Source organism: Puma concolor, chromosome A1 (assembly GCF_028749965.1).
Source record: "Puma concolor isolate L17-30 chromosome A1, mPumCon1.1.hap2, whole genome shotgun sequence".
Taxonomy (NCBI): Eukaryota; Metazoa; Chordata; class Mammalia; order Carnivora; family Felidae; genus Puma; species Puma concolor.
This window is the reverse complement of record NC_141667.1, coordinates 230,314,285-230,375,232: the sequence shown is the minus strand read 5'-3', so window position 1 is coordinate 230,375,232 and position 60,948 is coordinate 230,314,285. Positions and strand designations below refer to the sequence as shown.

Here is a 60,948-nt window from a genome sequence, read left to right as displayed (position 1 = left end):
TGGAGGGCTCTAGGTGGGTTGGCCATGGCTAGCCTGTGCTTGCGATCTGAACCCTCCATTCACAACATGGCCTTTTCAGCCACACAAGTTGCGAACGCTGGGTTTGGCTGGTCACTGTTGTTGCCATCTTTCCTCAAGCTTCACAAAGTCTCATTTACAGCTGGGAATACAGTACATAAAGAAAGGTGCTGAATCACTGGAGCGCCCGACAAAAACTGGCTTTCTATCACTTCCTCTGAAGGCCCCGAGAGCTAAGATAGCATCTGAGGCGAGGGAGACTTTGTTATCTGGCAAGTAGGTATTCCAGTGTGTACTCATATGCCCAGTCACTCAAGATTCATCTCTGCAGGAAACTTTCAACCAAACAAAAACATCGCTTTCTCACTCCCTTAGGTTTCAGCAGTATTGAATCATTGCATTGATCTGTCTTTTCATGGTTGGTATTGTGTCTTTTAAGTGCGAATGGGATCTATGGCCAAATTGCAAATCCTAAGATTGTTTCTCAGAGCACGGCATGGAAATGGTAGCATACAAATACTGTTTGCAGAAGGCCTTGTAGCCTTCCACAGAAAGTTTGATTGGCAATGCGATTTCTCAATTCAACTCCAAAACAATTAAGCATTTATTGAACATCTATTATGGACTAAGCTTTATGCCGGGCACAGGAGATGCAAAGACGTAAAGTGAGAAACTATCCTCACCCTTGAGTTTCATTCATTCATTTATTCAACAAAACCCTATTCTAGGCACCACTGATACCACGCCAGTGTTATCTCATGGAGGTCATATTACAGCAGGGGCAGGAAACAAATAGTATAACAGCAGGTGATGATTCCTAGGCTTTAGGGAGAGAGAAAGCAGGTAACCCGAGTCTATGTGTGTCTGTGTATTTTAGATGGGTGGTCATGAAAGACCTCTCTGAAGAGATGGCACCTGGGTAGAATTCTGAATAAATCAGGGACAGATTTACCAGGGACAGATTAACTTGTAGGAGGTGGCTTGTCTCGTGTGCCTGAGCAACAACTAGAAGGCAGTGGACGGGCTTGGTGAGCAAGGGGGGATCTGTAGGAGGTGAAGGCCAAAGAGCCAGGTCAGATCGTGCAAGGCTTAGAGGACACTTCTGGACTTAAATTTTATGCTGTTTTATTTTGATTTTTGCAGTTTGATTTATTTTTAGCATACGGGATTTTAAAAGTTTATTTATTTTGAGAGACAGAGAGTGAGCACAAGCAGAGGAGGGGCAGAGAGACAGGAGAGAGAATCCCGAGCAGGCTCTGCTCTGTCAGCACAGAGCCTGATGCAGGGCTCAATCTCATGAACCATGAGATCATGACCTGAGCCAAAACCAAGAATAGGACACTTAACTGACTAAGCCACCCAGGCACCCCTAGCATATGGGGTTTAGAAAAAGAAAAACATTAAAAAAAATTTTTAATGTTTATTTATTTTTGAGAGAGAGAGAGAGAGAGAGAGAGAGAGGAGGGGCAGAGAGAGAGGGAGACACAGAACTGAAGCAGGGCCCAAGCTCTCAGCACAGAGCCTGATGTGCGGCTTGAACCCATGAACAATGAGCTCATGACCTGAGCCAAAGTTAGATGCTTAACTGACTGAGCCACCCAGGCACCCCAAAAAAGAAAAACTTTAACTGAAGCATAACAAACACAGAAAAATACACAAATCTCAGGTATACAGACTGAATATACCTGTGTAACCAACACCCAAGGTTGAGAAACAGAATTTCATCGGCACCCCATCCTGGCGCCGCCTCACAGACACCCTTCCCTCCCCATAGAGAACAACCATCTGGCTCCCAGAATGACTGATTTTGAAGTTCATACAAATGAAATGTGTCTTTTGTGTCTTGTTTCGTTCATTCAACATTATGATTCTGAGATTCTTCCATGTTGTGTGTTGTGTTTGTTCATTCTTGTTCCTGTATAATATATCATTATATGAATATTCCACAGTTCATTCATCTATCCATTTGGGTTGTTTTCAGCTTTTGGCTATTTCAAATACAGCTCTTATGAGCATGCATCTATGTATCTTTTGGTATATATGTGTGTGTTGATATAAATCTAGGGATCAAATTGCTGGCTCATGGAATAAATATATGTTCAACTTCAGTAAATAGTATCAATTTCCAAAGTGTTTGCATCACGTTTCACCCGGATCAGCATTTTATGAGAGTTCCAGTTGTTTCATACTCTTGCCAGTGCTTGGGATAACTTGTCTTTTGGCTTGTGCGTGTTAGCCGTTCTGTTGTGCATGTTGTGGTGTGCCATTGTAATTTTAATTTGTATTTTTCTGACACTCATGAACTTAAACACATTTTCATTTTCATATGTTTGTGGGCCATTAGGATATCTTATGTTGAGAGTTCCCTGTTCAACTCTTTTGCCCATTTTTGTTTTCTGTTAATTGAATGTCTTTTTGAATAGTTTGTAGTTCTCTATATATTCTGGATACAAATCCTTGGTTGAATATTTATATTGCAAATATCTCTCACTCTGTTTTGTATCTTTATTCTCTTTATGGCATCTTTTGTGGGGGGAGGTTCTTAATTTTAATGCAGCTCTTTTATTATTTGTGGGGTTTTATTTTTGTGTTTTGTTTAAGAAATCTTTTCATATTCAAAGCTAACAAAAATCTTCTTTTATGCTTTTGTTTTGCAATTTTATTATGTTATCTTTCACATTCAGGTCTGCAGTCCATCCAGACTTCATTTCCTTGCATGATGTGAGGTAGGGATGACGCTTCAATTTCACACATATGGCTAGCCATTTGACCCAGCACCATTTATTGGAAAGATCATCCTTTCTTCATTAGATTTAATTTTGAGTGCAGTGAGGAGCTGTTTGAGCCTGTTCCACAAGGGATTGACATGATCAGATCTGTTTTGAGAGGATCAATGTGACTATGCTATAAAGAACAGATGGTGGGAGGCAGGGGTGAAAGCAGGGAACCTGGGAAAGAGGTTGTTATAAATAGGCCAGATGAGAGATGGTGGGTACATGGAGTAGGGTGGTAATAGTGAAGATGAAGAGATATATTTTGAAGATCTTGTTTCATAGGGCCAGCTCATGAATTGGATGCAGGGTGTGACTAAAATGACAGAAGTCAAATGTGGCTCCAGAGTTTGACCTGAACAATTAAGCAATTAATGGAGAACTACTGGAGGGTACCTGGGGTCTCCAATATCCATGAAAATAATTCTAGCTGTCAGACCTGTGTTCAAATTTTATTTAAAGTTTTATTTATAAACACGTGGAAGAAAATCTAAGTTGATTAAGTCAACGCGAATTTGAGCTCTTTTCTCCTTCGTCTTTTGTCTACCAGTGAAATTGGAAAATGAAAATACTTCACAGCCTCCCTTGCAGCTAACAATGACCACATAACATAGTCCTTGCCAACAACCAGTTTCAGAGGTGTCTTGGAGCCCCGAGGGGTGCCTGATTCATGGTAGGTGCTGTGATATTTGTTGAGTGAAAGAATAAAAGAATGAAAAGTATAAATGATGTAATTCAAGATATAAGAGGTAAAGGAGATATTTCTGGAATGACATCAATGGAAGAAAAAGGAAAGTGATGGAGAACAAAGGCTGAGCAGCTGGCTTTGGCAAAATAGAAGGACAGGTTTTCTCTGAGAGCAGGTCATCGATTGTCCTGATGGTCACTCAGTCCAAGGAACTTCTTTTATTCTTGACTTTGACTCTGGTGAGTTAATGTTGATTACCTTCTCTGAGTTTTCCACTTTTATCCTCTCTTCTAGTTCTCTTACTTCTCTGGTCACACCTTTTTTTTGGGGGGGTGGGGATAGCTTTGTTGAGATATAATTCACATACCATACAATCCATCCATTTGGTATGTACAATACAATGGCTTTTAGCCCATTCACAGATATGTGCAAACTCTACTTCAAAAAGAAATCTGTACCTCTTAGTGGTTCACCGTTCTTTCACCACCCCCAGCCCTAAGTAGCCATGCATTAAGTGCTTTTATTCTTCCTTTCAAATCTGGGTCCTCTTACTTCTCTTTCTTGCCCAATTGTCCTGGCTAGAATCACCCATACAGTGGTGAATAAAAATGGTGAGAGACAAAAAAATGGATGTCTTCATCTTATTCTTGATCTTAGGTGGAAGTTATCCAGTTTTCACCATTAAGCACAATGTTAGGAGTAGGTTTTTGTAGATGCTTTTTAATTGGGTTGAGGAAATTCCTAATTCTTCCTATTCTTAATTTGTAGAGTATTTTTGACATGAAAGTATGTTGGATTTTGTCAGATACTATTACTGCCTTTTTTGAGATGATCATATAGCATTTCTTTTTATTCTATTAATATGATCTATTATATTAATTGACTTTTAGATATGAAATCCATCTTTCTTCCTGGGACAAATCTCACTTGGTTAATGCTGTATAACTACATTTATATGTTGCTAGATTTAGTTTACTGATATTTAATTGAGGATTTGTGTCCATATTCCTAAGAGATATTAGTTTTCTTGCGCTGTCCTTGGATTTTGTATCAGGGTAATACTGGTTGTATACGTGAGTTGGGAAGTATTTCCTCCCCTTCTATTTTTTGGAAGAGTTGTAAAGAATTGGCATTAACTCTTTAAATGTTTGGTAGAATTCAATGGTGATGCCATCTAGGCCTGTTGTGGGTAGTTTATTGATTACTAATTCAACCTCTTCACTTGTTAAAGGTCTATTCAGAATTTCCAGTTCTTTTTGAGTCCATTTCAGTAGTCTGTGTCTTTCTAATAATTTGTCCGTTTCATCTACACTATTTCACTTATTGGCACACAATTGTTCTTAGTATTTTTTTACATTCTTTTTTATTTCTGTAAGGTTAGTAGTAATATCCCTTCTTGTACTTCTGACTCTAGCAATTTTTTCTTGGTCAGTCTGGCTAAAGATTTGTTGATCTTTCCAAAGAACCAGACTTTGGTTTCATTGATTTGTTTATTATTTTTCTATTCTCTAACTCAATAATTTCTGCCCTGATCTTTATTATTTCTTTCTTTTTGCTTGCTTTAGATTTAGTTTTTTTCCCCCCAATGTTTTAAGGTAGAAGGTTAGGTAATTGATTTGAAATTTTTCTTCTCTTTTAATATAGTTTTACATATACAATATACAATACAACCATAATACCTTAGAGAAGCTTTTAGGGAAGGCAGGTGCCTGAGAACCTGATCCTCTTAAAAGACTATAATTTGTGCTGCCAAAATCTGGAGTCCTCTCCTGGATGGCTCTTGGTGTGTGGTCAACTGAATGAGTTTTCAGATTTATAAGGAAAGATCTGGAGAGAGACATAGACAGGGAAAAGACTCTTCATGATAAAGTGGGAGAGTCAATTTTTTCTGCCAGATGGAGGACAAGCTGGGAAGAGGGACTCTGGGGAGTGACATCCAGAGTGGGCCACAAGATGCAGATAAAGCCACCTCATACAAGTGACAGGAGCAGGTGCAATGATGGAGGGAGAGGATTCAGCAGGTGCTGAAATGTAGAACCAAAGAAACGTATTAGGTGAAACAGAAGCTTGGGGAAGAAAGGGAATCAAGCCCATTTTTATTTAAGTATTACAAAATAAACATGACTTCCCAACACTGGCAATGTCATGGTCACCTAGGTAGTCTGGCTTTGTCCATGTCTCTTTTCTCCGCATATGGGAAGTGAGTCCCTTGGCTCATCTGAGGACATCACATCCAACACAGTACGGGACTTGGTTGTTGAAATAATCAATGAACAAGACATGAATAAGGATGGAAGAGATTGGGGAGGGAATTAAGAGGCTGGGAGTGCTGGGGCATGCCAAACAGGGTTGAGTGATCAAGGAAGAGGATTAGATAAGGACCCGACAAGAAAAAATTCCGTGGGACTCAGATTTCTAGCAGCCATGTTCCCTGAGAGGAGAAGTGGGCCCAAGGACTGAAGGACCAACCAGGTGGGCTGTGAGGCAGACAAGGGGCCCTTTCCCTGGCTGGGGACTCTATTGTCAGATGTTTTTTCTTTTTTTTTTTAATTTATTTTTTTTCTTTTCTTTTCTTTTTCTTTTTTTTTTTTTTGTGAAATTTGTTGTCAAATTGGTTTTCATACAACACCCAGTGCTCATCCCAAAAGGTGCCCTCCTCAATACCCATCAACCACCCTCCCCTCCCTCCCACCCCCCATCAACCCTCAGTTTGTTCTCAGTTTTTAAGAGTCTCTTACGCTTTGGCTCTCTCCCACTCTAACCTCTTTTTTTTTTTTTTTTCCTTCCCCTCCCCCATGGGTTTCTGTTAAGTTTCTCAGGATCCACATAAGAGTGAAAACATATGGTATCTATCTTTCTCTGTATGGCTTATTTCACTTTGCATCACACTCTCCAGTTCCATCCACGTTGCTACAAAAGGCCATATTTCATTCTTTCTCATTGCCACGTAGTACTCCATTGTGTATAGAAACCACAATTTCTTTAGTCACATGTTTTTTCTAAGTGCAGCCACTGACTATTTACTTTTATAAGAAGTGTGGCTTCAGGTGCCTGGGTGGCTCAGTCTTTCAGGCATCCGGACTCTTGATATTGGCTCAGGTCATGATCTCACGGTTCATGAAATTGAGCCCTGTGTTGGGCTCTGCGCTGACAGTGTGAAGCCTGCTTGGGTTTTTCTCTCTCCCTCTCTCTCTGTCCCTCCCCTGCTCACACGCTTTTTCTCTCTTTCTCTCTCTCAAAATAAATACATAAATAAACATGAAAACATTAAAAAAAAAAAAAGTGTTCCTTGAGTGACTTTGCTATGTTTGGATAATACTAAATACAGCAATGATTTATGGGCAACTGTTGAGAGCAGCCTTAAACCCCAGCCCTGGGCTGGCAAGATAATATTGCTATATTCTCTGGAAGATCTCCTCTTCAGAGTTTATTACCCTTCTCGAGGCTGTAGTCAAATAAAGTTATGTTTGCTTAAACCGGATGTGCTTATCTGAGTTGTCTTCCTTTTAGGAAAAAAAGAATGGATACAGTGACATAAATCTGCAGGGCACCATGGAGGTGAAACTGATGGGGCCACATGCCGCGGGAGGGAGTAGGTGATATCCTGGGGGATGGACACACTGGGAGAAAAAGTGAAAGCAAACAGTCACATTTGTACAGCCCCAGTCCTGGAAGTGGATTTTGATTCCTGTCACACGCAGCTCAAGGTGCCCCAGCAGCCGAGCCCCTTCTGTGTTTGCTTATTTGTTTAGCAAAGGGAAATGTCCCCAGTCTAGCAGACTTCATGAACTGTTTGCCTGAAGGGAATCACAATGAGGGAGCGAAACCGGAAGGCAGGAAATAAGGCTCGAACATAGGCTATTCTTTTTGAAAGGGCATTTGTACAATGACTATATAATGTTCTGTCTGACCAACCAAACCATAGTTTTAAGAAATTATCTGTTTTGTCACTTCTATTTCCTCAGCGTCACATAGTAGGCACTCAGTAAATATTGCCTTGATGCATCTGGTTTGTTTTCAGTTTTTGTCTTTCCAAGCGATGCTGCCTGTGAACACGGCTACCTACAGGCTCTGCGTGTATCTGATCACATCCTCCGGATAAATTCTTAGGAATGAAATCACTGGTTTAGAGCCATGCTTCTCAAGGTGCACACGAATCATCTGGGGGTCTTGTTACAATGCAGGATCCGATTCTATGTGTCTGGGGTGGAACCTGAGAGCCTGCATTTTTAAGAAGCTTCGGGTCCTGCTGACGCTGCTGGTTCAGGGACCACACTTTGTCACTTGAAGCTCTAGATAAGCAGGTGGGGCCGCTCACCTCCAGGGGGTGGGTTTGAGTGGACCAGGCCCTGGGTATTGGGAGAAAAGAGGCAACTAACCCTAGGTCTCTAAAGTCAGTCCCTAGACTGTCCAGGTGAATGTGTGCCCTTCCCTCATGAAATATGAGAACGACTAAAGAAATATCGGTGGTGAGTTTTGTGAACTGTTGGGAATCAGACACTCTGAGAACCCAGAAAATCACTAACGAGCTAATAAATAGGCAGCTGGCAACCTGCCAATTCTCAGGAGCATCCATCCAGGCCCCACGCAGGAACAGGTGATTGTGGGGTCAGCTCAGGCTAGCTTTGCTGGGGACAGTCGCACTGCCATCTGCCGAACCCTGCCTCGGGCTGAGGGCAAACTGCTCCCTCCTCCTTGCCTCCACTGTGGGGTCTTGAGGGACAACTTGGCGCAATTCAGCCCTCGGTCAGCAGGAACCCTTTCCTCCGAAGAAACTTGCCCCGAGATACCCATTGTCCTTCTGTCTGGGTTTACTCCTTCTTATGTTTATTTCCGGGACTGTTCTCTTCAAAGTGGCACTCAGGGGGCCGGCCAGAGAAGGGCGGGAAGTGCGGTGGGTAGCGCGCCCCCAAGAACTTGCACCGCAGATTTACAAACGGAGTGTGAGCTCCGGCTTGTGATGTGGTCGACCTCCAGGGATAGTTCTGAAAAGCTGCCATGGTTTTATCAGTTCTTATTAACGGTTTCATTTGGGGAGATTTGCCCCTGAGGTGATTTTGTGAAATGCAATCTAAAACCGAAACAAAGAAATGATTCACCAAAAGCATCATTTAGCCTGCAAGGGGAGAGGAATCATTCCTTCCATAAAGGCCTTTGCTAAGAACTAAACGCCGTGAAAACCCTGAAAACATATTTCAAATACTGCAGTTATTCTCAGGCAATCTGCTATGTCCTGTGTTTCTGCTAGTTTGATCACATGAGAGGAAATTTCTTTTCCAGCCGGGAGTTTCGGAGAACGTGACCAGTGCCAGGACACCACCTGGGCCCCAAAGGAGTGCTGGAAAGGTCTCGCAAACATGGGACCTGCTTTCACTCGGCCACCTGACCCAGCTAAGGAGACAAACCAGAGGCATACAGAATTTCCTGGTACCCAAGCCCTGAAAGTGCGCATCACAAGACCGAGCGAACGTAGACTAGCCTGATATGTACAGACGTCCGATTTCCCAGCGGAGGCGGCCTCCCCCTGTCTGGAGTTCTGGGACCCTTGTCTCTCGTGTGGATCACTCTCATGACTCTGTTGCTTCTGATCTTACAAAAAGTTTTTTGTGAATTTGTCTTAACTCCTTATCTCATAAGCTTCTTGGAGAATGTTAGGTCTGGCTCGATGTGGTAGCCTTCGTGCATAATAGACTCTCTGTCTTTTTTTTTTTTTTTTAATGTTTATTTTTGAGAGAGATAGAGCATGAGCAGGGGAGGGACAGAGAGAGAGAGGGAGACACTTAATCTGAAGCAGGTTCCAGGCTCCGAGCTGTCAGCACAGAGCCTGATGCGGGGCTCAAACCCACGAACCGGGAGCTCATGACCTGAGCCAAAGTCAGATGCTTAACCAACTGAGCCACCCAGACGCCCCTAGACTCTCAGTCTCTTACAAACGAATGATGAGTAGAGGATCAGGTAGAGACAAATCAAGAAGGTTTCCTGGAGGAGATGACCTTCCTCCTAGTTTCTGAAGAAAGTGATGATCTTGGGTTTGGTGAAAATATCTCCTTGATTTTCCTTTTCTCTGTTTTGTAGGCTTTCTATACCCTGTTCTTATTTTATTTTATTTTTCATTTCATTTTTTTAAGTTTATTTATTTTTGACAGAAAGAAAGCAAGCAGGGCAGGGGCAGAGAGAGAGGAAGAGAGAGAATCCCAAGCAGGCTCCGTGCTGCCAGCACAGAGCCTGATGTGGGGCTTGAACCCACAAGCCACGAGATCATGACCTGAGCCGAAATCAAGAGTCAACCCTTGACCAGTTGAGTCACCCAGGCACCCCCTGTTCTTATTTTAAATGTGACTGATGCTCCAGGTCCTTCCATGTGTGTCTGTCTGTGTCAGTATCATCCGTCTATGTCTATACTCTTTTCTTTCATCACCGTAACTCTCATCTACATTTATATGGTGGCTCCCTTCCTCCCAAACTCCCATCAGACCTCCCTGTGGAGCGTGGTTATTCCCGTTCACGTAACTGTGCTCGTGGACAAAGACGCCTGCAGATTCCTCCCATTTCCCTTTGTCACTTGGGATCTCAGGATACGATTTCACTGACAGCCTGGCTCTTTCTGTAATTCCTTTGCTGAACTGCCGATTCACAATTTCCTCACAGCCTTTTGCTGAGTGTAACTCAAATCATCTGTGACTTTGACCCAATGACAGGAAGCTCACACCTCAGGGGCATATGTCCCCTGGCATCAGAGTGGGCAGACGGTGTCCATCCCCCTTGTTTGTGAGAACGTTTCAGAGCCAAATTCAAGCGCTGTCACCTTTGCCTGGATCTGACTCATGAACTAATTAGTCACATTTGCGGCTAAAGAAGAACGAGCTGTGGCAACAACTTGATTTATTTTCTCTTTCAACAATCTTTTGAACCTGGCCGTGTATGGCGCAAGAGGTCTGCTCCTGTATCAGCAGCTTGACTGAAATATTTATTGGGCACTTCCCACAGACAGAGGAGTATGAGGGCTAAGAATTACAATGAAGGGAAAAGAGGCAGGGGCTTTAAACTTACTTCCCGGGCTTGACAGGCAGGTCTCTGGGGAGCAGGAGACACCTGTTAACTTCTGATCCCAGGATGGGGCCAGGTCAGCCCTGCTCTCTTCTATGCTTCTGGCCATTTCTGGACAGACTAGAGCTCAATGGGGTCTCTGGGGACAGAACCAGAGGCAGGAGCAGAAGTCCAAGCCTTCTAGACAATCCTACGATAATGGAACCGGCAGGGAAACAGAAGAAGAGCAGATTTTATGGTTGTATTTAGCTCACATTTTATCATGCAAATAACAGTGTGACCATTAGGTGAGGGCAGTGGTCAAGGATCAGCCTGGTACTTAGCCCTGCTCAGTAGTACTTGGAGAGAAACACCAAGCACTAAGCAAAAAGCACTCAGGGTCCCACAGTCCCAACTCAATAGCCAGATGAGGCTTTCAATACTGTTCCTCCTTATGAAGGAGCAACCTTCTTTTTTCTTTTCTCTCTGCGTCTTCTCTTCACCATGAAGCCATCTCAATTCGAGGGCTCTCTGGTGCTGGGGCAGGAGCCCGGGGCGTGTCTGTGTGCAATGTGTGCATAGTGTGATCGTTGCCTAACTTCAAGGGCTCTCTCGACAAATGATTTGCTTCTCAACAGTGCCTCTTACACCTACTTAAAAAAAAAAAGCTTCTGGAAATACAAATGAGAGCAGAGACCTCTGAAAGGTCCCTTGTCATAACTTCCTTCCATTTAAGAGACTAGTTGTGTGTGTGTGTGTGTGCACGTGAGGGAGAGATGAACACTGAGTTGGTCTTTTGGGATGTTTATGACTTGATTGTCACCAAAACTAATGGTCAAGCTAAGCGCCCCAAGAGGGGCTTCTATCCTTGCAAACCAAGGCCAGAGCATTTATCGTGTTTCTTCCCCCTGTCCGGCTCCCACCCTCTGCCCCCACCACCTCTCTCACCACAGCAAAGAGGCTCCTGCTGAAGGAGGCAGATGCCGGCAGAGCTAGGACACGACTGAGACGGCTGTACCAGCTTCTCTCCCCATGTGGGAACATCTCTTCAACACCAGGGTTCTAACTCGTGCTCTTTGAAAACTGCCGGGTGCCTGCAGGATCTCGCTGTGAGTGGAGTCCCGGAGTCTCGAACTACTGGGATCTAAAGAGGAAGCAGCAGGGGAGCGGAGAGCCCAGGGAAGATGGGTTTTCAGATGCCCGTGGAGGCTGGCTGGGACTCGGAGATCTGTGTGCGACAGGGCTGTGCACCCTGATGCCGGGGCCGTGCTGCCTGCCCTCGGGGTTCAGGAAGGTCTGGCAGGAAAGTCAAAAAGCTAAGTCTATAGTGTCGCTCTTCCACTCAACTCATGGAGTAACGTTTGGTAGGGAGGGGAAGCAGGAAAGCAGGAGCAATTCCTTCCTGGACATTCTTCTAATCAATAAAGCAGGTGAATCTAAGTCCTATAAATATGTACTTCCCACCAAGGGAGAAAAAATACAGCCCTTCAATATTTTAGTTTTCCTTGAATTAGCCCTTATGCAAAGCAGTTGCTCCCCTCTGCCATGAGAACCTATTCACCCCAGTCTGCTTTCTAATGAACCTTCCAGAGGCCGTAGATTTGAATTTCAAAGAGCTTTCTGAAGGGTCCAGGGCGGTACCTTTACATGTAGAAACATTCAGAACAGAAAAGAGCATGGGGATAATTATTTTTCTCATCATCTGTACAAAAAAGTCCTTTTCTCAGCTTTATTGAGATATAATTGACAAATAAAAATTGTATACGTTTAAGCTGTACAGTGTGATGTTTTGATACACACATACTTGTGAAATGTTTACCACAAACTAACACATCCATCACCTCCCATAGTTACCTTTGTGTGTGTGTGTGTGTGTGAGAAACATTTAAGGTCTACTCTCTTAGTAAACGTCAAGCATATAATATAGTATTATTAACTGTCTGTGCAAATAACTTCTAAAATCTCCTGTGGTTCAGGGTCACGGCCAAGGTTGGACAGGGAATGAGTAGGAATGAAGGCTTAGATTACCTCATAAGAGCACCGTGCTCATTAAACTCCTGCTTTCAGAGTCAAAGAAGGAAGGTGTGGGGGTGGGGAGGCCGTCTGGGACTCAGAAGGAAGGGGGAGGAGAAAGTCAGTGACTCGTGCATTTACCTACACCTTCATGGTCAGACCTTATAACTGAGCTGCTTGAATGAGCCCGGAGGATGTGCTGGGCTCCATGAGGTTTAAAGGTGCGGTGACTCAGTCTTTTCCACCTGATCTCAGAATCTGGCTGAGGAGCAGAGTGAGGACACCAATTCTTGGAATACACGGAATGCTGTGTTATAATGGAAGTTTCTAAAGTGCTCTGGGAAACCAGAGGAAGACGAGAGCAACAGTATCTGGGGCCAGTGGGAAGGTTTCATGGAGGAAGCAGCAGCAGGAGGAAGAGACACAGCCGGGAGGAAGGCGGGTTTTTGCAGGAGGTGGTCACCCAAGCCTGTTCTCTCCTCTGAGAGGGTGAACTCAGAGACGCCAAGAGGCACAGAACCCTTCTGGAATTTACCAGAGGCCTGAAATAAACTCAGGATACTACTGGCATTTGGAGACTGCCATGAACTATAAATAGAGAGTAGAGAAGATGTTCAGAATATTTTCTGAATGTGGAGGAAACTCATAGATGTTCCCAGCATTGAGGCTGTCCCACGAGAGCTGGGGCAGGGTAGGATCCATTGAATGACAGCCTTCCTTTCACAGGGAGCCTAAGGAGCTTGAGAGCCCCAGAAGACTTGCTCAGAGCTTAGCGCTCAATGCTCTGCATCCATGTGACTGTGGGGCGAACAGAGACCACACTGGGGGCAGAAGCCGCTCTGGGATGCCAATCAGCCGGTGCAGCTCACTGGCTTCTCAACAGCTTAAAAATAATGCTTCATTATGACTCATACTCTTTGTATAGGAAAATCCAAAGAAAACAATTTTGGGGGGCTTTCTGCATTTTCCAGAGATAGAAATCTTAGGGTGAAAGAAGCAGATGAGGTTTCTGACCCTATTTTCTCCCTGGCCTCAGTTTCCTCATCCATACCAGGAGGAGGCGGGGCCGGTGAAGCACAAACTCTCTTTCCTGCTGAGACATTTTCTTAGTCTGAGCTATGCAGACCAGCAGCTGTTTGCAATTACTCAGCCGGGCAGTCAGAGGATGTTCTCTCCCCACCATGTTTCTGCATCTGCCAAACTGAATTCTTTTTTGGGCAACATCTGTTCTTATTTCCCATGTGATGTTGTCCCAGTTGACCACAAAAATAATTACATACTTATTCTGAAGTAATCAGTTCATTGAAATCCCTTTCAACAAGATAGCAGATTTCACTGGGAGAAGTGACATGTCAGGAACAGAGTTCCATCTGGGGGCCACAAATCAGGGACCTTACCGGTGCCCTTGTCTTTGGGGGTGGTGGGGAGAGGCAGAGATGACTGCCGTTTGGAGTCTTGCTAGACCTAAAATATCAGCCTCTTTTCCCTCCCTTGGAGCTGAGCTGTGGGAGGGCTGCTCACAGACAGTGAGCCAACTCTTATATAAAGTTCATGGCAACATAGGTAAAGGAGCAGAGGACTTTCTTATAGCCAAGAGTAACACAATTACATATATTCTATTTCCTTTGTTATCTACTTAAAAGGTCTCAAGTAAGCCAGTAGTAAAAAAATAAAAATAAAATAAAATGTGCCTGAGACAAACTCATCTCTTGATCCCTTGAACATAGTATGAGTAAAGGTTTTGGGTCAAAGGGTGATAATAGGAAAATAAGATTCACAGCCATTTTAAGGAAGTGAGTGAAGGTTTGTAGAGCAGAAAATAACACTGGAAAGGCAGACCAGGTGTTAGATCTTTGATGACCTTGTGTGACACATTGAGCCTCTGTACTACATTTTATGGAAAATCATTGGAAGGATCTGAACATTATTTAGTTTAATTAGATTTCACATCTTCCTTATCTCAGCCTGCCCCCACTTTGAGGGGACAGAACACAATGTATCATCTATCCCTGGCATATATTGTTCTGAGCTCTACATACTTCCCTTTCCTTCCTCAAATGATGGTCTTGCATAAATGTTTTCCAGGAAACTGAAAGTTTTCTGGGTTCTGGGGGGGGACTGCTAAACCTTTTAAAGTCAGTAATTATGGAACTTGTCTGTATTCATTTATTCAGTGAACTATATATTAAACACCTGCTATATGTCAGATGATATTCTAGGTTCTAGTGACACAATGAGTAAATCATAGTTCCAGACCTCAAGGATCTTAACTGTGGAGGGAGATGCTAAAAGGTATATTTCTTATAATGTAGTAAATGAGATAGAAATAAGCACCAGGAACGGGGCGCCTGGGTGGGTCAGTTTGTTAAGTATCCGACTTCAACTCAGCTCATGATCTCATGGTTTACCAGGTGGAGCCCCACTTCAGGCTCTGTGCTGACAGCTCAGAGCCTGGAGCCTGCTTCCTAGTCTGTGTCTTCCTCTCTGTCTCTGCCCCTTCCCTTCCCTGCTCCTACTCTCTCTTTCTCTCAAAAATAAATAAAAAACATTAAAAAAAAAAAAAGAAAGAAAGAAGCACCAGGATCTGTGGGATTATAGAGGTTCAAGGGAAAGGCTTCTTAGAGAAGATGAAACAGGCCTGTGGGTTAATGGATAGCCAAGAGTTAAGTAAACAGGTCAAGAGGGGTGCAGGAGCATTTCAGGTAGAGGGATCAGTTTGGTGTGTACAGTTTGGTGTTATGAGAACAGAATGCTCCAGAGAGAGGGGAGCAAAAGTCAAACTGTTATAGCTGGGAACTGAGGAACCAGAGGGAATGGAGGCAGAGAGGGAATAGCTTTTTTTAATGACCATGCTGCTTCTAGAAATACGTAAAACAGGATAATCTCAAATCCTTCTGCAAATATCCAGAAATTCTGGACAAAATACACCAAAGATTCTTCTGAATGACTGAGGAGCTTTGAGAAAATGGGAGGACATTCTCTGGTTCTAGAAACAGAAGGAACTGAAAATCAGACTGGTAAGCTCTTGCTTTATTCCTTGGGTTAGAGAAGAGCACAGAACAGGTGGGCAGTCTGTGTAGTCTAGGAACTTGCATTTTAAGGCCCACATGGCAACAGGCCATGTGACCATAAGCTGATAAAAAAAGACAGACCTGGAGCTGAACCAACCCTCTCCTTCAATCCACATGCTCAAGAGGGAGGCTATCTACCCTCAGTGAAAGGGGACTAGGAAAATTTGTGCTCTGGCACAGAAAGATAACAGATAGCTTGTTTGTCTTTGGTTGGAAAAAAGAGATCCCCCTTCCCTCTTCCTCCAAATTCATAATCGCAGGGCTGTGCTTCATCAGAGTTTTGGGTAGTAAATTGATACTACTCATATGGTCCAGCAGCAGCCAAACCAAACATTTTTCATAAAAATGGTTTCCAGATTAGGGATACAGTGAGGACTCTTTGCAGGAATGAATGCAAAATTCTTCTGAAGGGGACATGTTCTCTCACACAGGACATAAAAGTTTGTATAGCAGAGACAACAAAAATCAGGTTAGACCCCTAAGAGCTTTCTTTAGATAATTGAATGACAATATATTAAGGATAATATAAAATAAATGTATTTAAGTGATTAAATACAAAGTGATTAAATACAAAGAAGGGTTTAAAGTCATAACAAGACAATATGTGAAAATATTGGCAGATTTGAAAGACTCACAAAGAACCTTTAGAAAAAAACGTCATTGGAAAAATTTAGCGAGTAGTTTAAACAGCAATAGTATTCGACACCACTGAACAGAGAAAGAGTCAAGTGGAAGATACACCTGAAGAGATTTCCAAGGATGCAGCACAGAGATAAAGAGAGAGATATGTAAGCGATGTTAAGAATCATGGAGGATAGAATGAGAACATACAAACTATGTCTATCAAGAGCTGTCACAGGAAAAATAGAGTAAAAGGACAAGCAATATTAGAAGAGCTAATGACTGGGGCGCCTGGGTGGCGCAGTCGGTTAAGCGTCCGACTTCAGCCAGGTCACGATCTCGCGGTCCGTGAGTTCGAGCCCCGCGTCAGGCTCTGGGCTGATGGCTCGGAGCCTGGAGCCTGTTTCCTATTCTGTGTCTCCCTCTCTCTCTGCCCCTCCCCCGTTCATGCTCTGTCTCTCTCTGTCCCAAAAATAAATAAACGTTGAAAAAAAAAATTTAAAAAAAAAAAAAAAAAAGAAGAGCTAATGACTTTGAAGTTCCTTGAACTGACAAAAGATACAGGTTCAAGGAGCACAGTCATTCCTGAAGGAAAAGACATACAATGCCACTTCTGGACAAATGTTTTTTGAAGATTTAGGATTTCAAAGACAAGAAAAGATTCAAAGAAACCAGAGAAAAAGATTTCTTAAAAAGGATTAAAGTTGGAATTTTCATAGACTTCACAACAATATAAACCAAAAGATAATGGAATGATATTTTCAAAATCTGAGTGTCAGCCTAGAATTCTCTTTCTAATTAAATTCTCCTTTAAGAGTGAGGATGAAATAGAGACATTTTTAAGTTCAAAAGTTGGAGGAATTACTACTTTTAGGGAATGAAATGCTGAAGAATGTACTTTAAGAAGGCAATGCATTTAAGTTGTATGTAAGTGATGAATCATGAGACTCTACCCCCAAAACCAAGAGCACACTTTATACCCTGTATGTTAGCCAACTTGGCAATAAATTATGTTAAAAAATAAAAATTAAAAAAAAAAAAAAAGAGAGAAGGCAATGCAACCCAAAAGAAAACAGTAAAATCATGAAGTAATTGTGAGCACAGAACCTGGTAACATGCAGGTAAATTCAAACGAGTATTGACGAATGATAGTGACCAATTCAGGTGCTAAAAACAAAAACAAAAAACTACCAATAATGTCAGCATGGAAGATGAGAACAGAGTAGAGTTAAACTGTTTTAAGGTGTTCATATTTTGAAGAGAAAGGAAGAGAGGTTGATTATTTTAAACTTTGTTAGGTCAACTGCGTGTATTAAAAATTTAAGAGTTACTACTGAAAGAATGTGAATAGAATGTTTAAGTTTCAAACTGGTAGAGAGAGAAAAAATAATATAAGGAAAATATAGTTGATCAAATAGAAGGCAGGAAAGAAGAAGAAATAAGCTATGAAAGAGCAGGGTATATAGAACATATAAAATAAGGTGATAGAAATAAATCAAATATATGTGATCTGAACTGTTGTGCATGAATTAAAAAGGATAGATTATTAGGAGAGTGAGGGGTAAAATCCAGCAATAGCCTAATTCTGTGACACACATCTAAAACATAATTAATTACACAGAGCAAAAATGAAGAGATGGGAAATAGCCGTCAAGCAAATGCAAGAGAAAAGAATATATGGCTATATAAATATTAGATGAAACCAAGTTAAAGGCAAAAACCTCACTGTTAATAACAAATAAGTTACAGCATAATGCTAAAGGAACAGTTCAGTGGGAAGATATACAAATTCTTAAATGGGTACAAAAAATGGTGTGAAAAGATACCATCTACCCCAGCATTTAGTTATATGGCCTCAAAATACAGAAAGCAAAAATGGACAGAATTATAAGGAGAAATCCACAACCATGGTGAAATATATCATAATAAACTTTTCTCGGTAACTTATCAAGTAGACCGCAGATGCAATATTTTAACAACATAATTAGCAAGATTGATATAACACACATATACGGAACTCTGTGTACCCAGCATTTAAGAGCCAATGCGAATTCAGCTTTACCCATTCTGAAGAGAACAAAACCTCAGAGGGCGTGTACAGTGGAGAGAACTTAGAGCAGGAGTGAGGAGGACAACTCTTTCGCCAGTGTGGCCCCGAACCTCAGGACTGCCATGTGAGAGAAGACTGCTTTATTCTTTAAGCCACTGTATTCTTTGGGGTGTCTATTACAACAGTTTAGCATTCTACCCTAATCAACGGAAGTTCTATCAGATATTCTTTTTTAATTTTAAAATAATTTTAGATTTATAGAGAAGGTAAATAACAGCACCAAGTTTCCACATGCCCTTCGCTCAGGTTCCCCTAATATTAACGGTTTTACATATCTGTAATACAATTATGGAAACTAGGAAATTAACATTGGTACAATACTATAAATGAATCTGGAGACCTTATAAGAAATTCTCCCATTTGTCCCCTAATATCCTTTTTCTGCTCCAGATTCAATCCCAGATTGCATTAACTGTCTTCTTTTTTTTCAAATTTTAATTCCAGCATAGTTAACATTCAGTGTTAAATCAGTTTCCGATGTACAGTATAGTGACTCAACACTTTATGTTACTAGGCACTCATCATCTCATCATGATAAGTGTACTCTTAATTCCCCTTCATGTATTTCGCCCATTCAATTCATCCCTTTCACCCACACCCCGACTCAGTTAGCATTATGTTGTGACATATTTGTTATTAACAATGAGGTTTTGGCCTTTAACTTGGCTTCATCTAGTATTTATATGGCCATGTATTCTTTTCTCTTGCATTTGCTTGGCACCTATTTCTCATCTCTTCACTTTTGCGCTGTGTAATTAATTGTGTTTTAGATGTGTGTCATGGAGTTAGGCTTTAGCTGGATTTTACCCCACACTCCCCTAATAATCTTTCTTCCCCACATTTTAGGTATACGGTGTCATACTGCATATACTTTTATTTTGTGAATCCCTTCGTCGGGTTTTAATTTTACTGCTTTTGTGCTTCCTATTTTTCTTACTCCTATTTATGGTCTTTCCTTTCTACTAATACTCCCCTTGACCATTTCTTGTAGGGCTGGCTTTGTGGCCATGGATTCCTTTAACTTTTGTTTGTGTGGGAAACTCTTTATCTCTCCTATTCTGAATGATAGTCCTGCTGGATAAAGTATTGTTGGCTGCAGGTTTTTTTCTTTTAGTCCTTTGAATATATCATGTCACTCCCTTCTAGCCTGCAAAGTTTCTGCTGAAAAACCGGCTGCTAGCCTTATGGGGGTTTCCTGTGTGTGTAACTATTTTCTTTCCTCTTTCTACTTTTAAAATTCTCTTTTTATCACTGCTTTTTGCCATTTTAATTACTATGTGTCTTGGTGTGGACCTCCTGGTGTTGATTTTTTGGGGGACTCTCTGGGCCTCCTGGACCTGAATTTCTGTTTCCTTTCCCAGTTTTGGGAAGTTTTCCACTATTATTTCTTCAAATAATATTTCTGTCTTTTCTATTTCTGGGATCCCTATAATGCAAGTGTTATTATGCTTGATGGTATTACTGAGTTCCCTAAGTTTTTGTTTTTTTGTTTTTTCTCTTCTTCTGTTCAGCTTGATTGCTTTCTCTACTCTGTCCTCCAGGTCACTGATCTGTTCTTCAGCTTCTTCTGGTCTACTATTGATTTCATCTAGTATATTTTTAATTTCAGTTATTGAGTTCTTCATCTCTGATTGGTTATTTTTTTATGTTTTTTAATCTTTTTGTTGAGGGTCCCACTGAGGTCCCCCAGTCTTTTCTAAAGTCCAGTGAATCTTTATGACCATTAATTTAAATTATCTATCATTACTTTCAATTCTTACCTCCATTTTGTTTAGCTCTCTTGCTGTGATTTTGTCCTAGTCTTTCATTTTGGACACACTACTCTGTCTCCTCATTTTGTCTAACTCTCTATACCTGTTCCTATATGTTAGGAAAGTCAGCTATGTCTCCTACTCCTGAAAGTAGTGGCCTTACGAATAAGAGTTTCTGTAGTGCCCTGCAATGCAGTGTCTGTCCCCTGTTCACTAGAACCTGGCACTTCAGGGGTGTCTCTTATGTGTGTTGTGTGTGCTCTGCTGTTGTGGCTGAGTCACTGTTGCCTTTGGTCCAATCATCTGTAATGGCTCTCTTTGCCTGTTGTAGGCAAGGTTTGGTCCCTGTGTTGTTAGTGGGCCAGCTGGGGACCACTTTGGGCTTGAGTTGAGTCAGATCGGGCCTTTGCCAGAGATGCGGTAGCACCAAACTGTGGGGCACGTTCCCTGCGTTGTCCCCAGAGAAGCTTTTGTTGGTGGGCAGGGCCTGCAGTCAGACCAGATGTCTGCTCCCAGTCCCCTGCTGGAACTACAGTACTACTGGTGTATGTAGTTACCTTCCGATCTCCCTGGACAGTCACTGAGGAGTGGTGTTGGCCTCTCTCAGGGCTTCTTATACACTGTCAGGCTTGTAGCATCGTTTTGGATGGGGTCTGGAGGGGACAGGTGCACAGGAGAATGGGGGGCAGGACACTTGGTACTAGCAAGGTCCTGCAGCTGCCTGGGAAAACTCTTGCCCGAGGTTAGGCAGGTTGGAGGGGGGGTGATCTGCAGAAGCGTGTTGGAGGCGGGGCTGTGGTATAAGCAAGTTAGGTGGAGAGTGTTGGTGCTGGTTCCCACAGTGTCTGTGTGTCTACACTTGGGGGTGAGAGGGGGGTAATGGCACCCACCAGCTCCTTTGATCTTGGAGAAGTCTCCCAGTGATCCCTGCCTCTCCAGCACATGCTCTGAGATTAGTAAACAAATCTCCCTCTCTAATAGACTAGATGTTTTTCAAGCTCCTTCTTCTATGCTGCATCTCAGAAGGGTTGTTTATTGTGCTGTCTGTTTAAGGTTGGGGACCTAGTTAACTCTTACCTTCCACCTCTCCCAGAGCTGAGCCTGCTGGTTTTTAAAGTTCCAGGTGTTAAGTCCTGAAGATTTGTAAGAACTCATGAGGTTAAACCCCTCTGGCTTTCAAAGCCAAATGTTATGGGGAGTCATTTTCCCTGTGTGGGTTCTCCATGGCTAGAGTGCCTACTCCTCTCCCCTCTCCATACCCGCCATGTCCCTCCCTCCCATGGATAATCCAGAGGGGCCATTTAGCTCCCAACCATGGCTCTACCCCTCCTGCCCTCCTTGATGTGGCCTCCTCTTTACATTCAGCTGTGGAGAGTCCACTCTGCCGGTTGTTTTCTGGGTTATTTACACTGATGTGGGTGTTATCTACTTGTATTTGTGGGATGAGATGAGATTAGGGTGCTCCTCCTTTCCCATCTTACCTGGAAGTCTTTTGTATTTTCCTATTTTTGACAATTTCTCACCCTTCCTTTGTCTTTCATGACCTTGACTCTTTTGAAGAATACTGGCCATAGAGTGCTCTTCAATTTGAAATTTTTACATCTTCCTCATGACTAGATTGAGATTATGATTTTTTGACAAGAATACTACAGAAATGATACTGTATCATTTCTTAATGCATCATATCAGGAGGCGCACATTGTTGACAAGTCTTTTTCCTGCTGATGTTGACTTAGTTACTTGTTTAAGGTCACATCTGCCAAATTTCCCACTGCCAGGTCATTCTTCTCCTCTTGTGATGAATAAATATCTAATGGGGAGACACCAAGTAAATATACTGTTTCTCATCATACTTTTAGCCAGAAATTTTAGCATCTGTAGATAATTTTTGTTTTTATAGGAGGGGTCTTCTTTTGGGCTGGCATCTACACAGGGTGAACCCACGTTCCTCAGCCAAAGGGTGAAGGAACTAGCTGCTCCTCCTGGTGGGCTGGGCAAGTGGCCAGAGCAGGCAGCACAGACTCTCAGACTGCAGGACCTGACATGAGTAAGAGGCCATGGTCTGGGTGGCCAAAACACGAGGGGAAGTATGGCCAGTGAGGAGTTATAAGTTGCTTGAGGACCAAGTTTGTCCCCTTCATCATGGTTGTAACCCAGGCTTAACACAATGGCTGGACATGGTAATACTTGTTATGGGCTGAATTGTATCCTCCCTTCAAATTCAAAAGTTGAAGCCTTAATCTCAAGAATGGGGCCTGGCGTTTTGCACATCTGACAAGCTCCCAAGAGAAGCATCAGGTCCAAGGACCACCCTGGGTAGCAAAACTTCGGAATGCCTTAGAGTCCTAGAGTCCTGAGGCTTGCTTTTGAATTGAAAGATCTTTAGTAATTTCAGAGGAAGATGGGGAAACTTATTCGAGTTCAATTCAGCAACTACTTTGAGCACTTTGTAGATGCAAAGCCTGTGGAGTAGCCCCAGGAGGGCCAGTGACAGCTCCTCAAGGAGGAAGGGAGACCATGCAAGACAGTCTGCCCTGACTGCCAAGCCCCCTATAGTCTGAGGAAAGCCAGTTTTATTCCACTGCAGGTATAAAAGATGAGGCTTGCCCATCAGTCATGTAGGGCCGCTAGGGAGACAACTTTTTCATCAAAGCTTAAGAAAAATAAGATTAGTTTTTGAAAAGAGTGGGAGGCAGCTGAGAGTTATTTGTTGATGTCAGTGGCCTTGGAAATTCTAAATGAGATTCTCTTTCATTTTGCTGCCCTTGGGTCGAGCTCCTTCTGTGGAGGCATCGTCTTCTTCCTGCGACCTGCCTGTGAAGGCACCTGACTCAGGCTCTCTAGCGGTGGTCAAAGTCAAGCGTGCCTCCCCAGGCCCCAACCCCGTGTCATTTTAATATACTTTTCCCTCCACCCAACAATCAAGCCTCCTTCAGGAGCTGCAGTAAGGAACAATTTCTGTGCTCACAAAAATCAGTAACCTAGTTTTCACATGGCTCTTCGTCCAAAGCTCTAGGAAAACACTTTGCGATGGAAATTTGGCTGCGAGTCATTGCTGAGAATTACAAAATGGTGGGATTATTATTATTATTTATTAATCAACCTATAAATAGCCTCAAAAAAAAAATCCAGGTGACTCAGCCTGAGAGGAATGAAACTGAGCTCCGTTTGCCTTCTTTAGTGAAACCTACCCCCAGACCAGGAGGCTGGAATGGTGTGGGCCAAACCTGGGAGAGGGTCTGTTGGACATCTTGTGGGGCAGAGGGCCTTGTGAGAGGTGGTGGGGAAGCTAGGATTTCTGTAGGGAATTATTTACAGAGGGTGTTGGGCCCATTGAGTTTTTCTTTGCTTCTTTTGATAGAAAGAACCCACACCCATGACTTTTTACCTTTCTCCTGTTTTCCCCATGGCAGGATGTCATTTTCACAGGAGTAGAGCCAGTAGAAGGGTGGTTTCTCATCTCACTCATGCCGGAAGCCCCCACAGGCGTCCTAGCACTGGAAATCCGAATGTTTGCCATCCTCCTCTGCCCCATGGCTCTTTTAAAAAGCAGTTCCGAAACAGTCAGCTGGTCCTGGGCGTGTGCCAGGCTGCTCTCCCTTGGAAGCTGAGGGCCTCTAGGAGGGCCCCGCTGGCACCTCAGGGCATGGAGCAGAGAAGTGTTTACTGTTTCTGCTCTATTTTGTTCTCCAGCTTTATTGGGATACAACTGGCATGGAACGTTATGTAAGTTGGAGGCATATAGTATGTTGATTTGATAGGCTTATATATTATTGCAAAATGATTAATTACCACCCTAGCATTAGCTAACACCTCCATCACTTTACATAATTACCACTTCTTTTTTTGTGGTGAGAACATTTAAAATCTATTCTCTTAGCAACTTCAATTATATAATACAGTTTTATTAGCTATAATCCCCATGTTGTATTTTAGATCCCCAGAACTTGTTAATCTTATAACTGAAAGTCTGTACCCTTTGACCAACATCTCCCCATTTCCTCCATCCTCCAGCCCCAGTATAACCACCATTATACTCTGTTTCTCTCTGGGTTTGGCTTTTTTAGATTCCACATATAGGTGATATCATATAGTATTTGTCTTTCTCTGTCTGACTTGCTTCACTTAGCACAATGCCTTTTGGTTCACCCAAGTTGTCACAAATGGCAGGGTTTCCTTCTTTCTCTCTGTATATATTTTGGAATATTAGTTAGCCATAAGAAGGAAGGCAAATAATATTTCTCTCTGTATATATTTTGGAATATTAGTTAGCCATAAGAAGGAAGGCAACCCTGCCATTTGTGACAACTTGGATGAACCTGAGGGCGTTGTATATATTATATAGAGAGAGAGAATCTTTAAAAAAAATTTTTTTTAATGTTTATTCATCTTTGAGAGACAGAGAGCAAGTGGGGGAGGGGAAGAGAGAGAGGGAGACACAGAATCCGAAGCAGGCTCCAAGCTGTCAGCACAGAGCCTGATGCAGCTCTTGAACTCATGAATTTTGAGATCATTACCTAAGCCAATGTCAGATGCTTAACCGACTGAGCCACCCAGGCACACCGAGCATCTTTTTTATCCACTCATCTGTTGAGGATTAATGGTTTCCATATCTTGGCTGTTGTGAGTAGTGCTGCAATGAACATAAATGTGCAGATACTTCTTGGAGATCCTGTTCTCATTTCCTTTGGATATATACCCAAAGTGGGATTGCTGGATCATATGGTAGTTTTGTTTTTAATTTTTTGAAGAACCTTCATATTATGTTTCCTAGTGGCTACACCAGATTGCATTTCCACCACAGTGCACGAGGTTCCCTTTTCTCCACATGCCCTTCAGCACTTATCAATCTTGCCTTTTTTTTTTTTTAACTCTTTCTTTTTGATGGTAGCCATTCTAATAGGAGTGAGGTGGTATCTCATTGTGACTTTGATTTGCATTTCCCTGATGATTAGGGATGTAGAGCATCTTTTCATGTGTTTATTGGCCATCTGTGTATCTCCTTTGGAAAAATGTTCAGATCCTCTGCCCACTTTTTTTTTTTTTTTTACGTTTATTTATTTTTGAGACAGAGAGAGACAGAGCATGAACGGGGGAGGGTCAGAGAGAGAGGAAGACACAGAATCTGAAACAGGCTCCAGGCTCTGAGCTATCAGCACAGAGCCCGACGCGGGGCTTGAACTCACAAACCGTGAGATCATGACCTGAGCTGAAGTCGGACGCTTAACCGACTGAGCCACCCAGGTGCCCCCCTCTGCCCACTTTTTAATTGGATTATTTTTTGGTGTTAAGTTGTAGGAGTTCTTTATATAGTTTGGATATTACCCCCTATCAGATATATCATTTGCAAAATCTTCTCCCATTCAGTAGGTAGCCTGTTTGTTTTGCTGATAGTTTCTCTCACTGTGCAAAAGTTTTTTAGTTTGATGTAGCCCCAATTTAATTTGCAATGCACACATGCTTTTAACTCTAGTTTTTGAAAAAATTATAGACGTTTTTTCTTTCTACAATACACCAAACCATTCATGACAAAGTAAATTGATAATGGTGAAGGCAGACTAACTGTAAGTTATAATTATAAATCAAGAATGGTAGGGGTGCCTGGGTGGCGCAGTCAGTGGGGCATCTGACTGTTGATTTCGGCTCAGGTCATGATCCAGGGTCATGGAATCAGCCTTGCATTGGGCTCTGCACTGAGCATGGAGCCTGCTTAGGATTCTCTCTTTCTCTACTCCCTCTCTCACTCTCTCTGTCTGTCTGTCTCCCTCTGCCCCTCTCCCCCACTCACATGCTTTCTCTCTCTCTAAAAAAAAATTAAATTAAAAAAGGAATAGTAGCAACTCTAACCAACTGAAGACAACCCTCACCATATACTAATAGTAGAGAATTCTTTTAGAAAAATTTGGAAATTACAAATATTTACCCATGCACTTTTGTTGCCACACACTGTGTGGCTGCCAAACTTCTTAGGAGACTATTGAATGAATGGCCCCAGTAAATTCTGATCACATGTTAATTTTGGTTTATGAATTCCATTTTTCAGTTTCTATCCATAACTCATTTAATAGATGACTACTGAGTAGCCCTAATTACTACTGAGCCACCTAATTTTGTGGTTGAGTGATAGTCTGAGGGACAGCCTACGAAGTATGGAGGATAGGGTTTTCATGTTTGGAACCCATTAAGACTCACCAGGTGGTTTATAAGGGGATGCACTGGAAAAAAAAATATATTGCTCTGGGGAAAGAAATGGGATGGAGTCGAGAGAGGTCATATCAGAGCATCCAGGAGGCACGTGTAGTTTGGAAACAAAGGTGTGTTTTATTTCATTGCTTTGCTTTGCTTTTAGTCATGATATTTAATTTCTTTTGAATTTAAAATAATATATTAAAGTAGGGTATGAGATTGTGTATCCGAATGGGAAATGTATTAGAAAGCTGTCAGATCACTGAGCATGTAAAATTGGTGTAAGTAGAGTAGCAAATTCTTCCCCAAATTTATTTATTGATAGAGTCTGGTTAAATGGCAATGGATGCCTTTACGCAAGTCTCTTGCCTCAGATCCATTGCCGGAGACTACCAAGCCCCCTACCTCTCCTTGCCCTCCAGTGACCCCTCGAGCCTCTATTCTACCACTCTTCTTGTTACCCTCTCCCCTCTGGCCATACTGGCATTCTGATTGCTCCTCAATCAACAAGACATGCTCCTGCCATAGGGCCTTTACACTGGCTGCTCTCTCAGCCTGCAGTGTTCTTCCCTCAGATACCATCATTGCTCACGCCCTGACTTAAGCTCTAGTCCTTTTACCAAACTCATTTTCACAAGGAGGTCTATCATGACCATTCTCTTTGCTCTGCAAACTTCCCTGTACTCCTTTCCTCTAACTCCTGAATGTCCTTATCCTGTTCTGTTCTTTTTGTTTTTTCTTTTTAATAGCACTTATTTCCTTCTGACACATTGTGTAACTTATGTAATTATTGGTTTGTGATATTTATTAAGTCATGAATCTATTGAGTGAGATTTGGAAACCCAGGTCTCTAATATTTGGAAGGTCTATTTTGTCACTGTTTTACAGTCCGAGGAAGACAATTTTGAACTGTTGTAGACTTTTCTGATTGGGCATGAGTAACATGCCCTCATTATTTTTTGAACTGCTTACAAAACATAACTTTTAAAGACTTCTCCATTAGCATTGTTTATGGTCAGTTCTAATCCAGTTGGCTTTTAAGCTTGCACACTTGCTTACTCTTATCACTTATCCTGGTCTGTAGAGGACGCTGTTTACCACCCACATGCCCCCTTCAGGGTCGAGACCCCCATTCCCCTAGCTTCTGGGAGTGTCACCTGCTGATGGCTCTCTGGGACTTGCTTTCAATGTAAAGGGAGCATCTCACCCAAAGTTATACCTCTCTCTGAACATCCCACATCCACTGACTGGTTGGGGTGGGGTACGAAGGCCTAACCTCCTTGACTCAGTTCTGAAAAGCCAGAGCTGAGGCTTTCATCACAACTGCATCAAGTGCCTAATCTGACTTTCCTTTCAGTTGTTCTTCCAACATTCTCCACTAAACTTCCTGCACGAAAATCCTCATCTCAGAGTCATCTCATAAGCAACTCAACCCAAGACAATTAGAACTAGAAGTGAGACTTTAGAGCTGGATTACCTACAGGGTGGCTGGCAGTGAGGGGCCCATCACTGGTGTTAAAGCGTTTGGAGAGTTCCTGGCAGGTTGTCAGGGGAGAATTGTTGAAACTTTCACTTGCAAATTGGGATAGGATACTGGAATGTTGATAGAAGGGAATGCACTGGTGGGAGCAGCTTCGTGGGCGTTTGAGAGGTCCTGGGGAAGTAGTGACTATAAGGCCAATGAAATTGGGTAACTTTTATTAGGTGCTATCAATTAAAGAAAGACAATCAAAGGCTGAGGGAAGCTAACCACTGGTTTAATGTGTTGTGGCAAAGCTAGACAGCTTTCTTACAGCAGATAGAGATACTCTTATCTTCCAGTTGCAGGAGATAAGAAAAAGCTATATATCAGGCCCAGGCATTAATTATAAGGGTTTTGGAACTTTATATAAAGTTGAATTTGGAATCTGGCAATTCTGGCACATCAGGGTCAACGTCCAGGTTAGGAATGAGTGAGACCCTCAAACTTGGAAGAGGACATCTGGGTTGATGCACTTCAGATTCTTCAACCCCTAGATATCTCTGAACCTACTGGTCCTACAGAAGTACTCCACTCCTCTCTGTTAAAGACTATCATCCCACCCCCACCCCCCCAGCTTTTACTTAAAGAAAATGAAAAGGCCTCTGTCTTACGATACAACATGTACCTCCCTCGGGATCTATTCCTACCCCTCTACCAGGCCAAATACTCAGTTGCATCCTAATCTGGCTGCACAACTATTGGTTTTGTTTAGGGAGGAAAGGTACTGATGGAAGGAGCTGTAGGTCTTAGCTAACATGCACTGGCAGGAGCCAAGGGATTCTACCTGAGGGTAATGGATCAAGGGTGGCAGAGAAAAACTTGGGAATGAAGAATTTATTGATGGGCATGATAAAGTTGGAACAGTATGCAAGGGTAGAAAGCCTACCAGCCCACTGTAGTCCACAGGAATGCATAGAGGACACCCAAAGAGGTAAGGAACACACTGGTGACAGCTGCCAGCCAGGCTGATGGGTGATTCTGTTAGAAACCTGGGATCTTTGATAGCAATGGGGATTATAAAATCCTGAATAATAGACTCCAGGTGGCGCAATGTTCTTTATGAGCAAAAGAGTGAAATCTCTGCCTTGGGGTTATCGTGTGTAGAGAGCCATGAGATGAGTAATGGAACATGGTGTCCTGGAGCAAGATAGGTGGGCTTCCAACAAGAGTATTGTTCCATTGAAGCAAGTAAAAGAAATCAAGTATAGGTTATCAGGAGGCTGAAGTCACCTGCCTTAATAAAAAGTCATAATTCTTTGCCCCATTTCCTCATCTGAACCAGTTTTCAGGATGATGACCCATTCACAAAGGAGAGGCAGATCCTCAGGAGGAAGAGTCCTGCAACACTACAGTAAATGTATATGGTAATGAGTTTCCCAGTCCTTCTCCAAAGGAACCTCTGGCCATTTACTTGGGTAATTATACACTGGGATAAGGGGAATAACTGGGCATTTCAAGGACTGTTGGATGTAGGGTCCCAGTAATTGTAATCCAGTAATCTAGCAACTGAAGCATCATCATGGCCACCTTGTTAGAGCAGAGACATATGGAGGCCAAATAGTAAATGGAGTCCTGGCCAGGATTTATTTCACAGTAGTTCCACTAGGCCCAAGGACCTACCTTGTGGTCATTTTTCTGATTCTTGAATACATATTTGAACTGGACATACTTGGTAGTCGGAACAATTCCCACATCTGAGTTTAGGAGCATGTGGAAACCTCTGAATCTGCATCCTTGCCTCAAAGGTAGTAAAACAAAAATCATATTGTATCCTGGGGAACATGGTACAGATCTGTGCCATTCTTAAAGATTTATGGGATGCACGGGTTGTTGTGCTTTTCACATGCACATTTAGTTTGCTAGTTTGCCTCCTATAGAACCACATGGATCCTAGGAGTGGATTCGTATCAATTCAGTGATGGAGAAGATCTAATTGCAGCTGCCCTGCTGGTATCATTACTAGAGTAGATTAATATGGCCTCTGGCTCATGGCATATGGCCATTCGCCTGGCAAATGTGTTGTTTTCTATTCCTATTAGGAAAGAGTGCTAGAAGCAGTCTGGGTTCATGTGGGACAAACAACAGTATACATTTAGTATTTCTCTAGCTTTTATGTTAACTCATGGCCTCTGCCTTATTATAGTCAAAGAGGCCCCAGACCATCTGGAAATTCTGTAAAACATTATTTTGTTCTACTAGACTGATGACATTATGTTAATTGAACTGATGACCAAGAAGTGGCAAGTATGTTGGAGCCCTTGTTAAGACACATGCCCTCCAGATGGTGAGAGATAAACCCAATCGGAGGGCCACCTTGCCAATGTAGATTTAAAGGCTGTGTGGCCTGAGGCCTGTTGGGATCTCTTTCCAAAATAAAGAACACATTATCTCTGTTTGTTCCCTCTCCTAGTAAAAATGTAGCACAGTGTTGGATTGGCCTTTTGGGTTTTTGGAGATAGCACATTCCATACTTGGACATAATGCTTGGGCCCATTTGCTGAAGGACATGGAAAGTTTTCAGCTTTGAGTGGGGTCCGGAGCAGAAAGGACTCTACAGCAGGTCCAAGCGGAGCTATAGGCTTGGCAGACCTTGCCCAATTTTGATAGTAAGTGAATGAAGGCAGCTGCCATTACCTGAGAAGGCTTGGTGATCAGGGATTCAGACAGGTTCTGGTTCACTCCATCAGGTAAGTCATGAGAAGAGCAGACATACTAGTATCCAGTGAGGGAAATGTAGCATGATTGGTAGAAGAAGGAGAAGATGAATATCATTTGGAGCCCGAGATCAGTTGCAGCAGCCGGGGCAATAGTTTGTGCTATTACATTCAGACTCCTAAAGGAGATATTCCTGGAAGGGGTAAACTGACTACACTAATCAAATGTACCCAAGCAGTGCAAGGATTGGACAAAAGTGGATGCTGTAGCGTGTGTCCCAGAACTTCCTTCAGGACTGAAGAAAGGGTCATCTTCATAGCTGCTAGGCATGATGGCTGATAGCTAAGCCCCTCCTTGGGAAAAGCGCGCACTTAATGACTGGTCCAAGTGCTGGGTCAAAGGCTAGGCCACCTGGCCTTAATTTGAGATATCTATTAAAGGGTATTCCAGCTTCAGAGCCCTCCACAGCATCAGATGGGGTCTCTTGCAACTGAATTACTGTCTAACTTCTTCCCCTACCCAAGTCTGCATCCTCATTCCCAATGGGTATTGTCTCCAAAATAACTCCCTGATATGCTTTTTATACACACGTATATTTCTCAGGTTCCATTTTCTACGTAATATAACTCACAACACTAGGAGATCCAATCTGTCATTATATTAGGTGTTAGATTTGAGGCATTTGGAGATCTGGTGATAAATGGAGTCCTGGTCCAAGTCCATGTCTAGCTGGTCTAGAGTTCACTGCCTAACTGGTCATTTCTCTGGTTCCTGAGTCTTCTAAATGGTTATATTAACAAACAGAGCCTTCAAATTTCTCTCTTGTCTGTGGTTCTCTGACCCATAGGAAAGGCCAAGTGTAGAAGTCTGAGATTGCCACACCTTCCCAATTTCCCCATCTGCAGCCCAGATAATGACTCAGAAGCAAAACCTCATCCTGCTGACTTGGCAGAAATTAGTGCCATCCTTAGAGATGTATAGGGATGGTTGTCCAGATCATCTCTTTGTTTAATTCATCTCCCTCTGACAATGGACTGCAGTAAATTTAATCAAGTGGTATCTCCAATCATAGTTGTTGTGCGTATGTTGTATCTTTACTTGAAAAAACCAGCGCAGCTTCTGGCACTTAGTATGTAGCTACTGGTATAGGAAATGCATGTTTTTCAATTCATAGCAAGAGGAGATGCTGAAGCAGTTTGCATTTACTTGGAATAGATAACAATGTACATTCATGGTCATGCCGCAGACCTGTATCTTACATTCTTTATTATAATACGGTCCAAAGGTGCCTTGATTATCTAAACATTCTTCAGAGCATCAGATCTGTCCACTATTTTACCAATATTATGTTGATTTAGATCTGGAAGAGTAGATGGCAAATACTTTGGGTGATCTGTTAGGACACATGTGCATTATAAGGTGGGAAATAAACCCCCCAAAATTCCAAGACCCTGGAATACTAGTAAAATTTGTGAGCTCCAGTTGTCTGGAAACATATGTGATGCTTTATAGTGTTGCTATGGTAGACCAGAATGTTCTACAGTGTTTCTGGCAAGCTCTGATAGGAGAGTTGAAGAACAGAATCCTTGGCTTCTAAAGTGAGACCATGCCATCTGCAGCAGAGAGCTATTCACTATTTGAAAAGTAGCTCTTGGTATGCTACTGGGCCTTGGTAGGGCCTGAACATTTAACATGGGAAAGGACAGCAAGTGATTGGAGATTTCCATCATGTCCTGGGTATTTTTGGACTTGCCAAATCAGGCTTGATTCAATTCATCATAGCATGGGAATATTACATGTGGGATCTGAGTACATCTGGAAAACACAAATAAGTTTTCAGAATGAATGGTCCAGTTTCTTGTGCACCTATCTCTCTTGCACCAATGCCTCCCCTATGGATTTAGTGATGCTTCCCTATGACCAGATGATCAACAGAGAAAAATCTTGGGTCTTTCTTGTTCATAAATGGGTCAACTTGATATGTGGTTACTTTTGATATGCTGCTGTATTACAACTCCACTCACAGATGCCTCTGAAAGACAGTGGCAGGGGAATGGGGAAATCTTCCCAGTGAGCAGAGCTTAGAACATCAACCTGGCATTCAACTTTATAAGGGGGGGGGGGAGGGGTGCAGTACTTTGAGGTAAGTACATACTTGGATCAATGAGCAGTGGTGAATGATTTAGCTTTTTGGTTAGGGCTTAGGATAAGAACGATTGGAAGCTCAGAGACAAGGAGGTCTAGAGAAGTGTGGATACTTCTAAGGGAGTGTGAGGACCTTTGTGTTCACCTCAATGACCAATTCAAGAAGCATCCTCCATACAGGAAGCCCAGAACAACTGAGTGCATAGGATGATTCATCCAGTGGAAATAAGCCAGCATCTCTCCTTGGTCACTTCCATTCTTGCATTATGGTGCTGTGAACATAGTATTCATGGGGGTGAAAACTGAGTTTGTGCATAGGTCCAAGAGCATGGACATCATCACAAGGCTGATCCCCCTACTGTCACTGCTGAATGACAGAGCTGTCAGCAGCTGAGGCTGATATGGAATCACCTATAAGGAGACCAACCAGCCAACAACCACAGGTTCATTGCATTAGAACTCTTCCATCCTGGAAGGAATACTGAGTCATCCCTACTGGAATTATTACATATTCCAGGTATGTGTTTTCCTTTCTTGCCTTTAGTCCTACTGCCAGAACCACTGGTTCTCAGTCTTTCTGATTTATTCTATCACTTCGGACCAGTGAAGGAAAGTGAAAATGGGCACATGGCCTTGAGATCCACTGGTTCTATTGTGCTTCACACCATTCAGTAGTGACTGGCCTAACAGAACACTGGGAGGGTCTCTTAAATGTGCAGATCAGTTGCTAGCTTGGAGTTGGCACCAGAGAGGTTGATACACTGTCCTTCAAGATAGAATAAAAACATTAAGCTAATGACTGTGATATTTTTCTCATACTTAGACGAGATGGGTCTAAGAACCCAGTGGTTAAGTAGGAATGGCCCTTTTCACCATTACTTTCAGCGACCCACTTGGGGGAATTTGTGCTTCCAGCCCCTGTACCATAGGCTCAGATGGATTAGAGGTCCTGGTCCAAGGGGAGGGATGTTCTTCCAGTGGATGCAATAAAGGGTCTACTGAATCTAAGGTTATGGCTGCTACTTGTTCACTTCGGGTTCCTCATGTAAATAGACCAGTAGGCAAAGAAAGAAATTGCCATATTGACAGGGGTAGTGACCCTGCTTATCTTGAAGACAGTTGCTGCTCCATACCAGGAGCAGGAAAGGTATGTCTGGAAATCCCTGGGTTGTTTTTTGGTGTTTTCATTGCCAAATAATAATTATAAATAGGCAATTGAAGCAGCCATAGTCTGATAAGAGCATGATGGCCAAGGACTTAGATATACTAGAAAGAAAGAGCTGGGTTACCTTGTTAGGTAAACAATGTAACTGGGCACACTGGCTGGGTGAGCAACTTAGACCAGTGAGCTGCCTGAAGATGAGGAGAATCTAGAATGGATTCTAGACATGGAGATGATTAAATATCAATTGCAGCCTTGGAACCAACTGTAGCAGAAGGAGCTATCGCTTCCTGTTGTAAGCTGTTTCTTTAGGAAGTTGTGACCAGTCACCACCTTGAAGAAACATTGACCAGACAGCGTGAACTTAAGAAGCAGTACGACTGGATCTCAGTGGTGCAAGGCCAAGTGGTACCACAGACTGTCAGAGCCTTGCTCACATATCTGGACCTTGCCATTTCAGTAGTGTTCTGCAGGATGACTTTTAACTCTCAGTATCTGCTTGGCACCACAGAGCTTTTTATATTTTATTTTATTTTATTTTATTTTATTTTATTTTATTTTATTTTATTCTATTATTTTATTTTATTTATTTTTACTTTTTTACAATCTTTTTTTTTAATGTGAAATTTATTGTCAAATTGGTTTCCATACAACACCCAGTGCTCATCCCAAAAGGTGCCCTCCTCAATACCCATCACCCACCCTCCCCTCCCTCCCACCCCCCATCAACCCTCAGTTTGTTCTCAGTTTTTAAGAGTCTCTTATGTTTTGGCTCCCTCCCTCTCTAACCTCTTTTTTTTTTTTTTTCCTTCCCCTCCCCCATGGTCTTCTGTTAAAGTTTCTCAGGAGCCACATAAGAGTGAAAACATATGGTATCTGTCTTTCTCTGAATGACTTATTTCACTTAGCATAACCCTCTCCAGTTCCATCCACGTTGCTACAAAAGGCCATATTTCATTCTTTCTCATTGCCACGTAGTACTCCATTGTGTATATAAGCCACAATTTCTTTATCCATTCATCAGTTGATGGACATTTAGGCTCTTTCCATAATTTGGCTATTGTTGAGAGTGCTGCTATAAACATTGGGGTACAAGTGCCCCTATGCATCAGTACTCCTGTATCCCTTGGGTAAATTCCTAGCAGTGCTACTGCTGGGTCATAGGGTAGATCCATTTTTAATTTTCTGAGGAACCTCCACACTGTTTTCCAGAGAGGCTGCACCAGTTTGCATTCCCACCAGCAGTGCAAGAGGGTTCCCGTTTCTCCACGTCCTCGTCAGCATCTATAGTCTCCTGATTTGTTCATCTCAGCCACTCTGGCCAGCGTGAGGTGATATCTGAGTGTGGTTTCGATTTGTATTTCCCTGATGAGGAGCGACGTTGAGCATCTTTTCATGTGCCTATTGGCCATCTGGATGTCTTCTTTAGAGAAGTGTCTATTCATGTTTCCTGCCCATTTCTTCACTGGATTATTTGTTTTTGGGGTGTATTTTATTTTTCAAGTGCAGAAGGCTGCCTGCTTGCCCAGCAAACCAAAGGCCTGGAGAATTAACAGCCCCCACCCTGGGAGCTGCCCTCAGCAATGACAGACAGGAGTTGGTGTATAACAGCTTTGAGACAAGTATTTTGCAGTTTCTTAGCCTTTTTGTGTGGCATAAACTGGCTGCCCACTGTTTCAGGTGGTTCAATATGCACACTTTATAAGCAACTTTCTCTGCCTCACTTCCCTACTTCTCTGTGATTTCTTGTAACTTCTACATAAACTACTTCTGCTCAAATCCTGTGGCAGGGTCTGCCTCTGGGAGAATTCAAGCTAAGAGGGCTTCAGTTACTGTTTCTACCTTGATTTTCCTTTTGCATGGATCTCTTATACCTCTCATTTGGGCTCTTGTGGCTCCGTTTGGACTGTGTCCAGGGGCAACTCATTGGCAGATCCTTCTTAACTGAAGGCAATCCAGTCCATGTCGTCTTTAGGCTCTAGGGCAAGTGGGCAAACATCATCCGGGGATAACTAAGAAGACAAACCTCAAGCAACTAAGGCAGCTTAACCAAAGCCGTGTGGCATTAGTAGTAGAACTGGGAATAGAACGGTTTTCTAAATAAGTTGTGTCTTATCACAGAGAAGAGGGTTGATGAAAGTCTCGCCAGCCTGGGAGCACATATGTTAATCTTCGGCCTTCATCTTGCCAGCAGGAACTTCACATCCCTAAAGAATGTGCCAATGATTTCTGAGTGCTCCAAGCTGGCATTCCAGAATTTTCTCAGAAATCACCTCTCAGGTTCTTTTTCTCCCTCTCAGGCTCCTGAGGTCACTGTCCACCGCCCTGTACAATGTGTTCCTGATGAGAATGCCAATGTCTTTGCCCAGGGCGTTGTCTCGCAATGCTCTGGCTTCCCTGGTTGATGCATACAGCTCAGGAATCTTCCACAACTCTTGGCCAGCCATCGCGATGATGTCCCTGGTCAGCATATCCATGTCTTCCCCAAGGGGCTGTCTCTGAGGCCCTCAGAGCTGCCATTCGCAGGATGCAGGACCGGTCAGACCCAAATACGGAGCACAGAGCCTCTTCCAGGCCTCCGGAGCTGCGTTGTTGGCACCTGGGGTTTTCATCTTCTCTCTCTTGAGAGCATCTCTTCCAGCTTCTGACCCTCGTGCCCGGATTCCCCGACAGCCTTGATCCAACAAAAACAGACACATCCTCCCATGAACAAACAGCAGTTTTCCTGCACAAAGACGCCTCCATCCATTCTTAAAAGGTAAAAATGAAACAAAATCTCTCCAAAGGCAACTAAATACATAGAATAGAAAGTGTACTTTACATACAGACAATACTTTTCATGATCACACAGAGCATTCCAGACACAGCAGTGTCTCAAAAGCCTCTTGATTCTCCAATTATGGTCCCAGTTTCATGTTTACATGCCCAATGGCCCTTTGAATGGGTTTCCTGGAACAAACGAGCTTCCGAAGGTATACCCAAGTCTTCTCTTTACACCCCAAATTCCTTTGAAATGACAGCGCTTGTTCTACAACACCTGCCTCACCCCACACGGGCTTCCTTCATTCCTGTCATGTTTTCAGAGGTCTTAGGACCAAGTTCATGGGACCAGTGGTATCTGCAAAGTCTTCCCTTTAGTGGTGACAGTGGAAAGTCCTGTAGCCTTCCTGGACATACATGAGCACGAATGCTGACCCACCAGAGCCACGGGTCTGGAGCCCTTTTTATTGCACTCACGCCAACTCATAGTCAGTTTTTAAGCTCAGTCTCAGGTTAGCCTCTGGGCCCAGACTACTGACAAATGGTCTTTCTGGCTCCAAGTGCAAGACTGTTGCCTGGTGCCCCTTAGAAAGGAGGGTGAGATTTTGAGAATGGCAGGGCCACTCCTTGGGGGGCCCCGTGGAGGCTGGCTCCGGACAGCTCTCGCCAACCATTCAATGGGAAAACGACCGTCACAAACTCTCCTTCTGCCAGACTTGATGCCCCCTAGAAAGTGGCTGGACCATATGAGGACAGCTAGGTGAAAGTCCTCACTTTCAAAGTGAGTTTGAAAGCCTTTCTGGAGTCCCTCTCTCAATCCAGACCCAGCTGATAGAAGCGAGTCTTGGGAAAGCTGACTCATCCTGCTTTGCTCAACTTTGCTCTGCCTCCTACTCAGTCATAAATTGCTGCACAGGCTGTGCTGGATAAATTGACATTAAGAGTTATTAAAGGAACGAGTCGAGAGTTTAGAAAATATGCATCCACGGCAGGCGTCGGCGGTCTTCTGGAAGAGCCAGGGCAGGGCAGAGTGACTTAGTGAGCCACGGAGCCAGGGCCTCGAAGCTCCAACAGTGGGAAGAAATTCCAGGGCTCCGGGAGGCCCAGCACAGCCCCTCAGGGAGGCAGCCATAAAGGAACCCAGTGATGAATCAATGTAGCCTTGTCTATGATACCGGGTTTTATGGTCTGTGGGTTTATGTAATTATTTGGGTTTTGCACAGAGATTTGTGTATTTAAGCCTTGCCTTAAAAATCATTGTTTTTATTTTTGGCAGTCTGATGGTAATGAATCTTGGTGGGAGCAGGGTCCCTCCTATCTGTGCGTGGGCAGTTGTAACTCCCCGTCTGTGGTGTTCCCCTGGATCTCCCCCACACCAGAAGGGGCTGGTGAAATTGGATCACACCCAGCCTGGTGCTTCTCTTGCACACGATTCTCAAACTCCTGTGTTGCCACCGAAGTGTTTGTGCGTGGTTCGTCTCCCCTACCAGACGGTGAGCTCCCGGTGTAGGTCTGGCCTTCCCACCATGCTGTGGAGACAGTAGGTGCACATCGTTCGCACAAGTGACCGTGGAGCTGCCTCAAGGACCGACTGCCGGCATCGGGAGGTAGACGCTTACCTGTGCCTTGTCATTTCCTGTACAAGGGAGCAGGTAGGTTTGTTAGAATTTAGCGTGAAATTGGCTGAGACCCGTCTGTGACTTAAGCGGACAGGCCGTAGCGCCCCGGTTCTGCAGAAGGCTTACTTGGGTGTTATCCCAGAAAACTGTGGTTGCCAGAAGAGTGACCTCTGGATAGCAGCAGTTAACGTTTAATTACATGTTTGCTGTATGCCGCAGAATGTTCTGCAGGCTGTATGTACATTAACTCATCTAATCCTTACGGCAACTGGTTGAGCTAAGGTCTCTTATTATGCCTGTGTTACGGACGAGGAAACTGCGACACATAATAGGCCTTAAGTACCTAAGCAAGTACTTAAGCTAGCAAGTTATGAAGCTGGGATTTAAACTCAGACATTCTGGCTCCAGGCACTGTGCTCTCAGGCAGGACGCTACGGGACTGTTTAGCAACTTTTGAACACGAACCCCCATCCCCACGCACCACAACCACAACTCCCACAACCTTCCACCCCTCCGCCTACTCTCTCACACATGCACCCATACACCCACTCACCCATCCGTCAAAAATTTAAGTCCCCTTTGGAATAAACAGCTTATATATAATGGCTATGTTTTTAAGAAATCTGTTAAATCTGCTCTGCCCCTATTCCCAAGCCCCCGTTTTGGCTGTCAGGCTTGGTAGAAGAAACCCACAGTGAATAAAACCTCTGTCTGGGATTTTAAAAGCAATAGTGAACACTAGAAATGACGACAGTAATTTGGAGTCCACGGAGTTTATTCTGGAAAAATCAAGATAGGGACTCACCGAAAATTACATGATTTGCGATATGTATTAAAAATTCTCAGTTGCTTTGTTATGTGGCTTTCATATTGGGTAATATTCAGGGAAATTTCCATGTTTTCATTATGTTCCAAATGTTGATTCGTATCTTTATGTTCGATTCCTCCAAAAGCTCTGAAGGAGGTTATTGTCTGTTAGCGTTTAAGAGGGTATCTGCCTCTCCTACTCGTGAAGCTGTCTGAGTGATTTGAATATGTGCTTTTTGATCTAACTGTTATCATCACTAGCTGACTGGTGTGGGAAAAGGGACGGCCTGGATCCAGATCTGGTAACACTGGACGACTACTGACCTCTTTGGGACTCAGTTTCCTCCTCTGTACGGTGAAGGGAATGAATGAGAGGACTTCCAAAATCTGCCTCAGTTCTAATAGCCCATGATTGTGAGTATTTTAAGCCACATTTCTGGATGGCTAACCTTTATGCACATTTTTCTTACATGTGTAACAAAACTTCATCCTTGGCACTGGGTTTTTGGCACAACAGCACCTTCAGACAAGCCTTCTTATCTTGGAAAATAACATTCAGAGAAAGAGGCGATTTAATTTTTTACTTTAGACAAGTTAAAAAATGCTTTTTTTCTCGTTCTCCAAATCATTTTCTCTTCATACCTTTTCCTAACTATTGAGTGGGCAGGGTGTCTGGTCGCCAAATAACCTTTAAACGGAGAGGACCAACTCCTGGCTGCCCCCAGAGGCTCATCACAGCAATCACTTTGTAGATTAGCAGGTCTTTTAACAGGGATAAAATGCTGATTCTGCCTGCTGGTCCGTTGGCAGATGTCCCGGAATTCACTAATGTTGCATTCATATTCTGAATTTGGGTCTTTTGTCCCCCATTACCTCAACACCTTTTTGCTTTTAAAAAAAGAATCCATGTCAGGGAAAGACAAAAACAACTAGGGGTGAAAACAGTAACAGATTAGCGACTCGGAGCAACAAATGAAAATTGTAGTTTCCTGGTGTATAATACGAAAGTTATGTTTACACTATACCCTAGTCTATTATGTGTGCAGTAGCATTATGTCTAAAAAACCCCACAATATACGTACCTTAATTAAAACATACTTTATTGCTAAGAAATGCTAACCATCATCTGAGCTTTCAGTGAGTCATAATCTTTGTGCTGGAGGAGGGTCTTGCCTTGATATTGGTCTGCTGACTGATCAGGGTGTCACAGGTGGCTGTGGCAATTTCTTAAAAGAAGACAACAATGAAGTTTGCCCCATCAATTGACTCTTCCTTTCGCCTGAACACTTTGCAGCTGTTGTGGGGTTATTTATTGGCCTCATATCAACATTGTTATGTTTTAGGGTATAAGAAGGCCTGAGGAGATGGAGAGAAATGGAGGAGTGGCTTGTTGGTGAAGCAGTCAGAACATACACAACATTTATCAGTTAAGTTTGCCATCTTATATGGAGGTAGGTCGTGGCGCCCCAAAATAATTACCGTAGTAGCATCGATGATCACCGATCTTGATCACAGGAAACACAGCTCACCATAACAAATGTAATGACAATGTATCGTGAGAATTACCAAAATGTGACACAGAGACAGGAAGTGAGCAAATGCTGTCGGACAAATGGCACCGATAGACTTTCTCGAGGCAGGGTTGTCACGAACGTTTGATTTATAAAAAACTCCTCTGTGAAGCGCAATACAGTGGAGCACAATAAAACAAGGTATGCCTGGAATATGTGCCAACATCTGTTGAAGACTCTGTGGTTCCAGCTCCTGCCATACTCTCATCTGGAAGTCTGTGACGCGTGCATGCAGTGAGCACAATTTGTACTTGAACAAGTGGTTAATCTGAAAGGTGACTGGCACCAACCATTTCCTGATGCAATCTAACTAGCAGCTCTCTTTCAAGGACAGCACACCCGGTGTTTGTCCATAAAACAAAGTTTGCTCGGATACAGTTGGCCACGGACATCTAGCTCTGTCCAGTTGCAGATGGAGGCGGGACCTTCATTCAGTGCTGCTGTCCTCATGGGGCACTTATTGTACTGGGCACTTGCACAGTTCTGTGGCCTGCAAGACGCACGAAGCCACCAGATGGTCAGTCAGCATGGCCATTGGGAAGCGTGGGAAATTATGGGATAGGTTTACAAAAACGTATGTGGGAAGAAGAGGTTGAGCTGTCTTGCAGCGGGGAACGTAGGAAGTAGGCTGACTGCTCTTGCATTGTCATTTACTCCGTGGTTACGTGGCAACAACTATTTATTTTTGCTAAGCACTCCTGCTAGCAAAAATCTTAAAAAATGGCAGTCTGTGTTTAATGGAAAACGAAGTAATGAAATTCTGCTTCTTAAGTAAGTTGATGGTGAATGTATAACTTGCCCTAAAATGTTTGGCAATATTCCCCACCCACCACCAGGCCCACCGTGATATTACTGACCATGTGAAAACCAGAAGATACAAACCTCATGAAGAAGCATCAGCATCTGCTTCACAAAGGAGTCGTTATTTTAAGAAGACCATGCTTAAGGATGACAATTTAATACCCGCAGTGGCAGAAGGTGCTTTGACACATCACTCCGGCAATGATGACTTTTCGTTTAGATCAAAAAATGGTTGTTCTAGGTTAATTTTGCTCATTTTGAATCCCCAATTTTTTTGCTCATATATGAAAAGACATTTGCTAATGTCTTCATGTCATTACCAGAGGAACTTCATCGATAGTGAAGGCTGATTTGTGTTAATGGCACGAGAGTCTTCCAATAGAAGCCATTTAATTCCAACAATGTTTGCGTTTTTTCCAAACGCTTCATAGGATCAAAATGAAGCTTGCAGCAGTTCGTTCTGTTGAAGGGAACATTATTGTAAATGCTATTATAAATTCAGAAATAAAGTTAACGTTAGAGATAAAATTTTGATTTTTACGATGGTGGGACCAAGTATTGTAAAAACAATGCTTTTTAGTAAGTTAGGAAGCTTAAGGAACATAAATGTACTTGTGGTTGATTGTGATGCACATATAATTTATAATTCTGTCCAACCAAGCTGCAATATTTTACTGATCAAAACAGAAACTGTAATTGTCAAAATTTACAAATATTTACACATTATCACAGTTGTTATAACAGAGTGACAAAATTTTTGTGATGAAGTATTTTTTTGTATTTATCAAAACATAATGAATTTGATGAATACAAAGCATATTTTAGATGGTAGAACATGCTTTCTCTCCTTGCTGCCAACTATGAGCTGTAGTTTAGGTACGCACGTGCCTTTGAAGAAGGACTTTGTAAATCAACGTAGGGCATTGAACTTTCTATAAAAGATTCTGACAAATTTTGGTTGTATTTTGTTCAAAATCAGTTGGGATTTTTTTTTTTTTTAATTAGTACATTCAAAGGAGGAAACGTCAAAACTTCAGATTTGAAGCTTTTGGTGAATTTTAATAATTGAGAAAAGAGCTTGTGAAGAGGAAAGCATTAAAATTATCTCTATAAAAGGCAAGGGAAAAGCAGAACAAGTTAAACAATATTAGAACAAACTAAATTTAAAATTTAATTTTGAATTATTATAATTGCACCTTAGAGTACATTAAATTGCAGGAAGAATTTCTTGATAGAACTTTTACTTTATTAAAAACTTATATTCTGTATTGGAACGGAATGAATTTAGAAGGTCTGATGTTGGAACACCTTCATTTGGCAAAACCTTGAAAATAATAATAGAGACGATGCATTTGGGGGCATTTTGTCTTGTAGCAATAATTGTTAAAAAATAGAGGCAAAAGGCAATTCTTTTAAAAATACTTGGGCTACAGTATTTATACCTTTCAAGATAAAGAACATTAGAGAATGGATGAAGTGCTCTGCCTATCTTAAAGTGGGGTGCTAGTGGAAGTGCTGAGCAAGGGGGAGTCAAATCCATGCCCTTTGTGTGTGTCTCTTTGTGTGAGGACATATGCTAGCCCTCTACGGCACTGACTGGTTATTCCAGGCGATGACACCGTACTGTGGGCTCAGTGTTTGGCCTCTGCTTTTAGCAAGTTTGGTACCCAGGGTTTGTGGTAGCCAGGTAAGACTTGTGGAAAGGAACACTGTGTTATGTAGCTTCTATGGAGCAAGCCCTGGGGCAGCTGACTGACATGCAGAGAATTGGCACTCTTTTTCACCTTTCTAGAATGTCCTCTGCCACGATGTCTCTGGAAGACATGTGCATGGGCCATAAACATCTTCATGCCCTATAATCACTCTGTAAGATCCATCCACACATCTCTACCCCAGACTTGTCACCAATTCTCCAAGTCTCTGAGCAAGCAACCACACCACTAGCCATTGCTTATGAATCATTGTAGATTTGTCTCCCAGGCCATTTCTCCTTCCACAGGAAGTGGATGACCAGATGTTCCACTTGAAGTTTGCCTCCCAGGATCATTTCCTTCACCACTGCCTTTCAGGACCATCCCTGAGTGTGAAGTAGTAAGGTAGGCATCCACTTCTGGCTGGTGCCAGCATATCACACTGATTCATCTGTAGACAAGGTCTGTGCTTTACCTTCTTCTGATAACTGGACATAGTAAACTCACTCAGAGGCCATGGGAGTGGGTTCAGGAAGAGGTGGTAAAGCAGGGGGAACAGGAGCCACGGGAACTAGAGCCAGCTGTTGGTAGTTTGCCTGAACTCTCCAGACCTGCGTGGTCTTGCTCTCATGTATGCCACTTCCAATGTGTAATGGAATGTTGCCATGCATGTCCAATTTGGTAGTTTGGCGGGTTCAATTCATGATGGATACTCAATACATGATGAACAGTCGGCTTGCACAGTCAACTTGGTATCCTTTGGTGATGTGTAAAGCCTCTACCAGAGGCCAGGAGCCAGCCACGCTCTGCTTTTAAGAATGGAGCATAGTTGTCAGCTGAGGAGTGCACTGAGGTTTGCCAGCCACGCTGATGGGCTCCATTAACACTTTCTTCCTTTGGGTCTGTTGATAATGAGAGCTAAGTGGCAGGGACAGCTTGCACCACAGCCTGAACGCACTGAAGAACCCTGTCTTATTTTCTGCTCCACTCAAAACTAGAAGCCTATGAGATCTTTGGTAAGTGAACTATAGCAGCACATACCTCAGGATGGTATATATTACTTCAAAGGCAAAAGAGGGCCACCAAGTACCATGTTTCTTTCTTTGTGGTACACGATACAAGGGGAAGTGACTTGGTTCTCACTTTAAAGGGAAATCCCCACACACTCCACTCTACTCTGCTGAATCCCTGGAAACTTCAGTATTGCAGGTCCACATAAACTTTCATGAGGACTGTCTCCAACCTCTGGCATGTGGGTGCCTTAATTAGACATAAAGGGTGTTTGATATGACCTGCTCAGAAGACCAATTAGCAAATTATCATCAGTATAATGGATCAGCATGATGTTTTATGAGCTATTGAGATTATCATGACCCCTCCAAACTACATACATGCATGCATATTAGATAGGTGACAGATAGATAGACAGATAGATAATGGATAGATAGATAGATAGATAGAGTCTTGGGATTAAGGGGTGGGCTAAAGGTAAGTATTGGCCCTGACAGCAAAGATACAAAGTGGACCTAAGATGTGTTTGTCATCACCTCATCTGAAGTTTGCCATAATGTATAGTAATTCTTCATGACCCATCTGACCTTTGCTGTAGCCAAAAGTGTGAGTACTTAGGGATGTGGTAAGAATCACCACCCCTTTGTCTCTCACATCTTTGATGGTAACACTGGCCTTTGTCATCCCCTGGAGATGCTTTGCTTCTGCTTTACTCTCTTGAATGAGAGAGAATCTTAGGGGGGAGAGGATAATTCCTGGGGTTTCTACTTGGTTCTTCCTACCAAAACAGCCTTCACTTCACAGATTAGGAAGCTAGTGGACAGCTTTTGCTACTTTCTCTGTGTACCTATGTCCATTGTACAGTACATCTTGAGTTAGAGATACAGCTGCCAAATGGGTCCACCATTCCCTTGGCCCTACTGTTGGGTGGGTTCAACTCCTTCTAACTCTGACCTCTATAAGGCCCTACTCGAACTGGTGGTCCACAGTGGAATTTTGGGTTTCTGTATGGTCAGTGGATGTGTAGCTGGGAAACCTGAATGAGGCTTATGGATTGTACCAATATCAGTTTCTTGACTTTGATACTGTGAAGTTGTGTAATATGTTAACAATGGGCAAGGGGGGAGGGTATTTGGAACTTCCCTGTACATTTCTCTGTACCTCCTGTGAATCGACAATTATTTCAAAGCAAAAATTTTTAAATATAGTTGTAGTTGCTTGCTTTGCTGGGCCATTGAGAGGATCAGAGTAAAAGGCATCTAGTGCAATGTTTAGCACAGGGAGGGGTTTTAATCTATTATATCCAGACAGACACAAACATATATACATACCTGCATTTATGACATTCCTAGTCTCCTATGAGTGAAATATGGGCATTGAGTTGTTTATCTATCAAATATAATATGTATGCCTCACTTTGTACTCTTATTTCCCTGTTGGCCCAGGGCAACAGGGCCAACGATAGCCTTGGTCCCCAACCAAAGGTGCTATCCGGTCCCCACCCCACAGAACCTGGAACATGTACATTACGGTGAGGCAGTGGTGAGGCACCACCTCAGTGGTGGTAGAAGGCAGTGATGGTGGTGTTTAACAATGGAAAGAGCAGAACTGAGGAACAGAGGGGTCTGACATGAGGATGCTGGGAAGACTCAGGGGGGTGACTGGAGACTTCACCTTTGATTACATGTCAAAGAGCTGTGGCTCTGGCCCACCATGGACAGGTGTGCCATGAAAGATGAGACTGATGTTCATCTTGCTACTAATGCTTGTTTAAGAACCTGGGCACGATGTCTAAGTACATAACTAAAGTTGATCTTGACGTCATTACCTGATTCATTATAGTGATTTTCTGGTTGTTTTTATGGATCATTGTAAAACTAGTTTTGAATGAAATATGTATCCTTACTTTTTCCATCTTAATTTTTCAGAATGCGTGCATCCTTCAGTTGCTAAGTAACATGCCTATAAAGTGTTATCACAGAGGTTCTATCTGAATAATTTCTGTAATCACTTAGGAGATTGCTTTAATAGTATATCATCCTAAATGGTAAGAAATGACTAATTCTAGGCTGTTTGGAGAAAACTGACTGAAGTATTTCCTCAAAGGCAGGAGGTTCATCAGCCAAGGAGCATAAGACGGAGCACATGGTATACGCCTCGCTCACTGCGCCTCCCCGTCACAAGTTTATCACTGGGTTTCGTGCCTCCAGATGGAGCACATGCTCACCAGGAACTTTCTAAAGTTCCAAAGAGCCAAAGGATCCAAAAAGAAAGATTTTTAAAAAGAAGTATTTTGCTCTAGTGGATTGAAAAATCGCTTTTATCACAACCATAAATGAAACATGATTCAGAAGGAAGGCAGTATTGCTCCAGTTCTCTCAGGGCAGAAACACAAGCAGAGCTGAAGCATGGAAGTCTCATAACCATCCTGATCAAGGGGAACGCTTGACGAGAGACCCATCAGTGTGGCTGCAGGAGGTCTCCTGTGTTATGTCATCTTCTGCTTTTTACACAAGGGTGCTGGAACAGGTGGCCAGGAGCTCAGAAACATGCTCGTCTGACCTGGGGACCAACAAGACAGAATTTGTGATTCTGAACCCCCAAATACAGGCCAGGTTTGTGTGGTTCCCAGGGGCAGATTCTACCCCAGTCCTGACCGTCTTCCAGAAGCCACAGTCCAGGGCTGTGTGTATGAGCACCACAGCACACATTCAGGTGTCCCCTACTTTGAAGAAATTGTGTTCCTTAACATTTCCTTCCCTTCTGTTGACTGATTTCCCTCCTCTATCACCAGACGTTTAGAAAGACTGGTGCTGCTCACACTGGCTATGCTGTCTGGCCCCACATTTTCTCTTCTTCTCATTGCAATCTACATCCTTGCTCTCCTCCCCAAGTAATCACCAAACTGCTCTTCCCGAGGTCTATTGTGACTTCCTAAATGCCAGATCCTTGTCCTATTTTCGGCCGTCCACCTGAAGGACATCCCTGCTGTGTTGGACGTGGGACACTGTCTCCCCCTTGCAGCTTGCTCCTCCAAAGGCCTTAGTCCCTGGCTCCTCTCTCTTGGTCTGTCTGTCATCCCATGTCCTCATCCTCCTGTTCCTCTCCCCATTTCTTCTTGGTCCCCTTCGATGACCCTCCTCTTTCCGCCCTGTGACTGTTGGCATCCTAGAGGATTAACCTTTTAGCAATTCGTTCTTTTACTCCTTCCACCTGTCCCCAAATCCAGAGCCATCTTGTGCATCCTACTTGGTGCCAGGCGCTAAGCTAGTGCAGGAAATACAGAGATGAATGAGATCCAGTCTTCAACCTCACCGTGCACACTAAAGTCTAGAGGGAGCAACAGTATGTACTGTGGTATAAGTTTGGACCAGAAGAGGTGGGGGAAAAATCAATTCTGCGTGATGGGAAGGAACATGTAGTATAATACACTGGAGTATTTACCATGTTGCCTAATCGTTAGATGTGAAGGTCTGTCAGGACTAAGCCAGGGCTTTCCAGAAGAAAGTGTGTGTGTGTGTGTGTGTGTGTGTGTGTGTGTGTGTGTGTGTGATGTTACATGCATGTGCGCCTGGAAGCCTCGAGCAGTTGAGGAGCTGTTCCACTCTAAGAAGGGGACCTTATTTTACTCAGGAAGTGCTTCAAATGTAACTTACTGGAAGATTAGCTGGGGGAGGCTAGCTTTGCCCCAACTTGCAGATGAGTCAGTAATTATTCGTATTCCCCCTTTGAACTCTATACTCCAAATTATTTTTGTGTTTCCAAGGGTGATTTCAAAAATACTTAACAAAGACACCAACACAGATCAATCTGGATGAGTGACTGAGCATGATTCCAGAAGTGCTTTTTTGTGCCATAAGGGAAATCCTTTAGATCATGGCAGGGGGGGGGGGGCGGTGTGTGAGTACGTGTGTGCATGTGTGTGTATGTGTGTGTGCATGCATGTGTAGGGTGTCTGGAGGGAGAGGCTGAGCAGCTGAGTTAGAAAGGAAGGGGACAGAACAATTTCACAACTATCTGAAGGTACTTCAGTATGTTAATATCCTGTATGGTCATACAGAGGCAATCTTGCCTTCCTCCTGAGACTGAAAATTCTCTAAGAACAGATTACACAATCTTATTTTAAGGTCAGCTGACTAGCAACCTTAATTTTCCCTTTGACATGTAACCCAACATATTCACAAGTTCTGGGAATAGGATGTAGACGTTATTAGGGGGTGTGCATTATTTTGCCTACTATATGCACCTATGAGACAAACAAAACAAAACAAAACACACAACGCTCCTAACAGTGTGAATGGCTAGTTAAAATTTGGGAGACATTACCTGAAAAATACTATAAAGTAAATATTATCTATTTGGAAGATTCTCTTATATGACTTGAAAGTAATCTGATAGATGCTCACCTTGATGATCAAGACAAAAAAGTTTGAATGAAGTTGTTCTATGAAGAAGAGGTTAGAAAAAGCAGTATCTTAAAAAGTATGTGTATAAGTAATGCACTTAATATTTTAAACAGGGGCGCCTGAGTGGCGCAGTCGGTTAAGCGGCCGACTTCAGCCAGGTCATGATCTCGTGGCTCATGAGTTCGAGCCCAGCGTCGGGCTCTGTGCTGACAGCTCGGAGCCTGGAGCCTGTTTCCGATTCTGTGTCTCCCTCTCTCTCTGCCCCTCCCCCGTTCAAGCTCTGTCTCTCTCTGTCCCCAAAAAAATAAATAAACGTTAAAAAAAATTAAAAAAAAATATTTTAAACAGACATTTGACTATTTTTGCTATATCCTTAAAAGTTATGTGCTTGAGTTGGCCAAAACACTTTTTAAAGATATTTTTCTTAGAAAGCAAGATCGTCTGATATTGTGGTCACCTTATATTTGAGCATACAGGATACACATTTCTTTATTAAAGATTTAATATAGCCTCAAAATAAAAATTTAAATGGTTAGGAAAGTAGATGGTAAAAAATAAAGGTGTGTGTGTCCTGACCGACCCCAGTCCTACCCTCCAGAACTAACTACTATGAATAGTTTCTTGAATATCTTTCCAGAAAAGCTCTGCCTTTAGGCCTACATGATCCAGCTCTTATAATACTCTTCCCTTGCTCTCTATGCTCCAGCCACTCGGCCTGCTTTTTGTTTTTCCAAAACATCTGGATCATCCCCGAAGCCCCAGGACCTTTGCGCTTTCCATTTATCTTCTTGGAATGTCTTCTCTCATATCTCTGCATGCCCAGCTGTATCTCGTCTTCCAGAGACCAGCTCAAAATCCCTTCCTCAGTGGAGCTTTTCCTGTCCTCATGTACCCTGCTACCACACAATACGGTTTCTCTTGGTCAGTTTGGGTGGTCATAATAAAAATACTATAGACTGAGTGACTTAATATTTTCCTACTCTTCTGGAGGCTGCAAAGTCCAAGATTAAGGTGCTGACCAACTCAGTTCCCCCAGCGAAGTCTCTTTTCCTGGCTTGTAGAACTTTTCATTGTGTCCTGGCCACCTGGCTGGGGGTGGGAGGGTGGAGGAGAAAAAGAAAAGCAGGCACTCTGGGGACTCTTCTTATAATCCCATCGTGAAGGTTCCACCTCATGACTCATTTAAACCTATCACTTTCCAGGCGCACCTGGGTTGCTAGGTTGGTTGAGCATCCAACTTCAGCTCAGGTCATAATCTTACATGATCTCATGGGTTCGAGCCCCACATCAGGCTCTGTGCTGACAGCTGGGAGCCTGGACCCTGCTTTGGATTCTGTGTCTCCCTCTCTCTCTGCCCCTTTCCCCCACTCGCACTCTGTCTCTCCCTCTCAAAAAGTAAAAAAATAAACATCAAAATAATTTAAACCTATAATTTTCCAAAGCCCCCTCCTCCACATACCATCTGCTGGGGATTAAGATGTCAACATAGGAATTTTGGAGAGGCACAATTCAGTTCATAGCACCATGCTGGTTTTCAGAGCACACAGAACGCTACTAGCTGAACTTAGCATCTCGTGTTTTGCTGTTCATGGCGCAAGCCCATCTAACGAACACAAAGCTCCCCCTGAGGACCGTGTCAGTCTTTCTCGATGCTTCCCTCTTTTGAGCCTCCATGAGATGTCCCACAATAGTGCCAGCTTTGAGAAGAAACTAGTGACAGATTTTACTGACGTGTTTGCCAACAAGATTATTTCAGAATCTCTTGACTACTCATAGACTTTGTCTTGCTTTCTCCACAAAAGAATAAAAGGAATTCTGATAAGCACAAGTAGGTGTCGAGAGCTCCTGATTTTGGAGGCACTAAAGCACAGCACTGCTCCTCAGAGCTGTGTTAAACTCCACAGAGTGAAGGCCTTTGCGTGGCTGACATCCTAAGACACTGCTCACCTGCCCAACCACGTGAAAAATGAGTGTTGAGGACTTTTTCCTTGATTGGAAATGCACATGATAATGAAGAGACAGAGGCTCAGAGAGGGTAAGTGACCTATTCAAGGTCTCACCGCCTGTCACAGAAGGAGCTGGGCTTAGCATCCAGGTCTGGTCCCCCATGGAGAGCTTCTTCAGGACAGACTCACTGTCTCTTCTCCCTTTACTCAAACAGCCAGCCAACCTCCATTCAGATGCAGTTCCAAGCAATTGGCATCAGAGGCCACCCCTTGACTCCAAAAGGAAGTGGGACAGAAAAAATTCCAGATGGTTCCCCAGGGTATACATCCACCTGCCACTGAGTTGCTGGTTGGAGGCAAGCCTGTGTTTGGGGCTTGTGACCAGGTCCCAAGGGACCTTGTTCCCTTGGGTAGCTGTGGACACGAGGTTATGTTAAGAAAAGCTGATCATAATGAAGGGGAAAGGAGTGACTTGAACTAGGCTGGTCAAGCCAGCTGATGGGTGGGGCCCACTGGGAATTCAGGATCTTGCACCTGAGATGCCAAATGAAGCATGAGGCCCTCTCTCAGGGTCTGCCTCAGTGAATTTTCACCATGTCCGCTGAAAACACAGACACGCACAACTAATGTATTCATTAGAAAACAAGCCTTTGTAAATTCGCAAGTAAACAAGTGGCAGGCAGCTTGCATTCCGTTATCAGTTTGTTTTTAGGAGAATAAAACCCGCAAAACGAGCAACAGACATCTTTCTCCTGAGCGTTCTTCTCAGCTCAAGTGCACAGTGAGAAAGGAATGGAGGGTGAACGTAATCCAAAGCTTCCGGAATGCCTCTCAGCCCTGGGACGGCAGCCTAAGTGCCTTAAGATAAACAAGGACTAGGTTTTGAAAAGCCTCCAGTGGCCCTTTGCCGTTAGGTACAGTCACACGAAATTCCCGAGACCTCTGGCAGGTTCTATTGTGCCCACACCAGAAAAACCAGAGCAGTTCCAAGTCTGGAGTGAACTGAGCACTGAGGTGACCCTTGTCCTCTGCACATCTGAGGAGGCTGACCCCAGTGCTGCTGGAGCCTCTGATGCAAGTCTGATATAACACTCTGCTGACTGCTGATTGTACCCCACACCCATCTCCTTTCCGCCTAGGATTTCCACTCTCACCCCGTTGTGAACAATGGGGTGAAAATGTCAACAGAGGTGGTGGGGAGCGTGCTAGTCCCTTTATGGTCTGACATAATTACCCCCCCCCCCCCACCTCCCAGGGGCGTGCTACATACAACATTTATTTATTCCTCACACTTCTAGAGGCTGTGAAGTCCAAGTTCACAGAGCTGCCAGATTCAGCGTCTGGTGAGAATGCACTTCCTGTGTCTGTCTTCTGGCTGGGTCCTCACATGGCCGAAGGGGTGAGAGAACGCTGTGGGGTCTTTTTATAAGGGCGCTAATCCCATTAGGGCTCCACCCTCATGACCTCTCCAAGGCCCCACCTCCAAATACTATCACATCAGGGATTAGGTTTCAACATAGGAAACGTGTTGAAACACGCATTCAATCTATTGCACAAAGGGGCACAGAAGGAAGCATAAGGGAAGTGAGTGGGTTTTGGGGAGGGGAGCGAATGAAAAGGGCTTTGGCACATGGTGTGGGTTGCTTGTTGAGTTAGGTTGCATAATTCACCCCAATACTTTGCTTTTCCTTGTACCCACACTCTGTGCCTGGTGCCCTTGCGGCTCCTCCCACTAATATATTTCATCATCTCTGACTTTGGGTTTGGCCCATTGACTAGCTTCGGATAATAGAATGGGGCAGAAGTGAAGTGACAATGTCCCCGTTCCCAGCCTCAACCTTAGGAGGCTCTGCGTGACTCCGCTTGCGTTTCCTCCTCAGCATTGCCATGAGAAGAATTTTCCTCAGTGGCCTGTTGGTCCTAGGAGGAGAGGCATGTGGGGCACAGCCTGGATCAATCCAGGTGTGGCAGAGATCCAGTTATGTGAGCACATTCAGCGGAGATCATCAGAACTATCGGGTGGGTCAGCTAACCTCCAAACACACGAGAAACAGCAAAATATTGCTGTTTTAAGCCCCTGAGTTTTAGAGGAGGGCTCGGCAACCAAAAAGAACGAAATCTTGCCATTTGCAACGATGTGGATGGAACTAGAGTGTATTACGCTAAGGGAAATAAGTCAGTCAGAGAAAGACAAATATCACATGACTTCACTCATATGTGGAATTTAAGATCCAAAACAGATGAACATAAAGGAAGGGAGGCAAAAATAATAGAAAAACAGGGAGGGAGACAAATCAAGAGACCCTTAGATACAGAGAACAAACTGAGGGTTGCTGGAGGGGTGTTGGGTGAGGGGAATGGGCTAAAGGGGTGAGGGGTATTAAGGAGGACACTTGTTGGGATGAGCCCTAGGTGTTATGTATAAGTGATGAATCACTAAATTCTATTCCTGAGATCTTTATTATGCTATATGTTAACTAACTTGGATGTAATTTAAAAAAATAATTTTAAAAAAGTGAACTAATATACCTACCTAACAACTACAATCCCTTTCTTCTTTGGTGTTGTAGAGTCCCGATTTTGTTAAAGATTATAATGTGCCATTATTGGTTTAAGGCAATCATGTCACTTCTGTTACTGTTTGCTAGATAACTTTCCTTCCCAGGCTTCCTTGCAGCTGGTGGTGACCAAGGTGACCTAGTTCTGGCCAAGGAGACATAAAGGGAAATCTTACTTTGGGGGAAGATTTTCCTCCTGATAAAAACAAAGCTCTTTTCTGTCTATCCCTTTCTTTCCTATTTGGGTGCTGGTATGGCTGTGTGATATCTGGAACTGTGGAAGCCATCTTGTCACCATGAAGTCACATGTTCAAGGATGAGAGGTCCACACACTGCAGATGCCCAAACAGGGTGAGAAAAGCCTGGGCTTTTGACTGCATTGTTAAGCTTCAGAACAAACCCTGGGACCATCTACCTCCAGCCTCTCACCAAGAAAACAGTGATCGTCATTATGGTTCAAACCACTGTCGGCCAGGTCTTCTGCAATGGCAGCCCAGTGCATTGTTGGGTGGTAAGGGTACGGTGAAGGTGTTGGAGAGGGGTGTGGGTGACAAATTACGGAGGTGTGTGTCATAGTGCTGTGAGAAGCACACTGAGAATTGAAGAACTTTTCCTAATTAGCTGTGTAACCTTGAGTAACTCACTCACCCCTCGGGGCTGCAATTTCCTCTCTGGAGAGAAGGCATTTAACTAGATGATCTCTAAGGTTTTCACAGCTCGAACACTGACTCTGAACATACTGTCAAGTCTCTGAGTACCACAGCTGGGCAAATATTCACAGAGGATTTTGGAGAATTATTAATTATGCCCAAAGAAAAGGCCAGGGATAGTTGTTCTATAGCAAATGCTTAGCTCTGGGCTTGTAAATAATGAGTTTCTTCTTTGTTTCTGAGCTCGTGTCCAATGTAGGTCTTACCTGCTCTAGGGGACTTTCATCAAATGCTCATTAGATGCCTTGTTTATAAAAAATGATTTGCATGCAAGGAGCAAATGCTTCCTTTTCAGGAGCAGGTGTTGTGGCATGAGGAGAAACATGCTGGCTAATGCCTTGTCATCCAAATTCACAGAAATTTCTGGTATCCTGGGCAGGTTTGACACCATTCTGGGAAGAGAACTAAGAGACACATCTTCTGAATAAATTAGTCTATTTATTCAGTTTCTAGTTCTGTAGGGTAGAGCTTTGGCAGGATCCCAGAGAAGCATCAGCTGGGGAAAAAAATCACTTTATTTTCTGCTTTAGCCAACAGCATTTTCCTGCCCGGACTCTGCAAAAACGGACTTGCTTAGCTTTGCAGCCTCCTCCAGCTGCCACTGTTTCTCTGTGGCCTTCTGCTAACACATGCCCCCGGCTCGGTCAGATTTCTTCAGCTCTCGTATTTCCCCCCCCAAAACGATTTTTCTTTAATCTGTCCCTGATTTTCTCTGCAGTAATATACACAAGCTTACCTTTTCCCCCGTTTCCTTCCCACTTCCCTTATCTCCCTTGCTCGCCCTCTCCTCTTTTCTCCACCTACTGCCACGTTCTGAAAGGTTTCTTTGACTTTTGTGAAGTGATGTCCCTAAAATCTCATCAGAACTCTGGGTGTCATGATTATCTGATATCATCAAGCAGACGTGTTTTGCCAGCTACTATTTGCTCTGCAGAGAGAATTGCACACTTATGGTCTTGCTCTGTTGGGCAGAGCAGTGAAGACCAGCTGAGCACGTGGATGTCATTCATTTACATACACATTTTACAAACCTTTATTGAAGATGACCATGGAATTCGAAAGCACTGAGCTAAGGACTATAAGGAGAAACAAATTACTTTCTGCACGAACATGTCCTGTCTGGAGCTTCCAAAGAGGGGGAGCAGGTGAGGATTTTGAAAGGAAAAATTTTGCCTTCTAGCGACACATACCTTAGGAGATACCAAGATTAAATGTATTTTATCACAACTGATTCGACCCAGCTGACGTGGACCCCAAACCAACCCCCTATTGGACCCAACTAAAGATTCTTTCCCGAACAATGAACAGTTGGATCTGTTTGAACCCACCAGATAAAGACCTGTAGATTGATTTCCGAGGTACTGTTTTTCAACCTTTAATCACCGTGAACCCCTCTTTCCAGGTGACACAACCTGACTTTCCTCCCTCAGCTATTCAGCGAATTTCTTCACTCGCGTGTGTTTCCTTGCCAGGCAAGTCAATAAGCTTGGCTTTGTGGATTTTATTTATTTTATAACTCTGGTCGTCCTCATTTTATTTGTTTTCAGAGCATAGGCTGTAGGGGAGCCAACTAATGTTTAACATCTGGCAGCAGCACAGAAGAAATTCTGAACGTTAAAAACGACTAAAAGAAAAACAACCTAGCCCAACCAAAAAACAAGCCAATAACAGCCACAGTAACATCATAACAGCAGATCTCACTCGGGAGACAAGGCCCTGCTAGGAAATGAGACCCACGATAACTTCCCAGCTCAGGTCATTTCTGACCAGGAGCTGGTTTCAACTGGATGAAGCCAATTTCAACAGCTGTCTGATCCAGATCTGAATATTGTTTTCCATGTTGGTGTGGCTTCTTTGTTCTGTTTAACGTTCCAAGTTTAGCAGGCTGGTAAGGAACAAAGGCCGTAATTTTAACAAAAATTACCTGCCTTTTACTTTTCTAATTATTTACCGGGTACTGCTGCAGCCTTTGGTTCGTTTAGGTAGGAATTATGCACCTTTGGCTCTTATATTGTGATATCTGGATTTTCTCAGAAGAATCCTTTCAGAACTTGAGTTCGTTTTGCTTTGCGATCTTATTAAAGAAAGTCAGGAGATTTTTAGTTCCGATCAGGGTTTCTGCAGCACATGTCTCAAACTCTGGGAATTATTGGAGGCCTGTACATCATCCCTCACTGAAGGAAACATCCGGCACTTTTCCCATACGTGTACTTTCCTGCTACATCAAGATGCTATTATGATTTGTTTTCCCCCTATGGCAGATTACTAATATACCACATATTTGTGAAGGGAATTTATTGAAAATATAGCAGAATCCTTTTAATGTATTCCTTGTAGCTTTAAAGTAATACAGCCCAATCACGTTTCTGCCTCTGGCTGTTCCTATATTTTAGGGATTTTGGTCTGCAATATAAAGTACACAATGCTTTGCTTGTCTTAAGTCAGATGCGACTCAGTGTCTTTAATGTGACCTTCCCTGTTCCCCGCTTGTTGTCATCTTTAAGTAAATGTTTATTCAGTGCCTACCACCCAGGGCTTTATGTTGGGCATATACAAAATGGTGTTTGAATGTATTCCCTCTGCCTTCTGAGAGCTCAAGTTAAGCCATCTTCCTCCCTCCCTCCCTTAAACGTTTGTTAGTGGGCAGAAGAGTGAACATAAGAGGAATCCTTTGATAATTCAAGAGACAAGCCAGAGCAAAGGACCCACTCAGGAGTGAATGTTTAATGGCATGTTTCCAGAATATAGACAGGAGGATAGTGCAAATCAGTAGAGGCAGTATATCAAAGGAAGGAGGGAAAATAATGGTTATTTCTCTTCCTTTTGTAGAAATCTTCTTATGAAACATGGTTTCTTGAAGCTATCAGGTATCAATTGCTGCATAACAAATGACCCCCAAATTCAATGGCTTTATTAAAACAGCAATGATTTATTATTTCCCGTGATTGTTAGGGTTGAAAATCTAGGCAGTTCTGTCGCTTGTCCGGCAATAAGAGTTGTAAGAGTTTGGGGCTGGAGGGTCTATAATGGCCTCACTTGCTCTCAGGAATTGATGCTGGCCATCGGCTGGGGTGTGTCTGTTCTCCTTGATGTGACCTCTTATCTTCCACTACACTAGAGTGGGCTTTTTCACAGCAGAGTGGTCTCACGGTCTTGAAGTCTGGGCTCTGGAACTTGTACGGTGCTACTTTTGCCACATTCTATTGGTTCCAAGCAGGACCTAAGGACATTCAGATTCAAGAGGTGGAGAAATAGGTTCCACTTTTTAATGGGAATACCGAAGGGACATAGACCCGGGCAGGTGTGATTCATTGGGGACCATTACTCTAACAATCTATCACAGCAGAAGCGGGGTCAGAAGACTGGGAATGAGCAAGGAGGGGGATAATTTAAGAACCGAACCTTCAGGCTTCCCCCAGAACCTTTGTCCTTGTGTTTAGTTACGGAATCCTATGTGTCAGAAAATAATAGGTTGTCCCCAATTATTTGTTTCTGGGGATACAGACGCAAAGGGATGTCCTAGTGAAGGAAAAATGAGGGATGCCTACACTCTTATTAAAGTTTGGCATTTAGGGAATACTATATAAGACGGAAAAGCAGAAAATATTTAATTGCCAAAGAGATGAGGGGAAGCAGAAGATTTTATCAGGCCAATATATACACATTCCAGATTATGTATGCACATTGGAACACACATATGAGATGCTTTCTGCTGTAAGATGATTTTAATTTTATGGTTGTAGCTTTTAAAGAGCATTTTCCTTTCTGTGTAGCCCTGCACTTCAGGGAGTCTGTCACTGAGTGATGAGCACATGGCTTTAACTGCAAGCCATGTGGGTCCTTTTGTTTAAGTGTCTTAGAGTCATAACCTCAAGTTTCCTCCACATAATCAAAAAAACATGTTATTCTTTATTAAAGGAATGGATTCTAAAAAACCCGTTATAACTGATTTTTTTTTTTTAAGTTGAGTTTTAGTAATGATTCTCATGGGGTTTCTGGGTGGCTCGGTCATTTGGGCGACAGACTTCGGCTCAGGTCATGATCTCACTGCTCCTGGTTTGGGCCCCACATTGGGCTCTGTGCAGATAGAGCTAGGAGCCTGGAACCTGCTTCGGATCCTGTCTCTGTCTCTCCACCCCTCCCACACTCAAGCTCTCTCTCTTCCAGAAAAAAAAAAAAAAAAGAAATGATTCTCATAGCACAAATTTGTACCTTTCTCATCAATCCTTAGCTTTCCCTATATTTAGATTCTGAATCTAACACCAATACTCTTTCCTAGGAGTTCTTCTCTCAGCAGGTACTATTGGCTTTCCATTGGAATGTCTAAAATACTGAAAAGGTTGATGGACTGAATTAAAGAGGTGGCTTTAGTTTGCCTTTCCAGCATATCATGATTCTGTTTTATCTGTGTGCAGACGGGAAACAATGCAAAATAAAGGTAAGGTGCCACAGAGATCATACTTATGTTTTTATTCACTGCTAATTTACCTGTGAGTTTTACCTTGGCAGGACTAGTAAAACACAGGTAGTTTATGTTCTCTCTTTCCATTGTTACCAAAAACCACTTCCTTATACACTGCCCTAACTTCGGGCTTCTATAGACACTTTCCTGGTAGACCTATAGCTGGTAACAGTTTGAAAACTAGTCTTCAAAGGTTTGGAATAGCAACTTAACCCACCTTTATTATATAAGCGCCATCTTTCTTTTTGGAGCCAGGACAATTCAAGTAAACAAGAAAACAAACAAGAAAATAAAAATCACTAAGAGATGACCACTCTTTATTTTTTAAAAATGTTTATTCATTTTTGAGAGAGAGACAGAGACCGAGTGCTAGCGGAGGAGGACCAGAGAGAGGGAGACACAGAATCCGAAGCAGGCTCCAGGCTCCAAGCTGTGAGCACAGAGCCCGATGCGGGGCTCGAACTCACAAACGGTGAGATCATGACCTGAGCTGAAGTTGGACGCCCGACCTACTGAGCCACCCAGGCACCCCCAGAGATGACCATTTTAATTATGTCCCAACCTGAATCATCTTTTTGAGAAGTACTCCAGTGAGCCTATCTAAGCCTCTTCCCCTGACAGTCCCTTCAAATTACACAAACAACTGTCTCTTCACCGATCAACCAAAGGCAGCAAGCAGCGTGAATCCGTCATGAGTTGCCCTGTGGTGGTTCTGCATCAGTAGGGACTTGCCTTTAGCACTCCGGGTGGGTGTTGAAGATACTTCTTAGTCCCTAGCTCTCTCAAGGGAGTTTTGGGGGTAGACTCAGCTGACTTTCAATATGAACAAGATCAAAACCAAAAATTTTCTCATTCTTGAGTTACTGTAGTTGGATGAAAGTGAAGCCGTTACCAAGTGCAGCATCGGGTCTTGCGGCCCAAGGCCACCAGCAGAATGTCACAGTCTCTGAAGCTTCACGATTTCAGCCTTTATGTCGCCAGTTCCATTTTCACAGCCCGACGCAATCAATTTCCACAGTCCACCGTGGAGGTGAGGATGGCAACGCCACACATTTCTGCAACGGATGCAACATCCTGTCATTGGCCAATTATTTGCACAAACACTCAAAGTGTGCCTGCAACTCTGGGGGAGGCAGAGACCTCCTGAAGTGTCTCCGCTCTGCAGACGCTCAGGTGCTCAGGTCCCCTGCTCCAGACCAGCAGCCGTTTCAGCTAGCCACCGGGAGGATGTTGCAGGGCCAACCACGCAGAGTGGAGGCCAGTGGCATGTGCCTATTCGGCAGCTCTATAGAGCGAGCGCGCAGATGACACCCCCTGGTGTTGGTGAGGATGGAGTAACAGGCACACGCTTAAACTGCTGCTGGGGGCTCTGCGAGAGCAAGTCCCTGGGACACTCCGGAAATACAGTGACAGTGTGGTTATGTGTCACTACTTTAAGTGGCTGTGGAGAGTGTCATTGCATGGATGCACCATAATTTATTTAACTGTTTCCAATTGTTTGCTATTATAAACAGTGTGTGATCAACGTCCGTATGCGTATTTCTCTGTGAAGTTGACCCATTAGGTCCTTGGCAAAAATCCTCACGAACGGAAATCTACAGCGCTGGTACATGGTGTCAGGTGACCGTCTAGAAAGTTGCATATAAGATTATAAGTCGATGGCCTATGTTTTCTTGCAGTTTTTAACTAGAATGTGCATTTTTACATTCAGATATTTGCTCCACCTGAAACTTATTTTGGTGGTAAGATGCCATTTTTTTCCAAAAGACTAAGTCAGTTTTCCCTACTCACTTTCACCCTCTACCAAGTTCTCATTCATACTTGAGTCTGTTTCTGCATTTTGTGCTACTGAGCTTTGTGCTAATTATTGTTTAATGCTTCAATTTTTGTACTTGTGTGATATGTTTTAATATCTAGTAGGACAATTATTTGCTCATTATTCTGCCTGGCTATTTGTTCATGCTTATTCTTTCAGAAGAACTTTGATATCAATTTTTTTTTTCCATATTAAAGGGAAAAAACTCTGAAATTTTTTTTTTTTTGCTTGGGACTTGCATTGATTTCAGGAGAGTTGTTACATTTTCACAATACAGAATTTATTTTTCCATTTATTCAAAAATAGAATTTATTTTTCCGTTTATTCCAATACCTGTGTCCCTCAGTAGAATTTTGTTTTCTTCACGTAGGCCCTGAACATCTCTTGTTAAATTTATTCTTAGGAATTTTATGTGCTTTTTTTTTTTTTTGATTGCCATTATTAAAGGGATATCCTCCACATAGCTAGCTCCTAATGCGCAATCGTCTGGAAGCTCCAGCTCTCGCCTGTGCACGGATATCTACAGGGAGCAGCAGAATGGAGACTGGGCCAGGCCCACTCCTACTCTCCCTCCCCTTCTGGGCCCTTCCTCCTTGGCCCCAAGATGTGGGTGTGGGCCCAGTTGTCCTAGAAAATAAGGGAGAATCAACCCCCCTCATGAAACTCCCCACAAGTGGCCAGCATTGAAAATATGATCTTATTTCTAAGTGCCCAGGACCTTGTACCTGGAGTCAATTTCCACAGGCTGGGCCAGGTGCCCTATAGCTGAGGGGTCAGGAGTTTGGTAGGGGTTGGGGAGAGATGGCACGACTGTGTCTGCTTTGTTCCAGTGGCTGAGTTAGTTCAGTGGTCTGTGCAGAGCTTCTCTAAGTTATGCCAAAACTTAGCCACTGAGATCATCATTCAACATGGTCATCCTGGCCATGACCTTGTGACCCAGAGCCTGGAAATCAGTGTCTTGGCCCTCCCTGAGAGTCCTCTTTTACCCTGGTTATGCCACGGGAAATCTACTGAGGAAGAAAGGCTGCCCTGGATTTTCAGAGGCGCTAGA

The 60,948-nt window shown here is 43.3% G+C and overlaps 2 long non-coding RNA genes across 4 annotated transcripts; both read left to right on the top strand.

Annotated features, from left to right (window-relative positions):
* Positions 1-15,231: 15,231 nt before the first annotated feature.
* Positions 15,232-47,871, top strand: LOC147584835 (uncharacterized). Of its 3 annotated transcripts, XR_015253734.1 has the most exons (5): positions 15,232-15,533; positions 29,060-29,192; positions 39,187-39,339; positions 43,297-43,393; positions 46,106-47,871. It is a non-coding gene; the product is annotated as an uncharacterized LOC147584835 (long non-coding RNA). The 3 variants fall into 3 exon arrangements; XR_015253735.1 differs by lacking the exon at positions 29,060-29,192; XR_015253733.1 differs by lacking the exons at positions 29,060-29,192; positions 39,187-39,339.
* A 4,876-nt stretch (positions 47,872-52,747) lies between these two features.
* On the top strand, positions 52,748-55,123 carry LOC147584834 (uncharacterized). Its single transcript, XR_015253731.1, has 2 exons — positions 52,748-53,420; positions 54,592-55,123. It is a non-coding gene; the product is annotated as an uncharacterized LOC147584834 (long non-coding RNA).
* Positions 55,124-60,948: the final 5,825 nt, after the last annotated feature.